Genomic DNA, 72,089 nt, shown 5'->3' on the forward strand with positions numbered 1-72,089 from the left:
AGGACAAACTATGCTTGTTGTTTGATGATCCAAGCTTTTGAATGCAAGTAGGATATGTCTCTATCCTTGTGTTGTATTTGGATTGTGAGCTTAATGAAAGGATTAATGACTTGTTTTAATCTATTGTGCCTTTCACATGTTGTTTAGACAATATATGCTTCATTGCTTAGATATATTGTGCCTTTCATATGATGTTTAGACAATACATGCTTAACTAGTCATCCTTGCTTGTTGAATCAACCAAACACACACATACACACCAATATTGCAACACACCATTTACCCTCATTAATCACTTGTCAATGATATAGAAATGCATTACTTGGTGGTGATCTCTAAACCCCAAGATCTCTCTCTCTCTCTTACTAACTCTTAATTGCATTCTAGAAAGTGCTTGAGGATAATGAAAGCCAACTTGGGAATCATACATTTAAGGATGTAAGAAGTCATTCATTCTTTGATGATAGACAGAAGAAGAAACGAACTCTTGAGAACCTCCATTTCTTTTATAAGGTGGAATGTATTTTCTTTGAAGATTTTTAGCTTGATAAGGGCTTTCATTCCACAATGGAACATATGCTTTTGAATAAGGGTGCGCAAATATGGCATTAACTTGTTCAGAGTGTTCATTAACAACATGTCTATGGGGACAATTGAAAGTAGAATGCAAAACACTTGAATATGTCATGCAAGGCTCACAAAGATGAGTTGTATGATGAAAAGGAGATGCATTGGTAGCCGGTTTTTGATTTAACAAAAATTGATCAAGTTTTTGAGAAATAGTTTTAACCTCGGCTACAATTTCCCTTGAATTTTCAATTTGACACACTGTTACACTTTTCTCCTTTTAGTAAAACCATGATCAAGCCGAGAAATGTAATATTTGTGCAAAGAATTTTCACTTATTTTTTCAAAGAGGTGCCAAATGTCATCTTCATGTTTTCCAAAATATGAACCTCCATATGAGGTATCAACTATGTCCTTTTGCATGTCGGATAGGCTTTCATAGAAGTATTAGACAACTTGCCATTTTGGAATACCATGGTGTGGACACTTTCTTAGTAAGTCATTCAATCTCTCCCAAGCCTCATGCAACAACTCTCATTCCCTATGAGAAAATTCTCTAATTGAAGCACACATTACATTGGTCAAACTTACGGGGTAAAATTTTTTTAAAAACTCATTTTGCATTTGTGCCCAAGATGTTATTGAATTCACCCCTAGAGTATTGAACCAATGTTTTGCTTTATTTTTAAGTGTGAAAGGGAAGAGGAGTAATTTAAGAACTTCCTCCGGGACATCCATGTACCTCACGGTGGAACATAGTTCAAGAAATTCATTAAGATGCCTATATGGTTCCTCTTCATCCAAGCCATAAAAGAGTGGACACATTTGAATGGTCTCGGGCTTGATTTCATATTGATTAGCCTCAAAATTAGGCAACACAATGCAAGTTGGTGCATGGTATGCATGAAGATTATAATGATCATGAAGGACCATTGGAGGAATTGGAGCTTGAACTCCGGGGTCATGTTGATTAAGAGGTAGGTTATGTATGAAACGTGGGTCTAAATAGCCAAGATTACCCTCTAGATTTTCCATGTGAATGCCTAGAATGAATGGTATGACAAGGTCTATACAACACTACAAATGACACATAAATCACCACAAAACAAGCAAGCACTCCTCCTTCGCAACAAATCAACAATCAAAAAACTTCCTCCACATACAATGTTCCCATACTCCCATGCTTTGATAACAATGCAAAGAAAAGTAAATTGCCTCCACACGGGCTCACGATTTATCTAAAAATTCAACAACAAACCTCCACGCGGGCAAACGATTTAACTAAGGGATTGAGTAAGAAAGTCTCACAAAGGTCCTTTAGCACTTCAACTCCAAATTTAAAGCTTAGCTTAGCAAAATAAATTTTATTTTATTTATTTTTAGCACTTTTCCTTGCTTGCTTAGCTCCTTTACTTGATGGCTCATTTGCTTGCCTCCTAGCTCAATGCTCCTTGTCGAAGATGAACAAATATAATAAGTAATCTAAAGAAAAAAAAACAAAGTAAAGACACGATCAAAAGAGTACTAATTCCTAATTGATTCTACAAATACGACGTTGCCTAATCCCCGGCAATGGCACCAAAATTTGACGATGTTAAAGCCGTTCCTTCACGCCAAATTGATGTAGTAAATGTGCGGTTCGAGAAAAGCCTTTTGGGTCAAGTTTAAATTTATAAAAACCACTACCAACACTACTACTAAAGTAGCAAGGGTGAGTAGGGATCGTCCCAAGGGATTGGAGTCGTACTTGATTGTGGAATCACAATTAGGGTTAGTAGGTCGAGTGATTAAACAAAGGGGTGGTTGGTTAATTAAACTAGAGGGCAACTAAATTAAACTAAGAAATTGAGTGTAACAAAGAGTAAGTAAAAGAAAGAGAAATCTTGGGGTTTAGAGGTCACCACCAAGCAATGCTTTTCTACACTTTTAACTAGTGACTAATGAGGGTAATGTGTGTTGCAATAATAGTGTGTGTGTGTGTGCTTGGTTGATTCAATTAGCAAGGGTGACCAATTAAGCATACATTATCTAATCAACATGTGAAAAGCATAATATATCTAGCAATTAAGTATATATTATCTAAATAGCATATCTAGCAAGTTATTAATCCTTTCATTAAGCTCACAAGCCAAATACACCACAAAGTTAGAAACATATGCTACTTGCATTTAAAAGTATGGAACATCAAATAACTAGCATGGATTGTCCTCTCATCTAACAACTATGCTATCCCTACTCTACAATTAAGCGAATGACATAAAATTAAGCTAATTAAGCTAAGGGAGAGGTATAATCCATCAAGAAATGAGCACGGACCATCTAGAAAATCACAAGAGCATTCTTGAAAGCATAATGTTTTGACAATCTCTAAATCTGTAGCATTAATACACAGAGACATGCATCAATAACTTAAGAATTAGAGGCAAACACATGAACATCTATTCTAGTATACATAGACATATGGATAGAATGAAATGATCAATTGGAAGCATTAAACCACATAAATCATTGAATAAACAAGATCTATATATATCAAAATGCCAAAACATTAATTACAACACTAATCCCTCAATAATACACAAGATTAAGATATATAAAGCATGCTTGGGGCTAACTCTAGCCCCAAGAGGATGTCTAGCCACTCATGGTGATGTTGCTCCAACCTTCAAGGGCTAACTCCATGGAAGAGGTTTGCTCCTTGGTTGATGAAGAGTCTCCAATAGTGTCTCTAGCCTCCTCTTCCTTTAAGTTTCCTCTCCAAGAGATGATATGAAAAATAATGTTGGCTCCCTTTGTAAAAAGCAATCCTTATCCTTATATAGGTAGGTCAAAATGACACCCAAAATGAGCTGGGGTCGTGCACACAATCCTCCCTAATGATTGGATAAAGGACAACTTTCAATGAGATGAAATTTTAACTTTTTCGCACTGGAGGAAGTTCGATCGATCGAACCTTGGACTTGGATCGATCGAACTGGCTGAGATCTATTGAACTTAGGTTGGATCGATCCAACTAGTTGAGCTTTTTGGGAAAAGACAAATCCAAGATATTTTGAGAGATATTTTTAGGAAAAGGACAAAAGTGGTTAGTGGGTGGTAGAGTTGTGGATAGGATCAATCATTTGAATAAGGACAAAATTATTCGATCGATCGAAGGGTGGTGTTGGATCGATCGAACTTTTAGACTTTATGCTTTTGGGTCTAGGCTTGGATCTATCTTGAAGTGCTGATATCGATCATTGTTCGAATGATCAAACCTTGAATTTAGATCGATTGAACTTTGCTGCTTCCCACCTTTGGCTTCATTTGCTTCCCTCTTTCTCCACTTTGCTCTTTTCTTTGTTTAATCTCAGAATTGCTTCAATTAAGCTCTTATTTGGCTGAATTAGCTTATTTTCGGGATAAGTGCCTGAAAAAGGAAATAATATGAAATCAATCTAAAATGGTAAAGTAAGATAGATAAAGGTACTAGAATGCCTAAGCTTAAGGGGTTTAAATACGCACTTTTCAATGCTCATCACACCCCCAAACTTAAATATTGCTAGTCCCTAGCAATGAACTAAAAAGTAAGGGAATGAAATAAACAACTATACAAGAATGAATCTAAAAAATAATAAATGGATACCGCTACTTTCGTAGGGAACACGATTGCACTTAGCACATGCAACAAGCCTTTTAAACCCCTAGGTTACCTCTAGTGGACGAGTGAAGTCTCGTGAGGGTTTCCAGAAATGGTACCCGCAAACATTAAGCTCATTCTTTCAAAAGAGACACCAATATTGCAAACAAGCATTGGGAGAAAACTATCTCAAGTATGCAATTTTTCAACCCTTTTCAAGCAATATCCCAAAATCTCAACATCAAGCAAGCAAATATAGTCCTTCACACATCAAGAAAATGATCATGCAAATCAATACAACTCTAGAATCCTTTTGAGTGGACCAGTATCAAATATGTTACTATCTTAGCCAACTAAATAATTAATCACATTCTTACCCTCAAACTAGCACACAAATCTAGTACCGATCATCAAGATAAAAAGTGGATCTTTTATTAAAGCTTATTGTTCTAGGTGCGCTTATTTTTTTCACTCGATTTTTATTTATTTATTTATTTATTTTTTTAGGATCAAAGATGGAAGTATGGTGCAATGTGTTGATCTATTAAGCTTTCTAGTGATTCATGAGGTCGAGCGTGAGGTCATGACTCCCAAACCAGATGGCTTTAGGGCATTTGGCATTCAAATACCCCTACGAACTTACAAGCTCAAATCAACTAGGCTACAAATCAAGACAACAACCATCTAATCATTTCCCACTTCTCACCTTTTTGGGAGAAGTCCTCACTTTTTGTTGCTTTTGCAACTTCTTCTCCTTCTTTTTTTTTTAATTTTTTTTAAATTCAATTATTAACCTAGAGTTTGGGCCCTCCATCTTTCGGTGCGAGAAGTTCAGTGCTTGATGAGGCTAGAATCCCGGCTACTTATTGAAAAAGGGGTTATTATCCACCTTTATCAAGAATGAAAGCTTTCAATGCACTACTAGCCCAATTGGGATATAACCAATTCAATAATCAACAAAGCATGTACCCCACAAATGAATGCTAGTGTGCGCCTGTGCTAGTGTTGAATTGTAGAATGAATTTCAAAACAATCACAAAATCAAGATGATGTGGACCACAAGTGCAAGCATGATATCAATTTTTCGAAAAATTTACTCCTAAATGGCATCCCTAAGGCATACAAGGGGTATTAGACTCTCAAGTCAAGCAATTTTTAAATTTTAAGCAATATAGTTCTCAAAAGATCAAAATCATAGCTAGATATGGACCAATTATAGAAATATCCCTCAAATACGTAAGTCATGCTCAAAATTTGAATTTAAAACTAATACTGTAAAGCACCATTCCTCCCAAACTTAAATGGCACAATGTCCTTAGTGTGCAAAGAGAATAAAAGAAAGAGTATACCAGTGTAACTAAGCAAGAATGATCGGGACTAAAGTATCCGAAGTTGGTGGCATGGCCCCTCCAAACTTGGGATGAACTATGGTCCTGAAAATTGGCACTTGGATAAACTCATCAGATAAAAAAATGGTATAATCAGTGCACAGTGGACATGCAAGTGTAAATGGGATAGACAGATAAAGAAATGAGATAGGTGTAAGGGTGGTCCTGAAATGAGTGCACAGTGGACACTCTCTCACTGAAGTCACTGAGATGCACCTGATGGAATTAAAAGGACAGATGTATCAATAAAAGCATTCAACATCCATCATAGATAAAAACAATAATAAAGTGTAATACATCCAGTGTCAAAGCCGACAGACCCAGCTGCAAAAATAATAATATCACAAGTGTAGGAGACACATAACATAGATAGAGAGCATAAAAAGATAAAGAGATTGGGAGTCTCAGGCAGAGGGAGCTCCGCGAATCTCCCTAGCTAAGTCATCAATGGCAGACAAGATCTCCGTACGGAGGCGAGAAATGTCAGCTCAAATAGCAGCCATCATATTCAAACGAAGGGTACTAATGTCAGCTCTAAGGGCAACCAGCATATCCTCCAAGCTTTAAAGGTGCTCCTCTAGGTGACATATCTGATCATGAGTCTCAGGTGTGGCTGAAGTAGAAGAACTGTCATTCTTAGTCATGGTCTGCAAAAAGGAAATCTTGCAATGGGAGTTAGTGCTAGAATAATGAATTGAAGGCACAATAGAAACATGTTTATCAAATAGGATGGACAAAACATATAGAACATGTATCTATACAAGTGATAGGATGTGAAGTATGCTAAGCAATATAAGTATGAAATGCATCCAATGTTGAATATCACAGGCATTGGGCTTAGATATGATAGCATGAAGTGAATACAAGATGAATGAAGTGTGTGAGTGAGATCTGTAAAATTTGATCGATCAGAAAAAGAAGTGAGATCGATCACAAAAGTTGGATCGATCGAAAATAAGTAAGATTAATCTCACAGATTCGATCGATCCATGAAACAAGTTCGATCGATCGAACTATGTTCTGTGAAAAATAAAAAGTCACAGATCTGTGACTGTGTGGGAGCATGGGACCCACACGAACATGTTCGAGGGCCCATCAACACAACAGTCATCAATCCCAATCACCTAGAATGGCTCACACTCCCAAAAAGCTAAGTAACTCATTATAATGGATATGACATAAAGACGAATATGGACATATAGACATGAAAAGCTTAAAACTTCATCTATGGCCAACAATCATCATGAATATAGGAGTGGATCAAACACTTAAAGCATACTGTTAACAAATTGAGGTGTGAAATCAATAATGAGGTCTCTGATCTTACCTTGAAGCAAAGAGAGGAGAGATAGAGAGATAAAATGTGAAGAGGAAGAAGATCCAAGAAGAGGGAGAGATCGACACCTAGTTCACTATGGAGATCTCGCCAGAGATGGAGGAGATAGACGAGGTTACGGTGGCGTAGGAACTAGGGTTTGGAAATGGGGGAGAATGAGATCTTATCCTCTATTTAAAAACTGTCGCTCATAAGTTCGATCGATCGAACTTTTGATGATCTCTTCACAAAGTATTTTTGGAAAATATATATATATATATATATATATATATATATATATATATATTTTGAATAAACAAGAAAATAAAATAAAATAAAATAAAAATGAAAAGATTTTTGGAATTTTGAAATTTGAAAAGTCAAAACAAATTCAAACAATGAAATGAAGAATTGAGATCGATCAGAACAAGAGTTGGATCAATCAGACAGAGAGCAAAAATATACAGGTTTTTGGCCCAGAAAATTGGCTAAGTGTTGGAACTTGAAGATCGATCGAACTTAAAAGTTGGATCGATCGAAGGACTTCTTGATCGATCTTGGAATGTTTCAATCGATCAGACAGTGAGGTGAAATATGCAGGTTGATGCAGGCTCAAAATTTTTCTAAGTGTTAAGTCATGAGATCGATCGAACTTTGAAGTTGGATCGATCGAAGATCTCTTGATCAATCTAAGAGTTGGTTCGAACGATGGGACAGAGAGGTAATTTGGATGCAGGTTTCTGCAGGTCGAAAAATTTTCTAAGTATTGGATGCAGAAAGGAGTTCGATTGATCGAACTCAGGTTTGAGATCGATCGAACTATACAAAATGCTCAATAATGACATGAAAGCTTATGCAATCCTCACCAAAGTTCCTTTCAATGCATGTGAGAACCAAAAATAAGTATCTAGACTTTGTATGAAATGAAATGGAAGATAGAAATGAGGGAGGAATATGGTTTTGACACCCTACGAATGCCTTTACTAGTCTTTAACGTCTCTAGCAAGACGTTGTGCTCTTTTAGCCCGGATCAAAGATCTTGTTATGCATCCCCTCCTTATTGGGGTGATAAATGGTTCTTTGAACTTTTCCCAACAAATGGTTCTTTAAAGAACTTGTTGGTTTAAGCTCAAAAGGAGCTCTTGGTTCCTTGTCAATGCAATCTTCTATGTGCTCATACACCGAGTCAACTAGATGTGTAGCTTTAAAATGTCTTTGAAAGATTTAACCCTCTATGTAAGGTTTCAATCTTTGACCATTAACTTTGAAAATGTTCCCCTTCTTTAAGTTTTTTTATTTCAATCGCCCTATGAGGTACAACAAAGATGATTTCATAAGGACCCTCCCATTTGGTTCTCAATTTCCCAGGAAAGAGTTTCAATCTAGAGTTGAAAAGCTAAGCTCTTTGACCGGGTTCCAAAGAATTTTTCACAATATGCTTATCATGAAAGGCTTTGGTTCATTCTTTGTAGATTTTGGCATTATAATAAGCATTGTGTCTCAATTCTTCTAACTCACTTAATTAAAGGAGCCTATTCTCTCTGGCTTTATCAAGGTCAAAATTGAGCTTTTTAACTGCCCATAAAGCTTTATGCTCCAGCTCAACCGGAAGATGGCAAGGCTTTCCATATACAAGTCTATAAGGAGACATGCCAATGGGAGTATTGTATGCCGTCCAATAAGCCCACAAAGCATCATTTAGCTTTCTTGACCAATCCTTCCGGGTGGTGTTAACCGTTTTCTCAAGAATATGCTTAATTTCCCGGTTAGACACTTCAACTTGCCCGTTTGTTTGAGGATGGTAGGGAGTGGCTACCTTATGAGTGACGGAGTACTTAAGAAATAAGTGCCTCAAGAATTGATTGCAAAAATGTTTTCATCCATCACTTATTATAGCCCTTGGCATACCAAAACGAGCAAAGATATTGGATTTGATGAATTAAATGACCACGGAGTGGTCATTCATTTTGGTAGCACATGCTTCCACCTACTTGAAAACATAATCAACGGTAGGCAGAATGTATTGAAAACTATAGGACATAGGAAATGGACCCATAAAATCAATGCCCCATATATCAAAGATCTCAACAACAAGTATATTAGTCTAAGGCATCATATCTCTTCTAGACATTGTTCCCATCTTTTGACATCTCTCACATGATTTGCAAAAAATGTAGGTATCTCTATGAATAGTGGGCCAAAAGAGCCCACTTTGAAGAACCTTCTAGGAGGTCTTCTTTGCACTAAAATGCCCACCACATGCAAGAGTGTGACAAAACGCTAGGACACTTGGAATTTCACTCTCTGGAATGCATTTTCTCACAATTTGATCCGGACAATATCGGTATAAGACAGGGTCTTCCCAATAGTAATTCTGGATGTTGGCAAAGAAACAATTCTTTTCGTTCTTCAACCAAGAAGTTGGTAGCTTGCCTACTGCCAAATAATTCATAATGTCGGCAAACCAAGGCATTTTTCCATTAAAAATTTGAAAGAGTTGTTCATTCGGAAAAGAGTTACAGATTGGTAGACTGGGGAAAGGCTCTATCGATAACCTAGAAAGATGATCGGCAACCACGTTTTCAGTGCCTTTCTTGTCCTTGATTTCAAAATTGAATTCTTGAAGAAGCAAAATCCGTCTAATTAGCCTACGTTTTGTTTCCCTTTTTGTCAATAGATGCCTCAAGGCGGCATGATCAGAATAAACGATAACCTTAGACCCTAAGAGATAAGAACGAAATTTATCAAGAGCATATACTACAGCGAGTAATTCTTTCTCGGTAGTGGAGTAATTCAATTGAGCTCTCGAGAAAGTTTTACTTACATAGTATATGGCACAAGGAAGCTTACCCACTCTTTGTTCCCAAACTGCCCCCATGGCATAATCAGAAGCATCACACATGAATTCAAATGGCAATGACCAGTTGGGAGGTTGCATGATAGGAGCAGATGATAATAATTCACACAATTTATGAAAAGCGTCTAGGCATGCTTGGTCAAAGACGAAAGGAGTTTCCTTGGCAAGAAGATTACACAAGGGTCGAGCAATTTTGCTAAAGTCTTTGATAAAATGGCAGTAAAAGCCAACATAACCTAGAAAGGAGCAAACCTCTCTCACCGTTGAAGGTGGAGGCAATTCAGAAATAAGCTCGACCTTTGCTTTATCTACCTCTATTCCTCTCCTTGAGATAACGTGACCCAAAACAATACCTTCTTGAACCATGAAATGGCTCTTTTCCTAACTAAGTACAAGGTTGGTTTCACGACATCTCTTAAGCACTAGATCTAAGTTTTTGAGGCATGTATCAAATGAGGACCCAAAAATAGAAAAATCATCCATGAAGACCTCTACATACTCTTCCACCATATCCGAGAAAATTGACATCATACACCTTAGGAATGTGGCGGGTGCATTGCACAAACCAAAAGGCATCCGTCTATAAGCAAATGTGCCGAATGGACATGTAAAGGTGGTTTTCTCTTGGTCTAGTGGGTCGAGGGTTACTTGATTGTACCCCGAATAGCCATCAAGGAAGCAATAATATTGTTGCCCGACCAATCTCTCTAGAATTTGATCAATGACTGGAAAAGGGAAGTGATCCTTTCTAGTGGCGGCATTCAATTTGCAGTAATCAATGCATACATGCCATGAATTGGCGGTACGCTTAGAGATTTCCTCACCCTCTGCATTCTCAACCACCGTAATCCCCAATTTTTTGGGAACTACTTGAGTTGGACTCACCCATTTGCTATCGAAGATTGGATAAATGATTCTGGCATCCAAAAGTTTGACAACTTCCTTCTTAACTACCTCCTTCATGTTTGGATTAAGTCTCCTTTGGGCATCCCTAAAGGGTTTTACATCATCTTTCATAAGTATGCGATACATACAAATAGAGGGGTCAATTCCCTTAAGATCTGCCACACTCCATCCTATGGCTTCCTTATTTTCTTTAAGCACACTTAAGAGAGTATCTTCTTGGTCTTTTTCAAGACTTGAAGAAATGATAACCGGAAGAGTATCTTTTGGTCCTAAGAATGCATACTTAAGATTGGAAGGTAGGGTTTTAAGCTCAAAAGTTGGTGGAAAGACAAAAGATGAGTCCGGTGGAGTGCTAGAGAGTGGAAGAAGAGGTTCTATTGGAGTTTTCCAAGATGAAAAATCTAAGCTTGCAACAGATTCCATGAGATTGCTTACTTCATTCATTGAATTTTCATCATCAAATCCACAACTTCCATATATTTCAAGAAGGCAAGAGGCTAGAGGATCATCGGATAAAAGAGATGAAAGACTATCTTTATTTGGTTGTTTCATTAGCATCGTTGGAATCGATTCCTCAACAACCTCATCTAACACATCTATAAGGCAACACTCATCTTCATCCATGGGATGTCGACTTGCATGGAAAACATTAAGTTTGATCATCATATTGCCAAAAGAGAGGTCCATAATCCCGGATCTACAATTAATTGTTGCATTTGCGGTGGTAAGGAATGGTCTCCCCAAGATGATTGGGATGTGGTTGGAGGGATTAGCAACCGGTTCGGTATCAAGAACTACGAAATCAACTGGAAAGTAGAATTTATCCACGTTGATAAGAATATCCCCAACCATGCCCCTAGGTGTTTTAACGGATCTATCAGCCATTTGAAGCACCACCGAGGTTGGCTTCAATTCATTTAACCCTAATTGGACATATACGGAGTAAGGAATCAAGTTGACACTTGCACCTAAGTAAAAAAGAGCTCTACGAATTTCATGAGTTCCAATCACACAAGAAATAGTCGGAGCACCGGGATCTTTGAACTTAAGTGGAGTGTTTTGTTGAAGAATGAAGCTCACTTGCTCTGTGAAGAACACTTTTTTAGGGCTTGGTCCCTTGCTCTTACACTTTTGTGTGCAAAGATCTTTCAAGAATTTTACATAAGGTGGAATTTACTTAATGGCATCCAAAAGAGGAAGGTTGATATTGACTTGCTTAAAAATTTCCATCATGTCATGTGTTTTCCCTTCTTACCTCCCATGCGGCAAAGTTTCTTTTAAAGCATAAAGGAATGGAGCTTTTGGCTCACAAGACTTTGTAATTTGAGAGGATGATGGAGAAGATTGAGAATTCTGATTAGGAATATTTTCATTCAAAGGAGTAGGAGTGGAATTGGGAATTGGATAGGTGACAACTTTAGGTTTCACCGATTCCCTATCTTCCTTTGGTAGCTCAACCCTATTGTCCACTTGCTTACCACTTCTCAAGGTGGTGATGGCTTGTGCTTGAGCTTGGGAAGAATACCCCAATCTAGGGTTTGCTTCCACACAAAATTGGGCCTTTGGATTCCTCTCGGGTTGACTAGGTAATTTCCCAATCTCTCTTGCATTCAATGCATTAGCTATGGTCCCAATTTGGGATTCAAGCTTTGATATAGATTGAGAGTGGGAATGTAACAAGTTGGTATCCTTTTCTAAGGTACCCAAAGCTATCAAAACCTTGTCTTCAAATGTGGAATTACTAGAAAGTTCTTGAGGATAATGAAAGCCAACTTGGGAATCATACATTTGAGGATGTGAGAAGTCATTCATTCTTTGATGAAGGAAAGAAGAAGAAACGAACCCTTGAGAACCTCTATTTCTTTTATGAGGTGGAATGTATTTTCTTTGAAGATTTTTAGCTTGATAAGGGCTTTCATTCCACAATGGAACATATGCTTTTGAATAAGGGTGAGCAAATGTGGCATTAACTTGTTCAAAGTGTTCATTAACAACATGTCCATGGGGACAACTGAAAGTAGAATGCAAAACACTTGAACATGTCATGCTTGGCTCACAAAGATGAGTTGTATGATGAAAAGGAAATGCATTGGTAACCGGTTTTTGATTCAACAAAAATTGATCAAGTTTTTGAGAAAGAGTTTTAACCTCGGCTACAATTTCCCTTGAATTTTCAATTTGACACACTGTTACACTTTTCTCCTTTTTTAGTAAAACTATGATCAAGCCGAGAAGTGTAATATTTGTGTAAAGAATTTTCACTTATTTTTTCAAAGAGGTGCCAAATGTCATCTTCATGTTTTCCAAAATATGAACCTCCACATGAGGTATCAACTATGTCCTTTTGCATGTCGGATAGGCTTTCATAGAAGTATTGGACAACTTGCCATTTTGGAATACCATAGTGTGGACACTTTCTTAGCAAGTCATTCAATCTCTCCCAAGCCTCATGCAACAACTCTCCTTCCCTATGAGAAAATTCTCTAATTGAAGCACACATTACATTGGTCAAACTTACGGGGGAAAATTTTTTTAAAAACTCATTTTGCATTTGTGCCCAAGATGTTATTGAATTCACCCCTAGAGTATTAAACCAATGTTTTGCTTTATTTTTAAGTGTGAAAGGGAAGAGGAGTAATTTAAGAACTTCCTCCAGGACATCCATGTACCTCACGGTGGAACATAGTTCAAGAAATTCGTTAAGATGCCCATATGGTTCCTCTTCTGTGACGACCCTAGTTCCAGCAATCCTGTGATAAACCATAAGGGTGATCTGATAACGGATTCGAAATGCGGAAGCGAAAACAAAAAATAAAACTCTAAAAAGTCAAGGTGACCTTCTAAGAGGTCGTGGAACTTAATAAAAACTGATGCGGAAGCAAAAGATCAAAAATATGACAAATAAGCCCCCAGGGGCAAAATAGTCATTTTTAAAAAATGTGGATTCGGGTGCCACCAGGAAAACTGCTGGAAAGAAAACAAAAAATAATCAGGATGGACTCAAGAATCGCATGATTCGGAGTCTGGACGAAGGAGAAACGATCTGACGAAGAAAAACGAGCACTTAAGGCTAAAAGGGTAAACTGGTAATTATCCAAGAAGATCCAGATGCAATTGAGTACACCGTTGGAAAGACAGCGAAAAATTAGTCAAGTTCAAAAAAAAGTTCACTCGATTTGGAGTCTAGACGAGGGAGAAACGAGGGTTTGAAGTTGAGACGTCGCGGCGGCCATACGAAGGCCATAGAGCACACGGCGCCCATGCACGAGCCCACCGGCGCCCGATGGCTTGCACACGCTGACAGTAAGAGAAAAAAAATGAGCTACCAGAACTGAGGCTTGAAACGGAGGTCAAGACGAGTTTTTCTGGAAAAACACGAAGAAGAAACCCCCCTAAAATCGAGTTTACTACGTGACTCGCGGAGAATTAAAAAAAAAAACTCATTGTAAAATGCCCAAAATGCCCTTAGATCAGAACTGGTCAAGAGAGGCAAAAAGTTGCTAAAATGCAAAACTGGAAGCTGAAACTTCATGAGGGATTTCCGGTACCAAGATGACATTTTCTGGAAAAACACGAAGAAGAAACCCCCCTTAAAATCACATTTTCTAATCCACCATGTCAAGAGAAGAAATTAAAACTGATGTGAAAGGTCTAGAATGCCCCTAGATCCGATTATGCAACAAAATTTCAAAATGAGTCCATAGGAGGCTCATTTCACCAAAGAAGAAGGTTTGCTCAGAAATTACCATGCACACAAACGTAACTTACCTATTTGGATGTGCTATAATGGTCCATCGCTTAAAAATACCACCGCTACAAAATCCGACCCCCAACGGGCAAAAAGGCAAAAATGGAACTTGGAATGAAAACTCGGAATCCAAAAATACAAAACAGGGTCAAATGACCATTTGGCCCTTGGCCACACTTCAAACATGATTTATAAGACCCTATGAAAGAATGAAAACGGAATTCCCACACCCGATGCAACCATGGTGAGACAATGACTTGGCGTCTTTTAATATTCTCATAATATTTCATGAAGTTAAAAGTTACATAGGATACAAATTAGATGTCATTGGCCTATGGCCTCATCTCATACATGTCAAATACATTGTAAAGAGTGTACTTATGTACACATTACAAAAATAGAATCAAATTTACACATTTTGACATATAAAGCTATAAATGGTATTTCAAGCCAACAATTACATGAAATGAGAACTTCAAGTCTACAAATCATCCAAGCATGATGTGAATCCCAAATCTTGATCCCGGTACCTGAAAAATGTCCCCACTATGTGGGTGACTAACATAAAGCTACTCGTAGGAGATGAGCATGCATCGACCTAGTATTTTACAATTATATCACCTTAAGGTGAAACATGTCAAAGGGGTTCATGCCACCTAACGTCTATATCAAAATGAGACTCAAGGAGCATCCTAAGCTACTCATGCAATTTAAAGTGAACAACGGCATACAAGTGTACATGCTCAAGTATACTAAATAATGTTAAACACATTATACAACATACAAGCATACATTTCCAAGTATACTAAACCACATTAAGACAAGTCATGCAATGTCTAAGCATATTTACACAAGTATGCATTTTATATGAAAATCTCGTAAATCAAGTATACGAACACAAGTATACTAAGCTAAAAAAGATACGCCTAAAACAAGTATACATGGCACAAACATACTAAATGAAATCTAAACTCACAAAGCAAGCATACAAGTTCAAGTACACTATATGACATCTGAATGCACAAAACTAGTATACAGTTTCAAGTATACTAAGTAAGATTCAAATATCCAAAGCAAGCATTAATTCTTAAGCTACAAGTAATCCATGATTAACAACTTGAAATCAAAGTAGAAAGACTAGGACATGTGGTCATTAGACCAAGCAAGTGTTTCCGAGTAATTACGACCCACAAGGTACTACTTAGTGCACACATGCATAAGTTATTCCGGGCAATTACGACCCACAAGGTACTACCTAGTGCGCACTTATGACTTAGAAGACTCTTGTCTCCGTACTAGAGCCAAATCCTAGCCATCACGTGAAATATGTCCTTACAAGCTTTCCAAAATCAATAAGTCCAAAACTTATACAAAAATTAATAAGTTAGACCAAACTTATACCAAATCCACTAATGCATAAAGCCATCTTCCATGCATAAATAAGGTTGAATCCACACAAATAATGTCCTAGAATTCAAGTTTAGATAGCATATGACATGTCAAGCCTTGAATATGCAATTTATACACCAAAACAAGAATATTTTACAACAATTGAACCATATTACCACACTAAACCACAAGTACTAAATAAGTCCCAATTTAGTAACTAGCTTCCAAGGTAAACAATTGTAATATTCTAACAAGCAATACACCCACACAAGATATATCTAAACAAGCTATGCAAGTCAATAATATTCTATAGCATGCTAAGTCCAATTACCATTTCAAGATGCCTCAAGTACTAATTCTACATCAAATTTGTAATATGCTCACAAGGTGATTAAACGGATTACGTTTCAAGGGATTAATAACCTATTACCTCTAATATCAATTTAAGTAACCAACACACTTAAAATAAAATTAATTTAGCTCATTAATTAATTTTTTTCTAGATTTTCAAACATATCCAAACGTCCTCAATTTAATATATGTTAAAGAACTCACCAAGGCCTACTTTAATATCACTTTACAAGTTGATTCCATGCTTGACACAACTAGGTGAATTAAACTTTCACAAAAGATAAATATTAAATAAAATTTGCAATTCTTATTCAAATAACCCCAATTTAATATATATCAACCACCATACCAAGGCCTAAATTTCTAGCATGCCACAATTTAATTCTAAGTTGCCTAGCATCTTGAGAATTAAATCTTAAACAAAGAAAATAATTAAATTAAATTCTATAACTTGAACAAGGCATGTCACAAGTTGTATACGCTCATATAACAAACATCCCCTACCTCAATTTGAGATGAAAATCCCAAATACCCACGAAATTGAAACGGCTCCGAATCCGACGAAACTCCTAGGTTTTGTCGAGGACAACGCGATCTATATGAATCCCCAAGAAGCCCTATGAAAATCCAAACTTGACCTCAATCCCGAACTCAAAATTTGGTCAGAAATGGTTTCTAATAAGGGGTAATGGTGCGCATAGTCAACACGAACACAAAACGTAAATGCACTTCAACTTTTTAACAAACGAATAAAGTTCAAAAGAGGGGAGAGGTGGTGGTAGCCTCCCTTAGGCTGCCATGGGAGCTCTGGTCATGCAAGGTGAGTGGGGAAGATGAAAAATGAAATATTTCACCCCCCTTTTAAAGAAATCTCAAAAAGTGCCCCGAATGGGCCCTGCTAGGTCCGGAAAAGTGGAATTTGAGCAAACGCGCTCAAATGGCAAAACTCCATGAACGAAAAAGATTCAAAATGAGAAAATATGAATAACGGAAGAAGCAGTGTCAAAAAATGAGTTCCGAGCAGAGAGATATGCCCCGAACAAGTTCGGGGGCAATTGGGGCCAGAAACCCTAAAACTGAAGAAAAACGACCAGAAGGAAATTCCAAGAATTTACTAGTCAACGAAAAGTGAAAATGAATCCTGTATGAGGACCCAGGCTCCAGACAAAGTATTTTACAATAACTTTCATTAATTACAAAATGGCCCCTCTAAAAAGGGTTAATTGCATTAATGTCCCAGAATGAAAATATCTTCTAAAAATATTTTCTTAAAAACCCCTAAAATAAAATATCTTCAAAAGATATTTACGAAAAACACCCCAAGAAAAGAAAATAATTCCAAAGAACTTTGCATCCATGCCCCTATGGACACCGGGAGCAACTAAAATACTTTTTTGCAAAAGTAAAGATACATATTTCGTGTAAATCACTTAGAATGAAGACACGTGAAGTCAAAAACCAACTTCGAACACAAGGTGTGAGGTTACACCAACAAAGTGACAAACGGGGAAAAGACAGAATAGGAAAAATGGCAAAACAGGGAAAAGGACGAAAAGTGAATAGTGTCGAAAAACAAAAAATATGGAAATGACTCGATCCTCAAAGGAAGTTGTCAATCCAAAGGAAAGAGTCTCAAAAACCATTTCCAAGCACTCGAGATGACACTAAGCAACGAGAAACTGAACTCAGACAAGAAATTTCAACGAAAAAAATTCATCCGCGAAATTCTGAGGAAAAAGAAAAGGAAGGAAATGACCGGGTCATTACAACCTACCCTCCTTAAAGAGATTTCATCCTCGAAATCTGGAACATCCCCAGAAGAACCGAAGAAGGACCGTACACAAGGTCACATGAAAGAACAGATCATAAAGTACCTAAGGACAACTCCAAAGGTCTCAAAATCAACAAAGAGACACGAAACCACGAATAGTGAGACACTTCTCCAACGAATTAACATACTAACCCAATATCAACCACCAAAAAGAGATCAAGACAACTACATAACTAAACAAGGAACACAACCAGAAGCAACATGGCAACACGAATACTGACTAAAACCCGCCCACAATGTACCCAAGGTGTGGTAGCATCCATAGTGTCAAGTGCCCGCCGACACTCACATTACTAGCTAGGTAATACAAGGTAGCATCAATGCCAACTAGCACTCGCCTACACACAACCTGTACGGTAGCATGACAGTATAAAGCCCTAATTCATCACTTGCCCCCAACAAGCTCACCCGTGAAACCTATCGATACAAATGACATCAATGTCAAACAATCATTACCAAAAGCACCACAGAAACTAGGCATTCTGTGAGAGTTGCGATATGGTCCAAAATGTCCGGCCGGACTATTCTGGCCAATCTAAAACTCTGACAACAATGTCATAGGCACCGCTACGCTTAAGGCCTTAAATCCTCAATACTGAAAAAACTGACAACCCTAAGTCTCAAAACACTGTTGTCAACCACACCAGTCACGAATCCAAAGTATGACAAGTCTATGCCTTCAAGCCAATGGATCGGACTTTACAAATCAAACAACATCATCATTGCCTTAGTCACAATGACTCCCAACAAGACAATGCACCCAAAATCCTCCACGTCATGCTAAAGCTGACCTACTACAAGGCTACACCTAAGAATCAAGACATCGGATTAAGCTCACACACACAATCCCGACAACTAAGGTTATACAATCCTAAGTACAGTACAGGAATAATAAAAGAAATGAACTAATTAGGCAATTAGTCATGAAACATATATATATCTATACAAGTATACATTCACAAGTATACTAAGAAATATCAAAATGGAAATACAATATATGTATATGCACAAGTATACACTCTACAAGTATACTAAGCAGTACTAAATCCATGGTAGACACGTATACGGCTCAAGTATACTAAACCAAAACGAAATGAAATAAGCAACATACAAGCATACTAGGTACAAGTATACTAAATGTAATAAAAATCCATGCACCAAACAACTAAACACATAGTGTACAAGGGCAATTAAGTATGCTACCTATCACATAGGGGTCAAGCACCAGAGAAATACTACACATCACCTATGACACTAGCATGACAAACAGATATAGTAAATAGAAAACATACCATCTATACCAGCACATAGCCATCAAATAGTCACATCCCCTAACATGTTTCTAAGGCATGCTCAAAACGACAAGGTATATAAACATGTAAGAATGACTATGTAATTAAAAATCCCACAAAATCAAAAGCAAGAAAAGTTGAAATGCCTCTCAGAAGAACAAACTCACAAAAGTGAATCCCAAAACCCGGATAAGTCCAATCCCTCACAGCAAGGAAGTGAATCATCTCCTATAATGAACACTAAGGTTCCCGAAACAAAGTGTCTACAAGTCTTTCCCAAGACTGGCTTAAACACAAGGTGGGATCCTAAAGCCACATAAGATATTACCACCACTTTAAGAACAAAGGGCACTGGAACCTCGCCGTTAAGGCCTACGAAGACAAAACTTCCAATCCCCAAGGAAGGACTCAAGTCAATCCGACTCGTCGTCCTATGACGTTAGAAACAAGACCCGTCACCACATCAAGGTTACCACGAAACCCAAGAGATGATGCCCTAGCATCAATCTTAACCAACCAAGCTGGAACAACCTACAATGCCTAAACAAGACATAAAAGTAAGCAGTTGACATGTAACATAGCAATAGACTGTATACTCACACAAGTAATAAGGTCATATAAGGCATGTCAATGTATGCATCATACTATCATACTAAGAATAACAGGTGCATGCAATACGCTAAAATAGATAAGCGTAAGTCAATATGCTAAAGCAAACAAGCATATACAATATACAGAAGCCGACAAACATATACCGTATGCTAAGGCAGACAAGCACATACAACATGCTGAGATCTACAAGTATATACAATGTACTAAGGTAAACAAGCATATGTATCATGCTATGACAGTTAAGGAAAACTTCTAAATATATGTCCACATAAGCACGTAAACAAGTTATCAAGAAGCACCTAAACACATAAAGCATGGCAACACAAGCATGATACGCACCCAAAACCCGTCGTCCTAAGGTTTTCGAACCTAGGAACTCTGATACCACCTATGACGACCCTGATTTTTAGGCCAGCGTGTCTGTGATTAACTGTATGGATGATTCGATAACGGATCCGAAATACGAAAGTGAAAACAAAAAACAAGACTCTAAGAAGTCAAAGTGACCTTCCATGAGGTCGTGCAACTCAATGAAAACTGATGCAGAAGCAAAAGATCAAAAATATGACAAATAAGCCCCCAGGGGCAAAATAGTTATTTTTGAAAAATGTGGATTCAGGTGCCACCGTACACACCGCTGGAAAGACAACAAAAAAATAATCAAGATGGACTCAAGAATCGCATGATTCAGAGTCCGGATGAAGGAGAAACGGCCTGACGAAGAAAAACGAGCACTTAAGGCTAAAAGGGTAAACTAGTAATTATCCAAGAAGATACAGGTACAACAGAGCACACCGTTGGAAAGACAGCAAAAAATTAGTCAAGTTCAAAAAAAAGTTCACTCGATTTGGAATCCTGACGAGGGAAAAATGAGGGTTTGAAGTTGAGACGTCACGGCGGCCCAACGAAGGCCATAGCGCACACAGCGCCCATGCACGAGCCCACCGGCACCCATGCCAACGCCCAATGGCATGCACATGCTGACAGCACGAGAAAAAAAATGAGCTACTAGAACTGAGGCTTGAAACGGAGGTCAAGACGAGTATTTCTGGAAAAACACGAAGAAGACACCTCCCCTAAAATCGAGTTTTCTACGTGACACGTGAGAGAATTAAAAAAGAACTTACTATAAAATACCGAAAATGCCCCTTGATCAAAACTGGTCAAGAGAGGCAAAAAGCTGCTAAAATGCAAACTGGAAGCTGAAACTTCACAAGGGATTTCCGGTACCAAGACGACATTTTCTGGAAAAACACGAAGAAGAAACCCCCCCTAAAATCACATTTTCTATTCGACCATGTCAAAAGAAGAAATTAAAAATGATGTGAATGGTCTAGAATGCCCCTAGATCAGATTATGCAACAAAATTTCAAAATGAGTCCATAGGAGGCTCATTTCACCAAAGAAGAAGGTTTGCCCAGAAACGACCATGCACACAAACGTAACTTACCTATTTGGATGCGCTACAATGGTCCAAGGCTTAAAAATACCACCGCTACAAAATCCGACCCCTCAACGGGCAAAAAGGCAAAAATGGAACTTGGAATCAAAACTCGGAATCCAAAAATACAAAACGGGGTCAAATGACCATTTGACCCTTGGCCACACTTCAAACATGATTTATAAGATCCTATGAAAGAATGAAAACGGAATTCCCACACTCGATGCAACCATGGTGAGACAATGATTTGGTGTTTTTCAATATTTTCATAATATTTCATGAAGTTAAAAGTTACATAGGATACAATTAGATGTCATTGGCCTATGGCCTCATCTCATACATGTCAAATACATTGTAAAGAGTGTACTTATATACACACTACAAAAATAGAATCAAATTTACACATTTTGACATATAAAGCTATAAATGTCATTTCAAACCAACATTTACAAGAAATGAGAATTTCAAGTCTACAAATCATCAAAGCATGATGTGAATCCCAAATCTTGATCCCGGTACCTGAAAAATGTCCCCACTACGTGGGTGAGTAACATAAAGCAACTCGTAGGCGATAAGCATGCATCGACCTAGCATTTTATAATTATATCACCTTAAGGTGAAACATATCAAAGGGGCTCATGCCACCTAACGTCTATATCAAAATGAGACTCAAGGAGCATCCTAAGCTACTCATGCAATTTAAAGTGAACAACGGCATACAAGTGTACATGCTCAAGTATACTAAACAATGTTAAACACGTTATACAACATACAAGCATACATTTCCAAGTATACTAAACCACATTAAAACAAGTCATGTAATGTCTAAGCATATTTACACAAGTATGCATTTTATATGAAAATCTCATAAATCAAGTATACGAACACAAGTATACTAAGCTAAAAGAGATACGCCTAAAACAAGTATACACGGCACAAACATACTAAATGAAATCTAAACTTAGAGCAAGCATACAAGTTCAAGTACACTATATGAGATCTAAATGCACAAAACTAGTATACAGTTTCAAGTATACTAAGTAAGATTAAAATATCCAAAGCAAGCATTAATTCTCAAGCTACAAGTAATCCATGATTAACAACTAGAAATTGAATGCGAAATCAAAGTAGAAAGACTAGGACATGTGGTTACTAGACCAAGCAAGTGTTTCCGGGTAATTACGACCCACAAGGCACTACCTAGTGCGCATATGCATAAGTTATTCCAGGCAATTACGACCCAGAAGGTAATACCTAGTGCGCACTTATGAGTTAGAAGACTCTTATCTCCGTACTAGAGCCAAACCCTAGCCATCAAGTAAAATATGTCCTTACAAACTTTCCAAAATGAATCAGTCCAAAACTTATACAAAAATCAATAAGTTAGACCAAACTTATACCAAATCCACTAATTCATAAAGCCATCTTCCATGCACAAATAAGGTTGAATCCACACAAACTATGTCCTAGAATTCAAGTTTAGATAGTATATGACATGTCAAGCCTTGAATATGCAATTTATACACCAAAACAAGAATATTTTACAACAATTGAACCACATTACCACACTAAACCACAAGTACTAAATAAGTCCCAATTTAGTAAATAACTTCCAAGGTAAATAATGGTAATATTCTAACAAGCTATACACCCACACAAGATATATCTAAACAAGCTATGCAAGTCAATGATGTTCTATATCATGCTAAATCCAATTACTATTTCAAGATGCCTCAAGTACTAATTCTACATCAAATTTGTAATATACTCACAAAGTGATTAAACGAACTACGTTTCAAGGGATTAATAACCTATTACCTCCGATATCAATTTAAGTAACCAACACACTTAAAATAAAATTAATTAAGCTCATTAATTAATTTTTTTCTAGATTTTCAAACATATCTAAATGTCCTCAATTTAATATATGTTAAAGAACTCACCAAGGCCTACTTTAATATCACATTACAAGTTGATTCCATACTTGGTACAACTAGGTGAATTAAACTTTCACAAAAGATAAATGTTAAATAAAATTTGCAATTCTTATTCAAATAACCCCAATTTAATATATATCAACCACCATACCAAGGCCTAAATTTCTAGCATGCCACAATTTAATTCTAAGTTGCCTAACATCATGAGAATTAAATCTTAAACAAAGAAAATAATTAAATTAAATTCTATAACTTGAACAAGGCATGCTCACAAGTTGTATATGCTCATATAACAATCAATACAACATTAATATAATCCTAAAACATCCCCTACCTCAATTTGAGATGAAAATCCAAAATCCCCACCGAATTGAAACGGCTCCGAATCCGAAGAAACTCCTAGGTCTTGTCGGGGACAACACAGTCTATATGAATCCCTAAGAAGCCCCATGAAAATCCAAACTTGACCTCAATTTTGAACTCAAAATTTGGTCAGAAATGGTTTCTAATAAGGGGTAATGGTGCTCGTAGTCAACACGAACACAAAACGTAAAGGCACTTCAACTTTTTAAGAAAGGAATGAAGTTCAAAAGAAGAGAAAGGGAGCTCTGGTCATGCAAGGTGAGTGGGGAAAACGAAAAATGAAATATTTCACCCCCCTTTTAAAGAAATCTCAAAAAGTGCCCTGAACGGGCCCCGCCAGGTCTGGAAAAGTGGAATTTGAGCAAACGCACTCAAATGGCAAAACTCCGTGAACAAAAAAGATTCAAAATGAGAAAATATGAACAACGAAAGAAATGGCATCAAAAACTGAGTTCCGAGCAGAGAGATATGCCCCGAACAAGTTCAGCGGTAATTGGGGCTAGAAACCCTAAAATTGAAGAAAAAAAACTATAAGGAAATTCCAAGAATTTACGAGTCGACGAAAAGTGAAAATGAATCTCATACGAAGATCCAGGCTCTAGATGAAGTATTTTACAATAACTTTTATTAATTGCAAAATGGCCCCTCCAAAAAGGGTTAATTGCACTAATGCCCCAGAATGAAAATATCTTCCAAAAATATTTTCTTAAAAACCCCTAAAATAAAATATCTTCAAAAGATATTTTACAAAAAATACCCCAAGAAAAGAAAATAATTCCAAAGAACTTTGCATCCATGCCCCTATGGACACCGGGAGTAACCAGAGTACTTTCTTGCAAAAGTAAAGATACGTATTTCGTGGAAACCACTTAGAATGAAGACACGTGAAGTCAAAAACCAACTTCGAACACAAGGAGTGAGGTTACGCCAACAAATTGACAAACGGGGAAAAGACAGAATAAGGAAAATAACAAAACAGGGAAAATGACGAAAAGTGAATAGTGTCGAAAAACAAAAAATATGGAAATGACTCGGTCCTCAAAGGAAGTTGTCAATCCAAAGGAAAGAGTCTCAAAAACCATTTCCGAGCACTCGAGACGACACTAACTGACGAGAAACTGAACTCAGGCAAGAAATTTCAACGAAAAAAATTCATCCGTAAAATTCTGAGGAAAAAGAAAAAGAAGGAAATGACCGGGTCATTACATCTTCATCCAAGCCATAAAAGAGTGGACACATTTGAATGGTCTCGGGCTTGATTTCATATTCATTAGCCTCAAAATTAGGCAACATAATGCAAGTAGGTGCATGGTATGCATGAAGATTATAATGATAACGAAGGACCATTGGAGGAATTAGAGCATGAACTCCGGGGTCATGTTGATTAAGAGGTAGGTTATGCATGAAACGTGGGTCTAAGTAGCCAAGATTACCCTTTAGATTTTCCATGTGAATGCCTAGAATGAATGGTATGACAAGGTTTATACAACACTACAAATGACATACAAATCACCACAAAACAAGCAAGCACTCCTCCTTCACAACAAATCAACAATCAACAAACTTCCTCCACATACAATATTCCCAAACTCCCATGCTTTGATAACAATGCAAAGAAAAGTAAATTGCCTCCACGTGGGCTCACGATTTATCTAAGAATTCAAAAACAAGCCTCCACGCGTGCTGACGATTTAACTAAGGGATTGAGTAAGAAAGTCTCACAAAGGTCCTTTAGCACTTCAACTCCAAATTTAAAGCTTAACTTAGCAAAAAAAAATTTATTTTATTTATTTTTAGCACTTTTCCTTGCTTGCTTAGCTCCTTTACTTGATGGCTCCTTTGCTTGCCTCCTAGCTCAATGCTTCTTGTCAAAGATGAACAAACACAATAAGTAATCTAAAGAAAAAAAAATAAAAATAAAGTAAAGACACGATCAAAAGAGTACTAATTCCTAATTGATTCCATAAATACGACGTTGCCTAATCCCCAGCAATGGCGCCACAATTTGATGATGTTAAAGCCGTTCCCTCAAGCCAAATTGATGTAGTGAATGTGCGGTTCAAGAAAAGCCTTTTGGGTCAAGTTTAAAACCACTACCAACACTACTACTAAAGTAGCAAGGGTGAGTAAGAATCGTCCGAAGGGATTGGAGTCGTACTTGATTGTGGAATCATAATTAGGGTTAGTAGGTCGAGTGATCAAACAAAGGGGTGGTTGGTTAATTAAACTAGAGGGAAACTAAATTAAACTAAGTAATTGAATGTAACAAAGAGCAAGTAAGAGAAAGAGAAATCTTGGGGTTTAGAGGTCACCCCCAAGCAATGCTTTTCTACACTTTTAACTAGTGACTAATGAGGGTAATATGTGTTACAATAATGGTGTGTGTGTGTGCTTGGTTGATTCAATTAGCAAGGGTGACCAATTAAGCATACATTGTCTAATTAACATGTGAAAAACACAATATATCTAGCAATTAAGTATATATTGTCTAAATAGCATGTGAAAAGCACAACATATCTAGCAAGTCATTAATCCTTTCATTAAGCTCACAAGCCAAATACACCACAAAGTTAGAAACATATGCTACTTGCATTCAAAAGTATGGAACATCAAACAACTAGCATGGATTGTCCTCTCATCTAACAACTATGTTATCCCTACTCTACAATTAAGCGAATGACATGAAATTAAACTAATTAAGCTAAGGGAGAGGCATAATCCATCAAGAAATGAGCATGGACCATCTAGAAAATCACAAGAGCATTCTTTAAAGCACAATGTTTTGACAATCTCTAAATCTATAGCATTAATACACATAGACATGCATCAATAACTTAAGAATTAGAGGCAAACACATGAACATCTATTCTAGCATACATAGACATATGGATAGAATGAAATGATCAATTGGAAGCATTAAACCACATAAATCATTGAATAAACAAGATCAACATTAATTACAACACTAATCCCTCAATAATACACAAGATTAAGATATAGAAAGCATGCTTGGGGCTAACCCTCAAGCCACTCATGGTGATGTTGCTCCAACCCTCAAGGGCTAACTCCATGGAAGAGGTTTGCTCCTTGGTTGATGAAGAGTCTCCAATGGTATCTCTAGCCTCCTCTTCCTCTAAGTTTCCTCTCCAAGAGATGATATGAAAAATAATGTTGGCTTCTTTTGTAAAAAGCAATCCTTATCATTATATAGGTAGGTCAAAATGACACCCAAAATGAGCTGGGGTCGTGCACACAATCCTCCCAAATGATTGGATAAAGGACAACTTTCAATGAGATAGAATTTTAACTTTTTCGCACTGGAGGAAGTTCGATCGATCGATCGAACCTTGGACTTGGATCGATCGAACTAGCTGAGATCTATCGAACTTAGGCTGGATCGATCCAACTGGTTGAGCTTTTTGGGAAAAGACAAATCTGAGATATTTTGAGAGATATTTTTGGGAAAAGGACCAAAGTGGTTAGTGGGTGGTACAGCTGTGGATTGGATCAATCATTTGAATAAGGACAAAAGTGCTCGATCGATCGAAGGGTGGTGTTGGATCGATCAAACTTTTGGACTTTATGCTTTTGGGTCTAGGATTGAATCTATCTTGAAGTGCTGAGATCGATCATTGTTCGATCGATCGAACCTTGAACTTGGATCGATCGAACTTTGCTACTTCCCACCTTTGGCTTCATTTACTTCCCTCTTTTTCCACTTTGCTCTTTTCTTTGTTTAATCGCAGAATTGCTTCAATTAAGCTCTTATTTGGTTGAGTTAGCTTATTTTTGGGATAAGTGCCCAAAAATGGAAATAATATGAAATCAATCTAAAACCGTAAAGTAAGATAGATAAAGGTACTAGAATGCCTAAGCTTAAGGGGTTTAAATACGCACTTTTCAGTGCTCATCACCTAGGCCATTCACTCACCAACCACCATAACAACAAGGCCAAGTTCCATATGGAATGCCAAGGCCAATATATGCTCCACAACCTCCCATCAAAAATCAAGGAATTCAAAACCAAGGTGTTCATGTTGCACCTCAAGTAGTTAATCCACCTCTTGCTTTAAGAGACCATTATGTGCCTAATGAGTATAATGCACCTATATATTTCCAATTGCCTTCATTTAGAGTACATCATTATGAAATTAAGCCACAAACCATTCAAATGCTTCCTAACTATCATGGACTTCCAAGTGAAGAACCTTACAAGCATTTGGATGAGTTTCTTGAAGTATGTTCCACCGTAAAATATACGGACATGTCGGAAGAGGTTTTAAGACTCAAACTTTTTCCATTCACCTTAAAAGACAAGGCAAAGTATTGGTTTAACAATCTTAGGCCTTTTTCAATCACTTCTTGGGCAGAAATACAATAAGAATTCTTGAAGAAGTACTATCCAGTTTCTAAGACCAATGCCATGAGAACCTCAATTCGAGAATTTTCACATGGGGATGGAGAAACATTTCATGAGGCATGGGAACGCTTCAATGAATTTCTTAGGAAGTGTCCACATCATGACATACCCAAATGGCAATTAGTTCAATATTTCTTTGAGAGCTTATCGGACAACTATAAGGGTATGGTTGATGCTTCCATGGGTGGCTCATATATTGATAGGCATGAGGATGACGTGTGGCGTCTTTATGAGAGCATGAGTGAAAATTCTTTGCATAGAACACTATCATCCAAGAATGGTAGGAATTCACAAGGTAGAAAGAATGTTGGCTTACATCAAGTTGACAATTCAAATGAAATAACCGCCGAAATGAAGCCTTTGCCTCAAAGGTTTAATCAATTTTTAATTAACCAAAACTCGGCGAACCAAGTATCTTCCTTCCCTAACCATTCTCATCGTGCATCAAATGAAACATGTATGACTTGTTCTAGTGTTCTTCATTCTACTTCTCATTGTCCTCACGAACAAGTGCAAAATGAACCTAATGAACAAATCAATGCAACTTTTGTGAACCAAGGGAACAATCCTTATGGTACTCATTATAATCCAAGTTGGAGGAATCATCCGAATTTCTCTTAGAAAAACCATGGAGAGGGCGCAAACCCTTCCTAAGGCGGTTTTCAAGGGAAGTACATTCCACCTCCGCTTCAAAACCAAGGATCCCAAGGTTATAGACCTTATCAATCACAAGGGAATCAATTTTCTAATTCTCATTTTCCTAACCAATCTTATTCCCAAGGTAATACTAGAAGTCCCCCCTTTGAAGAAAAAGTTTTGAATGCTTTGGGCACTTTAGAGGCTAACACACAATTGCTTCATTCTCACTCTCAATCTATTGCGAAGCTAGAAACCCAAGTAGGGTAAATAGCAAGCACTCTCAATGCAAGAGAAAAGGGAAAGATGATTATAAATGCCCCACCTAAGCAACAATGTGTTGTGGAAACCCATTCCTCATTGGAAGGCCACACCATTGAACATGTTAATGCGGTGACTACCTTGCGGAGTGATAGGATTGTGGACAATCAAGTTGGAATGTCCAATGAAGAGAGTGAACCGATGTAACCTCAAGTTGTCACCCGTCCCGTTTCACATCCCATTCCTCCTTCATTGCATATACATGACCTTGTAAATGAGAAAGTCTTGAAAGATGTGTTTGAAAAAGAAGTTTTGAAAAATGATGTTGAAAATGATTTGAAAACTTCTTGTGTTGAAGAGAGTTCAAAAGAAAATTTTGAAAAAGTGTTTGAACTAAAAGTTCCATTTTCGGATGCCTTAAAAGGATCCATTTCAAAAGACAAGCAAAAGGCAAAAACCAATGAAATTATGGAAATGTTTAGGCAAGTGAAAGTTAATCTTCCACTATTGGATGCAATCAAGCAAATTCCGGCTTATGCCAAATTCTTAAAAGACTTGTGCACCCAAAAGCGGAAGAACAAGAGCCAAGCACCAAGAAAAGTGGTTTTGACCGAGCAACTAAGCTCAATTTTACAACATAATAGTCGTCCAAAGTTTAAGGACCCCGGTTTACCCACTACATCATGCATTATTGGTGATCATATCATTAATCGGGCGCTTCTTAACTTAGGAGCAAGTGTTAACCTTCTTCCATACTCGGTTTATGTCAAATTGGGCCTAGGTGAATTGAACTCAACGTCGGTACTTTTGCAACTTGCCGACCGATCCATTAAGAAGCCTAGGGGTATAATTGAGGATGTTTTGATTAAGATTGACAAATTCTTCTTCCCGGTTGATTTCATTGTCATCGACACGGAACAAGTTCCCAATCTTAAAAGCTAAATTCCCATTATCCTTGGCCGTCCTTTCTTGGCAACCGTTAATGCCAACATCAATTGTAGGACGGGGATAATGAAGATCTCATTTGGCCACATGAAGGTAAAGTTGAATATCTTTAATCCCACACCCAATTCATTTGACAAATATGAAGGAGAGGTTAATGTTGTAGATGAATGTCATGATCTACAATGTCAAGGAAATAAGCTTTTGTGTAAGACCAAAACTTCCAAAGGATCATCTTCAACCTTGCATTCTCAAAATCTTGCTTCAAATTCTTGCTTTGAAAATGCATGGAAGCCCAAAGGTTGTGATTGTATAGACAAGGGACCAAAAGTTTCTTTTTAGCTTAATCCAACAAGTTCTTCAAAGAACCATTTGTTGGGTGGAGTTCAAAGCATCTATCACCCTAACAAGGAAGGGATGCATTATAAGATCTTTGATTCAGGCTAGAAGAGCCCAATATCTTGCTAGAGACGTTAAAGGCTAGCAAAAGCATTCGTAGGGTGTCAAAACCCTATTCCTCCCCCATTTCTACCTTTTATTTCATTTCTTGCGAAGTCTAGATACTTGTTTTTGGTTTTCACATGCATTGAAAGGAACTTTGGTGACGATTGCATGAGCTTTCATGTCATTATTGAGCATTCTGCATAGTTCGATCGATCTCAAACCTGAGTTCGATCGATCGAACTCCATTTTGCATCCAACACTTAAAATATTTTTCGACCTGCAGAAACCTGCATCCAAATCACCTCTCTGTCCCATCGTTCGAAGCAACTCTTAGATCGATCAAGAGACCTTCAATCGATCCAACTTTAAAGTTCGATCGATCTCATGATTCAACACTTAGAAAATTTTTGAGCCTGCATCAACTTACATATTTCACCTCTTTGTTTGATCAATCGAAACATTCCAAGATCGATCTGAAAGTTCTTCGATCGATCCAACTTCCAAGTTCGATTGATCTTCAAGTTCCAACACTTAGCCAATTTTCTGAGCCAAAAACCTACATATTTTTTCTCTCTGTCTGATCGATCGAACTCAGTTCTTCATTTCATTATTTTGACTTTGTTTTAACTTTTCAAATTTTCAAAAATCCAAAAATATTTTCATTTTTATTTCATTTTATGTTATTTTTCAAAAAATTTCCAAAAATTCAAAAATATTTTAATTAATTTTTAATTATTAGTGTTTATTCAATTAAATTTAATTAAAATTAAAAAAAAAAACCAAAAATACTTTATTTTATTTTACTTTAGTTTCCAATTTTTCATTCTAATTTTTAATTTTAATTTAGTAATTTTCAAAAAATTTCAAAAATCCAAAAATACTTTGAAGAGAGTTCATCAAAGTTCGATCTATCTCAGTTAAAGTTCGATCGATCGAACTCTGTCGGGAATATTTTTAAAAATAGAATCGAGGGTTCTCAAGATCGATCATTTAGATCAATCTCACCCTTTCTCAAACCCTAACTCTTCTTGTCGCCGCCACTGTGCACCCATCTTCATCATCATTTCCGGTGAACCTCCAGCAAAATCAGTGAGCTTCGACCGTCTCTTCATCTTTCCAGATGTCGGATTTCATCTTCCTCTCTTCATCTCATCTCTTCCCATCCATTTGAGGTAAGATCCGAGGCACCATGATTGATTTTCAGCTTAGATTTCATATATCCATGCTTATTACATGATCAAATCCACCATTGTTGAGCTTTGAAGCACTGTATTTCCATATATATATATGTGTGTGTTGCTTCGTGTATATATTTTGCATATTTTTGGATTTTGATCTCATATTAGGAGTTTGGGCCTCGTTCAATGATGGGTATTGTTGATTTGATGTGTTGCTGGGCCCACGAACACGTTCGTGTGGGCCCCATGCTTCCAAAGTCACAGATCTGTGACCTTTGAGTTTTCAACGTCGCACAGTTTGATTGATCGAACTTGTATCTCAGATCGATCTTGAGAGATCGATCGAACTCATGTCTCCGATCGATCGAAGTTGTGAGATCGATCTCACTTATTTTTGATCGATCCAACTTTTGTGATCGATCTCACTTCTTTGTATGATCGATCTCACTTCTTTTTATGATCGATCGAACTTCACAGATCTCATACAAACTTCACAGATCTCACACACACACTTCATTCATCATATCTTATGATTCATGTTATCTCATATATGCCCAATGCATGTGATATTCCACATTGGATGCATTTCATACTTACATTGTTTAGCATGTTTCATATCCTGCCACTTGCATAGATTCATGTCATATTTGTTTTGTCTAGTTTACTTGACATACATGTTTCTATATCGTACTTAAAATTTCTTATTCTGGCACTAACTCCCATTGAAGTTTCTCTTTTTCTTTTTGCAGGACATGGTGAAGAGGAAGACCGTTGCCAACAGGCAACACGGGCCCACCCGATATATTAGGCCACGGACAGAGGAGCCAGCAGAACCCTCTTATGCAAGGGAGGAGCCAGCACAGGCTACCCCACCGCAGTCACCATCTCATGAGCCTGAGGATGACCACATACCATCCACCTCTGTGGCTCATCCTGAATTCACACCATCACCATCTCCACCGCAGACTGGAGCTGAGCATTCACCTATACCAGCTCAGCCTGCTCAGCCAGCTCATCTGGAGTGTGATAGGCCTACGCCTCAATATGCGCATATGATGATCGACCATGAGTCAGAGTTCAACACGGCCTTCTTCTCTAGATCGGTGCTGACCAGATCCGCCTGCCATGATATCATTCAAAGGGGTCTGGCCGCTATTCTTGCCCGCGTCACAGAGCCGATCTACTCGCGACTGGTACAGTTGTTCTACCAGAACCTCCGGCCATCCCCGCGTACCACAGCCTAGATGGTCACTTCTGTCGATGGCCATCCGATCACCATCACAGTGGACTCTTTAGCCTGCTCCTGCTGCTGTCCACACAGATGTCCTCCAAAGCTTCAGGACATATATCCGAGGCTATTCAAGCCTTCCTATGCTGACATGGCAGTTTTTCTCATAGGTCACCATGCCAGTGGCAAGACCTTCGCCACCCGGACATTCCTTCCCAACGACCTATGGTTCACCGATTCCGTTCTCTATCGGAATATATACATGGCAGGGCACAAGATTCAGAGGAGGGGCGATTATCTAACAGCCCTCTACTCCTTCTACACCGGGCACTGGGTGTCCATTCCCACGCTCATCTGAAGCGTGATGATGAAGCTGTATCACAAGTACATCAGTAAGGAGACGCCCGGATGGGCTAAGTCTTTTCCTTTCAGCTACCTCATCACCCAGATTCTCATAGATCAGCGTTACCCCTTCCATCCTCGAGAGCACCCCGAGAGAGGTTCTTCCTCAAGAAGGACAAGAACAAGAGTTACCACTCCATTATTACCAGACTGTAGGACCACGCGGTAGTGGCTGCAGCGGAGTTAGAGCTAGAGGAGGCACAGGCACAGGTCCAAGCAGAGGCACAGTCACCAGCAGAGGCAGCAGCAGTGCATCCCACAGCAGATGATGCACCAGTCTATCCAGCTACAGAGCATTTAAATATAGACGTAGAGCATCCTACAGACGACGCAAAGCAGGGCTCTCCAGCCAGGTCGCCTATTCATGAGCAAAAGCAGACTCAGGAGCTTTCTTCTAATTCATCTATGCCTAAGGCTCCAGATCTGACCCCCGGCTTTGGAGTACGCCTAAAGACTCTTGAGGATGCTGTTGTTGCCATCCGCGCTGATCTCACAGCCCACAGAGCTGATTTTACTGCCTTCCGCATGGAAGTCGCGACCATGTTCCGAGATCTATCCAGAGACATCCACGGAGCCCGACCTGCCCATCCTACCTCATCCTCCTGAGCTCCCAGTCCCTTCTATCTCATGATCCCTTTCTCCTATTGATACTTTACTTTTCTCACTGTACATTATTATTTTTACAGTCGGTCTGTCGGCTTTGATATTTTTGTTATACCTACACTTTATCTATTATATATATCTGTTTTTATTGTTGCTGTCATATGATTATATTCTCATATCTATATGTTTGACTCCATCAGGTACATCACCATGACTTCAGTGAGAGAGTGCTACCTAATTTTCAGGACCACCCTTATACCTCTCTCATCTATTTATCTGTTTATCCCATTTACACTTGCATGTCCAATGTGCACTAATTATCCCATTTTGTTATGTGATGAGTTTATCCAAGTGCTAATTTTCAGGACAATAGTTCATCCCAAGTTTGGAGGGGCCATGCCACCCACTTCGGATACTTCAGTCCCGATCATTCTTACTTAGTTACACTGGTATACTCTTTCCCTTATTCTCTTGCACATTGAGGACATTGTGCCATTTAAGTTTGGGAGGAATGGTGCTTTGCAGTGTTAGTTTTAAATTCAAATTTTGAGCATGACTTGTGTATTTGAGGGATATTTCTATGATTGGTCCATATCTAGCTATGATTTTGATCTTTTGAGGACTATATTGCTTAAAATTTAAAAATTGCTTGACTTGAGAGTCCAATACTCTTTGTATGCCTTGTGGATGCCATTTAGGAGTAAATTTTTCGAAAGATTGATATCTTACTTGCACTTGTGGTCCACATCATCATGATTTTGTGATTACTTTGAGATTCATTCTAGGATTTTACACTAGCACAGGCGCACACTAGCATTCATTTGTAGGGTACATACTTTGTTGATTATTGAATTAGTTATATCCCAATTGAGCTAGTAATGCATTGAAAGCTTTTATTCTTGATAAAGGTGAATAATAACCCCTTTTCACTAAGTAGCCGGGATTCTAGCCTCATCAAGCACTGAACTTCTCGCACCGAAAGGTGGAGGGCCCAAACTCTAGGTTAATAATTGAACTTGCTTACAAAAAAAAAAAAAAAAGTGAGGACTTCTCCCAAAAGGTGAGAAGTGGGAAATGATTAGATGGTTGTTGTCTTGATTTGTAGCCTAGTTGATTTGAGCTTGTAAGTCCGTAGGGATATTTGAATGCCTAATGCCCTAAAGCCGTCTAGTTTGGGAGTCATTGACCTAACGCTCGACCTCATGAATCGCTAGAAAGCTTAATAGATTAACACATTGCACCATGCTTCCATCTTTGATCCTATAAAAAAAAAATTAAAAAAAATAAAAATAATAATAATAATAATAATCTAGTGAAAAGAATAAGCGCACCTAGAACAATAAGCTTTAATAAAAGCTCCATTTTTTGTTTTGATGATCGGTACTAAATTTGTGTGCTAGTTTGAGTGTAAGGATGTGATTAATTCTTTAGTTGGCTAAGATAGCGACACATTTGATGTCTGTCCACTCAAAATGATTCTACAGTTGTTTTGATTTGCATGATCATTTTCTTGATGTGTGGAAAACCATATTTACTTGCTTGATGTTGAAATTTTGGGAGATTGCTTGGAAATGTTTGAAAAATTGCATACTTGAGGTAGTTTTCTCCCAATACATGTTTGCAATATTGGTGCCTCTTTTAAAAGAATGAGCTTAATGTTTGTGGGTACCATTCCTGGAAACCCTCACGAGACTTCACTTGTCCACTAGGGGTAACCTAGGGGTTTAAAAGGCTTGTTGCATATGCTAAGTGCAATCGTGTTCCCTACGAAAGTGGCGTTATCCATTTATCGTTTTCTAGATTCATACTTGTATAGTTATTCATTTCATTCATTTACTTTCTAGTTCATTGCTAGGGACTAGCAATATTTAAGTTTGGGGGTGTGATGAGCGCTGAAAAGTGCATATTTAAACCCCTTAAGCTTAGGCATTCTAGTATCTTCATCTATCTTACTTTACCGTTTTAGATTGATTTCGTATTATTTCCATTTTCAGGCACTTATCCAGAAAATAAGCTAACTCAGCCAAATAAGACCTTAATTGAAGCAATTCTGGGATTAAACAAAGAAAGGAGCAAAGTGGAGAAAGAAGGAAACAAATGAAGCCAAAGGTGGGAAGCAGCAAAGTTCGATCGATCTAAGTTCAAGGTTCGATCGATCGAACAATGATCGACCTCAACACTTTAAGATAGATCCAAGCCTTGGCCCAAAGGCATAAAGTCTAAAAGTTCGATCGATCCAACGCCACACTTCGATCGATCGAACACTTTTGTCCTTATTCAAATGATTGATCCTATCCACAGCTGTACCACCCACTAACCACTTTTGTCCTTTTCCCATAAATATCTCCGCAAAATATCTCGAATTTGTCTTTTCCCAAAAAGCTTAACCAGTTGGATCAATACAGCCTAAGTTCGATAGGTCTAAGCCAGTTCAATCGATCCAAGTCTAAGGTTCGATCGATCGAACTTCCTCCAGTGCGAAAAAGTTAAATTTCCAACTTGTGCAATCCGTCCTCTATCCAATCATTAGGGAATATTGTGTGCACGACCCCAGCTCATTTTGGGTGTCACTTTGACCTATCTATATAAGGATAAGGATTGCTTTTTACAAAGAGAGCCATATATCATTTTTATATCATCTCTTGGAAAGGAAGCATAAAGGAGGAGGCTAAAGACACCATTGGAGTTCTTCATCAACAAGGAGCAGATTTCCACTATGGAGTTAGCCCTTGAGGGTTGGAGCAACATCACCATGAGTGCCTAGACATCCTCTTGGGGCTAGAGTGAGCCCCAAGCATGCTTTCTATATCTTAATCTTGTGTATTATTGAGGGATTAGTGTTGTAATTGATGTTTTGACACTTTGATATATATAGATCTTGTTTATTCAATGATTTATGTGGTTTAATGCTTCTAATTGATCATTTCATTCTATCCATGTCTATGTATGCTAGAATAGATGTTCATGTGCTTGTCTCTAGATTTTGTATTATTGATGTATGTCTAAGTGTATTGATGCTATAGATTTGGAGATTGTTAAAACATAGTGCTTAAAGGAATGCTCTTGTGATTCTCTTGATGGTTCATACTTATTCCTTGATGGATTGTGCCTCTCCCCTAGTTTATTTTCATGCTGGTAGTGTAGTTGTAGTGTAGTGTTAAATGAGAGGACAAACTATGCTTATTGTTTGATGATCCAAGCTTTTGAATGCAAGTAGCATATGTCTCTATCCTTGTGTTGTATTTGGATTGTGAGCTTAATGGAAGGATTAATGACTTGTTTTGATCTATTGTGCCTTTCACATGTTGTTTAGACAATATATGCTTCATTGCTTAGATATATTGTGCCTTTCACATGATGTTTAGATAATACATGCTTAACTAGTCATCCTTGCTTGTTGAATCAGCTAAACACACACACACCAATATTGTAACACACCATTTGCCCTCATTAATCACTTGCCAATGATATAGAAATGCATTGTTTGGTGGTGATCTCTAAACCCCAAGATCTCTCTCTCTCTTACTTACTCTTAATTGCATTCTTTTGTTATCACTTAGTTTGATTTAGTTGCTCTCTAATCAACCAACCAACCAATTGTTTGATCACTCGACCTACTAGCCCTAATAACAATTCCACGACATTGTTCGATCGTCATAATCCCTTGGGACGATCCCTACTCGTCCTAGCTATATTTATAGTGAAAGGTAGTAGTGGCTTCTGTAAATGTAGAACTCTTGGCCCTTGCCTTAAAATCCACACATTCTTCAAGCTTGATTATGGTGGGGTGGCACGCCACGCACCAAGTTTTTTCAATGTTTAAATAGAAAATGACTCCATTTGATTGTGTAGATGCACCATTTCGCAACGACTCCATGATACAATGAGATGTACTACGGAATCAAATTTGATGGTAAATAAATGGTGCACTTCCACACCCCACTGGCCAAGTGTTCTTTGGGACTTTCAACCCAATAGACTCGATGTCCACTTTTTCAATGTTCAGATAGCGTCTATCCTTTAATCTTGTTATGTATGTCGTACACACACAACTTATAACTAAATGAACTTTATGAACCAATGATGACCACCATGCTCCTAAAGCCAAGGTGGCACACACACACTATAATTTACTCACAAGTAAATATATCAAAATGTCACAATACAAAAATAATCTAGACTACTCAATATCTACACAATCATGTCATTTAAAACTATAATGGCAAATACATGAACAAGTTTACAAAGTGAATCAAATCAAGCGACTACTATGTAATCAACCTATGAAATCCATTCATGCTAGTATATTATATGTTTCAAATCCATGATAACAATAACAACATAATATCAAATACACAATTAAATCATTGACAATTATTATCTAGAATTTCTATAATTACACTAATGAAATCTATAGATTTCAAAACATCACCTAACAAAACAAAATTAACACAAGTTAAATATCATGTAAAAGCCTTAAACAATATAAATCCCTAAGTTAATTTCATGGAAGATGCATGTGGGTGCAACCCTAGAATTCAAAAATACATGTATACAATGTATATTAACCTCAAGAACACATTAAAACACTAAGAGTATAAACATACGACATCCCCTACCTTATTAAAGGATTGAACCTCTAGAATCCAAGGCAAATGAAATCAAATGAAGAAACCAAGTAAACGTGTTTTAGTAATGGAAGTGAAGAAGATTTTGTCTTCAAAGTGGAAGACCAAATTCTCAAGGGAAGGGATTCAAAAATCAGAAATGGAGGCTAGGGAAAGGGTTCGAAAATCATATCAAACCTTCTTATCTTCCATATCTAGAACACCATTGCTCAGTTTTTCCATTTGATGTTGTTTGCATTGGGTTCTAGAGGGGCAAATATCTGTTGAGGCAGTTTGGGAAAACCAGAAACCTGAGTTTTCATTAATGAAATTCGGACCCCTTCCCTTTGGAATTTGATCTTCCACTTTGAAGATCAAATCTTCCTATCTTCTTGATCTAGAACACCTTTTCATAGTTTTTCAATTTGAGTTCATTTTCCTTAGATTATGAAGGAACATTCCTCTTGTGAGGTAGGGGTTGTCCTATGTTTATACTCTTGTTGTTGTTTCTTGCTTCCTTTGTTGTTAATATACATTGTATGCACATAATATGATGTTCTAAGGTTGTATTAGATGAATATTAATTATATCTAACCTAGGGTGTCATTTTTATACAAGCCTTATATGTGATTATCCTCTTGTATTGTTGTTGTTTTACCTTATAGATAATGAAATTCTAGTATTTCTTGTAGTTGTTACTAAGTTGTTTTAGAATTATTATTGTCATTATTTGTGTTGAAATATTCGACTATGTCATTGTTAAGTTAGGGGTTTAACGAATACCATGTTAGCATAATTAAAATCTCTATGTTGATTATCTTGAAATTGTGTTGTTGTAATCACCTTGTAAACTTGTTTATGTAATTGCCATTATGATTTTAATGACTTGATTATGTATCTTTTGACTAAATTATATTGTTTTAGTGTTGTAACATTTTGATATATTTACTTTGAGTAAATCATAGTTTGTGTGGCGCCACCTTGGCCTTAGGAGCATGGTGGTCATAGTTTGATTCATAAAATTCATTGAGCATAAGTTTTGTGTGTACGGTATACACAACAAGTTTGAAGGATGGACTCCATCCAAGCATTGAAAATAGTGGACATCGAGTCCGGTGGGTGGAAGGTCCAAAAATACATCCAAGTGCGTATAAGGATCCTCTGTTGCAAACCCATGGAATGGAGGAAGTATTTGGATCGTAGCAGGCTTGATCTCAAAGTGGGTTGCATAAGAGTTTGGGAATACAAAGCACGAAAGGGATGTATTTGAAGTGGGAATAAAGTGATCCATCAATTGTTGTGGAGGAACAAGTGCTACTGGCACTTGTTCTCCATTTCTTGTTACATTAATATTATCAGCCATGTTATCTATAGAGGAACTTCCTATCAAATTCGAATCCTTTTTAAGTTTTCTAAGTTAATTAAGAGTTTTCTCTATTTCAGGGTCATACAATATTATTGGTTTTGATTGAGAACGATGACCTAACATGCACTATATCAAATTGCACCAACAGTAACAAAAAAATAAAAATTCCAAGTTAAAGAAAACAATAAAAACTCACAAAAGGTCCTGAAACCGAAACTTCTATCCCTTAAGCGTTTTCGTCCTCACTGTTAATTTCCTGCACTTGAAAAGAAAAAGAAATACGGTGAGATATCAGAAAGTCCGAAAACTTATAAACCAAAAATAAATTAATTAAAAACAAAACAAATAAACAAAAATCTCTCCCACAACGGCACCAAAAATTAATGTGTACTTAATATATACCACTCGCAATAGTACGAATCTTTGTAGGATAGGACTATATAGAGGGTGTTGATCTCACAGGGAGATGAAAGTATTTTTTTTGTTTCTAACTAATCCAATTTTTGATTCGAAGATAACTGATTTGATTGATTGGTTGTCATGAACATAAAAGAAAAGTAAACAAAAATTAAGATAAGAGATCAGAGAAAGTAATTCTTAGGATTTGACTTCACCACGAACCTTATACTATAATCAACCATTCAACCTTAGAATTTCAATAATTTATATATTAAATGAATTAAACTTAATAACATTCGTTTAATTCGGTTTTAAAGAAAGATGTTTTATGAATTTCAATTAACTATAACATATCTGCGGTTAGTATGGACTATCCACCTACCTACTTCTAACTACTTTAACTAATTTTGCTGTATAATCCATCTTTCCTAAGCATAGACTATGAAAATATTCATTCATAAACAACTTTGGAACACCATTGCATGATCTCCATTCTTATGTCCGGTAGGCCTCCACTAGATATCGTCCAATAAGAATGAGTTAAGAATACTTAATGAATACTTAAATCTAAGACAAAGTATTAAATATTCAAAAACTATTTAAACATAAAAATCCAATTGATGTGACTCAATTGCTCAGAATCATGCAATCAAAATATATAATTCATTAAAATTCCCAAAGTTAGAATAATCAAACCATAGTACTTAGAGGAAAGTTTATCTATTTTAGGACAATGACATCCCCTTAAGTTTGATACAACTACCAAAGACACCCCAATGGTAATAAATTGACATTTTTACCTTTTGACTTTAATATTGACCAATTTAAATATTGAAATAACCTTTTTAACCTCATACCCATAACTTATTCCCTTCTCTCCTCTCTGTTCTCTCTTCCTCCGCCCTAACACCAACACACACACATATACCGATTCTCAGTGATGTGCAAATGAAGGTGTACTTTCAACAAATTTCCAGTATACCAACCATCAATAGATAGTAGTGTCTCGCAGATCACAGGGCACACAAAATTGGTGCCATATGCAAGCAAGCTAGTTAAACCTAATTTATACACACACATATATATATGCAGATACATATATATACACACACCTACACACACATATATATACATATATATATACACACATAAGGTGGTGGGAAGTAGCAGCGACGACGGAGTTCATCATCACCACCCACGCTCCCGACACGCTCCACTACGAGTAAGTTTAGCTCGGGCCGAAAGCGCTCACGTGCTGAACGCGCCCACATGGTCCTTCTTCAACCTCCCATAAGCCTCACCGTTCTACCTTGCGAGCTTCAGCGACCTAAAATAGAGAGCAGAACTTCATCTCCATTCAAGACCCAGAAGTTTCAACGTCAAACCCAAACAGCGGCGAACAACAAACAACCTAAAAGGCTTCATCAATCGGTCAAGATAGCTAACTTGAGTACAAGTTAGTGAGCATGAAAAAGATACAGTGATCTTAAGTGTCTCAATTGGTGCAAACACAAGGCCGAAACTCCATTGATTCTAACGAACTCCGAGCAGTTAAGCTCCATTGATTTCGGCCAAGCTCATTTATACCATATACATCCAGCGAGCTTCCTGTTTCAGACTGCAAATAGTTCTTGTGTGCTACAAATCAGTTCTGGTGACAAACAATTCTGGCACTACAGTATGTAAACGGCAGTGAGAGCTTTACCTTCGCAGTTCCGGCGAGCTTCCCCATTTCAGACTTGTGTGCTACGGTTCAGTTCAATCCGTTATAGTCTGCGAGCTTTATCTCTGGTGTACTCTGTCCGTGTAAACAAGCTTTATCTCAGCACCTTTAACCAAAAAAAAAAAAAAAAAAGCTTCATCTCGCTAAGAGGAGGAAGAGAGAAAACGGAGAGATAGTAGTAGTTTGGGGGTGGGGATGGTGGTGGTTGTGGGGGCTGAGGGTATGTGTGTTGTTGGTTGTGGATCTTAATGCTGAGGGTAATTTGGTCATTTAAGTATTTTGATATTTTGTAATTAAAATTAATTAAATAGTCAAGGGTAAAATGGACTTTTCACATGTTTTAAGGCTCTGTTTGGATGGAAAATTTCACAAGGGGGTGTGGTTGTCCAAAAATGGGAAAACTTTCATCTGCATGTCCTTACCCTAAACCTTAGGGGGTGTCTCTGTACTTTATTCTAGAATATTTTTGGGTTTTTCCTTTTAACAGTGCTCGATCCTTTATTCATAGTACTCAAGCCCAAGGCCTAGAGCTCAGGGCTCAAACTTTGTGAAGGTACTCGATCCCTTTAGTCTTGGCACGAGGTCTTGGGAACATGGCTTTTCTGAAATCAACTCTTCAAATTCCGACGCCTCAAGAGCTCGAGCTTTTGGGTAAAGGCTCGAACACCCTGAGGTAAGGCTTGAGCACCCTTAGGTAGAGCTCGAGCTCTTGAGGTCAAGGCTCGAGCTTTGCTGCCTTAGTTGAATTTTTTATTTTTCTACTAAGCTCGAGCCTCAGTTCTAAGGCTCGAGCTTTGGGATTTGAATTACTCCAAACTTCATCATTTTGACTCTCGGCTTGCTTTGAATGATCGGCAAGGACTATGTGCAACTTCAAAGGTCTCATATTCAATGAGTGCATACCTTTTGACACATCTATTAGTTATTTCATCATAAAGTCTCAGTTTTAACTGTGTTTTTAGGAAAGTACCTATAAACACAAAATAAACATAAATTAGTCTAAAACTAGATAAAATTATCACTTAAGGTCTTAACGTACGTATATTTAGGGGCTCGAATATGCAATATTCAGTTCTCATCATAAAATGTGGTTTGAATTGCTCTGACGGTAGCTAAAGGCTATTATAGACTTTGTGAACTTTCCAAACCATGCTCTCAGAGATTGTTTCAACCTATACAACAATTTCTTTAACCTGCACACCTTCTGACTATGCTTTTCGGGTATCATGCATCCTGGTGGGAGATTCATGTAAACTTCTTCAGATAATTTGCCATACATAAAGGCATTCTTCACATCTAATTGTTGCAATGGCCAATCCAAGTTCCTGCTAAAGACAACAAGACCTGAACTGTGTTGATTTTGGCTACAGGTGCGAATGTCTCTATGTAATCGATTCCATAGGTTTGGGTGTAACTTTTTGCCACTAATCTCGCTTTAAAGCATTCAACTGTGTTATCAGTTTTATATTACACAATGTAAATCCATCGACATCCAACTGGTTTCTTTCTGGTGGAGGATCAACGAGTTCCCAAGTTTCATTTTTTTTTAAAGATTTCATTTCCTCGTTCATAGCTACTTTCCACCTAGAGTCAGTTATAGCTTCTTGCACACTATTAGGAATACATACAGTAGATAATTGATTTACAAATGCCAAATTTGATTATGACAAATGATGGTTTGACACATAATGACTCATGGGATACTTAACTTTACTGCAAAGTTCTAGTTTATATGTGGGTTTAAGAACGCCTCTAGTGTGACGTCGTGTTAATTATTTTCTGAGTGGCTCAAGCACTAAATTAGGAACATCCTCAACAAGCGATTGGTTTGATATATCAGTTGGGAAGGACTTAAACTCGGACGAGGTGGAGTTGGAGCCATACTTTCTGTCACCACTTTGATCCAAACTTATACCACTCGAATCCAATTTGCTCAATTCCTGATTGGCTGGTCCAACTTGTGAGTCATCACCACTAGAATCCAAGCTTATGCCCATATCATCGTCTCTGGATTTAGGGGATTCGCCTTCCTCAGAAGTGTGATAATCATAATCTAGAAAATCATAATCTAGAGTTTTAATTTCGTTTTAGTACTCCCCTTGAAGTTCAGGCTCAGAGGAAAAATACATCAAGTCTTCATGGAAGACAACATCCATTGTGATAAACATTCGTCGAGTTGGAGGGTGATAACAACGGTACCCCTTTTGATGAGTAGCATATTTGAGAAAAACACATCGCAATGCTCGAGGAGTTAGCTTATTGCGTTGAGGCTTATGGAGGTGTACAAATACGGCACAACCAAAGACATGAGGAGGTAAATTTGGGACGGATGGGGTAACAATTGCGTCAGTGAGAGCTTGTAATGGTGTCTGGAAGTCAATAGAGCTGGAAGCTACTCGATTAATTAGATATGCTGCAAAGGTAAGTGATTCTCCCCAATACGATAATGGCATATAAGCTTCTATCAATGAAGCATGAACAACCTCCAATAAGTGTCGATTTTTGCACTCTGTAACCCCATTCTGCTGGGGTGTATTGGAACAAGTGGTTTGATGAATAGTTCTATGTGTTTTCACATACTACTGAAGGTAAAAACTCTAATATTCTCCACCATTGTCACTACGGAGAACTTGAATATATGCATTATATTGAGTTTCAACCATTTTATGAAACTTTTGAAATAATAAGTTCACTTCACCTTTGGACTTCATCAAGCACAACCAGGTCATCCTGGTGCAGTCATCAACAAAAATAACAAACTAACGTGATCCACTTAAAGTAGTGACTTTGGACGGACCCCAAACATCAAAATGTATAACCATAAAAGGAGGTGGACTTTTATTTAAACATAATGGAAACGAAACACGATGGCTCTTTACTAGTTCACAAATATCACAGCGGAAACTAAAAACATCAAATTTTGCAAACAAATTAGGAAATAATTTTTTCAGATAACCAAAGGAAGCATACCCCAGACGTCGATACCACAGCCAAGTTTCAGATTTCTTTTTTTTTTTTCTCCTCAGAACCATCTGATGAGTGCTCAAATGTGATGCATTTTAGCACCTAAGGTAGGGTATTTTAGTCCATTTATCTATCTTATTTTCCTGTTTTAGTTCTAATTTGTGTTTTTGCCTATTTCAGGTCAATAAGATTCAAACAGGCTAAAAAGAGCCTATTAGCTCCTTTTGGGAGTTAAGGAGAAGATCCGGAAAACGTTAGAAAATTACACTGCAGAAGCTTCGATCGATCGAAGGAAGCCTCAATCAATCGAAGACACCTTAGATCGATCGAAATCAGGGCAGTGCCAGCTCAGTGGATAAGGAAATCAGCTGTCAAAATATCTTTGCCACATTATCTTCGATTGATCAAAGCAATCTTCGATCCATCGAAGGAAGCTTCGATTGATCGAAGCCCCTACTGGCAGTATGCTGTTTTAATTCTCGAGCGCATCCGAACTCCATCAACTTTTGTAGTTGTGAGATTGAACCAATCAAAGGCCTATTTTCTGACTTGTTGCCTATTCAAAGAAGCTTGTATTTAAATTAAATTGAATCATTTTTGTTAGACTTTTTGTAAGACAAGTTCTAGATAGTTTCATTTTTCTCTCTCTAGAATTAGGGTTTTGAAGCAAAGCAAAAAGAAAAAAGATGGTGCATAGATTGAAGATAGCCTTTGAGGGTTGGATGACAATAACCATGAGTGGCTAAATCCTCCTCTTGGGGCTAGAGATAGCCCTAGGCTTACTTCTTAAACTTAGTAACTTGTAATTTTTGGGGATTTATGTTGTAAATAATGTTTTGACCATGATTATATATAGATCTTGAGTTTTCACATGATTTGTATGGATTAATTCTTCCAATTGATCTTTTATTTCTATCCATATATCTATGTATGTTAGAATGAATGATCATGTGCTTACACTAGATTCTATGAGTTTAATGCATGTTTATATGTATTGGAATTGTGAATCTAGTGATCTTTTAAGGTATTTGCTTAATTGATTACTCTTGTGGTTTATTAAATAGATTATGCTTATTTCTTGATGGATTGTGCCACCTCCTTAGTTTAATTTTCTTGTCATTAGCATAGTTGTAGTGTAGTTGCTTTAAATTCTTAAATAGGCGGACAATCCATTCTTGTTATTTGATGATCTATGCTTATAAGTCCAAGTAGTATTTTTCTCTAGATTTTAGTGTGTACTAATTGTGGGTTTATTGAATGGTTAAAGGCTTGATTTGATAGGTTGTGCTACTTACTATATTGATTAGACAATTTATGCTTGTTTGGCCATCCATGCTTAGTATTTCAATTAATCACACACACACATTTGATTTATAACTCAAAATCCCCCCCTAAATCTACAAATGCTATATGTTTAGTGAAGTAAAGCTTAGCGGTGAACTCTATGTCTTAAGACTTCTCTCTCTCATTTTCTATACCTTAATCTCTAGTTTGTTTTTAAATTGCATTACTTTTAATTGGATCATTAGCTTAATTCAACCAACAAACCTATCTTTGATCATTCGACCTACTAATCCAATTTTAATTCCGTAGTACCTTGCAAATCCCTTAGGATGATCGCTACTCACTCTTGCTACGTTAGTAGTAGTAGTGGTAGTGGTTTTTATAAATTCAAATTTGACCACATTTTACAACTTTGACAAGCATAACAACCGAGGCTTGAGAGTGACCACCATCTACTGTCAACGCTTGCCGTAGCTTGTCGGAACTTTTTGACATCAAGTCCAAGTAATACAGCTTCCCTTACCTATTGTTATAACCAATCGTTTGCTTTGTTTGGATGTCCTTAAACACACAAAAATCAGGCCAAAAAATTACAACACAAGATAAAGTTGTCGTTATTTGGGAAAATGACAAAAGCATATAATCTAAAAATGAAACAACTAAAATGGAATCTAAATTCAGATTATCAGTGAGGGTCAAAGATCCTTCCCCAATAACTGGGGTCGAAGTACTATTGGCAGTAGAAAAAAAAATTTGTGAGGATGGATTAAAAGGTGAGACCTGTCTAGAATCAAATGTCATATGATCTGTACCGCCAGAATCAATTATCTATGCACTATTAGAAACAGGTATAGAAATAGTTAAAACCTTACCACCATTATCTCTAGTTACTACCAACCCCAAGTCATTTTCAGCAACATCATCCTTTGTCTTTGTTTCAACAACTACTGCAGTGAAGGTTTTTCTTCGAATTTTTTTTCCAACGGCTATGATCCCACCATTCCGGATATCCCATAAGTTCAAAACAACGGCTTTTGGTATGACCAGTCTGATTGTAATGGGTGCATTTGTAGGTAGACTTGTCTGCATTGTTGGTGGCCTTAGGTTGATTGGCCTAGTACGATCCTGCCAGTTTTGATTAGACCAGTTTCGAGCCATCATGGCTGAAGCTTCAGAATTTTTGGACTCCCCTTTCAGAGTTGCACAATGTACCACTTCTCGTCGAACCAAAGAGCAGCGTCCTTCCAAGTCTAGAACTGGATCTTTACGAAGAATCTCTCCACGAATTTGTTCAAAATTACCATCCAATCCGGCAAGAAAGAAGTGAACCCTTAGTCACTTAATAGACTTCTGATATGTTTCAATGTCATCAAGATCTTTCATGACCACTTTATCTCAATGGTTCAATTCTCGGAACACCTCAATTAGCTCTCCATAATATTCAGATAGAGATTTTCCATTTTGTTTGGTGGTAAAAGCCTTTTGGTTCAAGGCAAAAACTTGCAACTCTTCATTCCCATCATAAAAGACTTTTGATAGAGCACTCCAGATTTTGTGGGTAGTGAATAAGTGTAAATAACGTTTCATAATTTCTGGAGTCATGGACATTAACAGCCACCTCTTCACTTTCTGATTTTCGGCATACCACTTTTCATATCCATCTTCTAATTCAACAGGTGGCTTTGTCTTGCCACGAATATAGGAGATTTTCTCCCTTTCAGCAATATGCATCTCCATCAGCTGGGACCAAAAGTCATAATTTAATTCAATAAGAATAATCCCTGCACTAAAAACATCTTCAGATTGAACAACAATATGAACTGATTTCGTCCTAGATGATTCAATATTTTTTTCACTCATATATATATATATATATATATATATATATATATATATATATATATATATATATTTTCAACTTCTGATTCAATACAATAGGACAGTATATTAGGCACCAAGGAAAAAAAAAAAATAATGATAGCTTCAAATAAAAAATCACCAAGACAACAGCACAACAACACGAACAGCACCACGGCTCGGATTTTTGGGTTTCAAGGTTTCAAAGATTTTTTTCAAAGGATTCAAGAGGTTTGGTTGTTTGTTGTGGAACAATGGCTTGGATTTCTGGGTTTCAAGGTTTCAAAGAGATTCAAAACTTGTTCGGTAGGTTCTGCTACCATCTCCAATTCAGAGGAAATATATGGGAATTAAAAATTGTATTTCGATATTATTCACTAATGGGGATAGATAGAATTTATACAATAAAACCTAGCCAAATTAGGTAATTAATTATACAAGAATCGGGAAATTAATTACCTACAAATTAGTCAATCCTACAACTATATAATTTGTACAATCCCGGATTACAAGAAAAAAAAAAAAAAAAAAAAAAAAATCTCAACATAATCAACCGAAAAATATATATATATATATATATATATATATAGTGGGCTTTAACTTTGAAACATGGTTCGCAATAACGCAGTGTAAACTTGTAACAGATTCGAACGAATATCGGCGTAAACCGATCGAACCCGTCGGCTCATAAGGGTGTATAACGGTATCGAATCATTGAAAAAGGGTTACGAATCAAACGATACGTCGTGTATCGACGAATGCGGTGAACTATGCTTTGAAGTGCTTGAAGGCTGGATTTCAGCCCATTTTCCTCGTCTATTCATTGTGATCCAGAAAGTCTTACAAGATACTCATTCCCTGAACTAAACTTCAAGAAAATACCGTTTGTTAGGAATTGTGCAGTTGGTAGGAGTAAAGCTCAGATGATCTTATTTCTGTTGGAAATTGTTCTTTTTAGACATGCATTACGAGGGTATGCCTTTTTTTTATTATTATTTATACAAACTCTCATTTCCACTGCCATTAATCTCCTTACGAATGTAGGAATTGTGAACCTTGGGACTGTTGTACTTTAATTTGTAACTGAAAAAAAAAAAAAGTGATTTAATCAAATAAATTTCACAAGACAAAAAAAAAAAAACACAAACTAACTTAACCTTCACGCCTTCACGGTTTCAAGCCCATACCAAATCTCCGTTTCTCAAATCACCATATTAAAATTGTAAAGCTATCAAATTGACACAAACATTGTAAAATTAAAGTCATTTTATTTAAAAGCCTTCAAATTCCTCTACAATCAAACAACTTTTCACCATTGGATTAGATAAGAGCCACCGAAGCTATCCAAGAAACCAAATTTCCGTTTTTCAAATCACCGGAAAAGTCGTTGTTTGGAAAAATGTTGATCATGCTTGAGACAGACCCGTTGTGAAAATGTGTTGCAGTCCTATTCGGACCAAACTGAACCACTCACATGGGTCTGGCCTCCACCACAACTATTGTTCTAATTTTATTTTTCCAATAGTTTGGGCTATACATATTACAAAGATCCAGTCCAATATTGAAAATCATATTGCATTCCAAATCAATTCATCTAAATTGTGGGTTAAGTATATAAAACACCTGTAAGGTTTCTTTTGATTCTATAAATTGTTAAAAATTTTAAAATATTACAAATAAGGGATTATTTGTATTAAAAAAAAGTACTGTTATAAAGTCATGTGCGCGACACATGACTAATTAATAGTACTAAATACACAAAACGTCTTTTTGAAATCTTGAAAATACCCTAACCCATTTTCTATATAAATCTCTTGTCTCTCCAATGCGGCCATCTCTTTAAAGCCATTATGGTCATTTAACAATCACTGAGTTTTTTTTTTAAAAATTTTATTCAATTCAAGAAAGGCAGCTTAGTATTTTCATTGCTTTATTAATGCGGCCGAATGACGTGTTATATGTCATATATGGAGACTATAGGGACATTAACTACTGGTGAAAGAAAAATTATTTGGTTCACCTTTTCATTTTATATTGTCACAAAATAATTATAACAATTCAAAATTTAATATACTATTTTTTAAAAAAAAAATTTAATTTATCCTTCTTATCTTAAATTTGTAAAAGCTTGTGAATCCACTATATAAGGGTATATTTAAAAACTTATTCCTGCCCCTATAATAAAAATATATATATAGACACTTTAGCAGTGTAAGCCTGTAAGGGAGGTTGGTATAATTTGACAAAGAAATGGGGAGGCCTCAAGGGAGATTAGTGTAATTTTCCCAACATTTAAACTTTAGTATTTTTATGAATCTCCTATTTTTAAAAAAAAAAAAAAAAAAAAAAAAAAAAAAGCATCTCTTTAACTGTGTTTTTTTATGTACAACTTAATCAGGATGTTATTTCTATGAAACATATACCATTTCCCTCTAGAAAATGCAGCTCAAGACTTTTAATTTTTTAATTCTAACCCTAAGGGATTGACTCTAGTGGTGAAGTCCTCGGAATTAGTGTCTCAGGAAGTATTAAATAAGTATTAAATCTCAAATTTGAATTCTCTCGAGTGCAATCAATTTCTTAAGAGCCACGACCGCATATATAGTTTGAATTTTATCCGATTCGTGTGCAGGGATCGTTTTGCACGGACACCCCGCAAGAGAGCTATTATTATTCTTCAATCAACAAACAACCTACCTAAGTTAACAGCTTCAAAAATTAGTGAAATTAGCTGTAGTTTAATCTAATGAAGCATGTGAAATCTATTATGCTATGTTTGGTGTGCAGGAATGGAATGGAATGTAAGTGGGAATGGAATGAAAATGGGAATGGAATGGAATGGTCATTCTCATTCTATTGTTTGGTTGTAAATATGAAATGTGTAGAAATTGAATAATAATAACCATTCTAATATTTGGTTGGACTAATTTAAAATTTAGAATGGAATAAATTTCTAAATGAATTATCCAAAATATCCCTTTTAGTAACAATTAAATTAAATTAAATTAACGATAGTGGTGGTGGTGGAAGGCGGTGGCGGTGGCGATAGTGGTGGCGGTGGCGGTGGTGAAAGGTGGAAAGCGATGGCGGCGGCGTTGGCGGTGGCGGTGGTGAAAGGTGATGGTGGTGGTGGTGATAGAAGGTGGTAGAATGCGATGGCGGTGGTGGAAAGCGATGGCGGCGGCGTTGGTGGTTATGGAAGGCGGCGGCAGTGGTGGTGAAAGGTGGCGGTGGCAATGGTGGTGTAGAGCTGTGGCGGTGACGGTGGTGGAAGATGGTGGTGGTAGTGAAAAGCGGTAACAGTGGTGGTGGTGGAAGGTGGTGGCAGTGGTGAAAGGCGATGGCAGCGGTGGTGGTGGCAGTGGTGAAAGGCGATAGCGATGGCGGTGGCGGTGGTGAAAGGCGGCGGTGGTGGTTGTGGCAAACGGTGGCGGTAGCGGTGGCGGTGGTGGTGGTGGAAAGTGGTGGGCGATGGTGAAAGTCTGTGGTGGTGGAAGGCAGTGGTAGTGGTGGTGGTGGTGAAAGGCGGAGATGATTGTGGTGGACGGTAATGGTAGTTTTTGGACTTGGAATATGAGGGTGTTTTGAGAAGTCAATTTTTTAAAATAAATTACTTGGGAATGAAATGGTCATTCCATAGGTTTAGTTGTGGAATGGATTTTCATTCCAATGGAATGACCATTCCCATTTTAAGTTGCATACCAAACAAAGGAATAGTTGGAATGGGCATTCCATTTCATTCCATTCCTGCACATCAAATGGGCATTCCATTTCATTCCATTCCTGCACATCAAACGTAGCATTAAAGGCTTAAAACTAGCAAGTAATAATCTATGTGACAAAGGAGAAATGCAGAATCTCCTCTTTTTCTCATAATTTAATTTTGACAGTCAAAATTAAGTTAGTGGAACAGTGTCACACTTTCTTAATTTTTTTATTTTTGAATAGTAAAGCAAACTCCCACTCAAATAAGTAAAACTCACACACATATTTTCACTGATATTTGAACCCTAACATTTTCTTTATATGGACCAAATTTGTACCACCTGAACTATTATCCATTTTTATAAGGGTTATTTCACTTTGTAGTGTTGTTCGGTGATCTTGTCCATGATCTTTGCCGTCCCCCTCGTTATAATAGTTCTACAGTTGTCATTACGTTCTCTCAACTTCCCTGTTGCTTGCGTAAACTCGCTCAGCTTCTTGTTGATGTCTTCTATAGCTAGCATCACATCCTTCTCTTCTCTAGCAAAATCAGCATTATCCAACAGTTTCCCAATCCTACTCTTCACTTCGGCCACAAGTAATTCAATGTTATCCAACTCCCAGATTACAAGCTGAGTCTCATTCCTTATTGACTGAGTTATCTCTTGCCGTCCTTTCAGCTTATTCTCGTACTTATTCCAAAGGGAATTAATCCAATGACCCATTGGCACCAACGACGTCGTAGCTGCAGTCCCCAATGCCGCCACAAGCTGCGCAGAAATCGCTGCCCCAACCGGCGGCACAATAAAAGCTGCCGAAACAGTAGATACCACAGCAGAAGCAAAAGTCACCACAAAAATCACATCCCATAGATTCCTCCGAGATTTGCATTTTCTTCCACTTCTTACCAAGCCTACTCTTCTTATCATTCAATTTTTCTAATGTTGATACTTGCTTTGCATAAAGAGATTGAAACAACGACAAGAACTCTTTGGCAAACGGGTCATCTGCAGTCTTGAAATTCTTCAATTCCTGCAGCGTCCTCGAATAGAGTTTCCTCTTCCCAACGAACCCTTCCGTTTGTTCTTCCTCAGATGGCTGCCAAGCGAGTTGAATCTTCGATTGGCTGTCTAGTGCACCCTCGAGCCACTTCTCAAGAGCAGTACAGAAATCCAGAGTCTGGAGACTGTTATCGAAGTAGTCCTTCGCAATATCGTGCAGATCTTCATCCTCCAATATGTCCTCCTTGCATTCCTCAAGGAATTTCACTACTAGTTCATTCCTTTTGGAGAGGTGGCCTGTGAGTTCTCCCAGTGAGTTCAGAGAGAGTGGCCCAACCCCGACGTCCTCTACCAGGCTGTTGATGACTCGGCTGGTGCTTTGTTCAGGGTCGAATCGAACCACTGAAGAGATGGGTCGCTTCGACATGCGGCCTCGTAGGAGCTCAGATACGACGCGAACTGTAAATATAGTTCCTGTTCTTTTTTGTGGCTAAACAGAAAAGCCATTGTGGAGAAATTAGAAAACGTTAAATCGAAATTTGAAAGCTTAGGTTAGGTATGCGTTAGATATGAAGATAGATATTGGGTATGGCTCCTAAATTGTATTTGTTGCGACGTGCAACTCAACACTCATAGGAACTGAATCATTGTGGCGATTCAGAATTTGACGATCCTCGAAGCTTTAAATAAGCAAATAAGTGACAAAGGAATTTTCATGGACTGTTACAATTTCCACGTGGAAGAGTATATAAACAAATACAAAACTTGTCAGTTCAGATGCATTATAAAATTATCAAAATACCCCTACTTCTTAATTTATATAAAAGTTATAAAATATAAAAAAAAAAATTACAATACCATAATACCTTTCAAGGACCATCTTGCAACTAACCAGATTTTTTTTTTTTTTGCAATTTTTTCTAATAATAATAAACAATATCAATAATAATATTAATATAAATAATAACTATTTTTTTTTTTTCCTAAATAAAGGATTTTATAAATAAAAACAATATAGTATATGGAAATAAAGTGAAGGCATACCCCCACAGTACAAAACTTCCCTATCAAGGAAATAAGAAAATAATGCTAAGAAAAGAAAAAAGATTACAAGATGTCCTGAAGGCATATCCCAATAACATCAAGAACCTCCCAAATAACACACTTAACAATTTCCATTGCATCTCTACAATTTTCCATTGTGCATTCTCTCATTTCTTTCCCTCCAAATAAAGTAGAGCACAGCAGTAAACAATATTCAAGCCACTTTGTTCTTCTTCCCTTGAAATCTTTGCTTAAACACTGTCACCATATCTTGTACTTCATGCATCCTTTGTAGATTCCATCCCAAAATGTCAGAAATATTAATCCATATATTTCAGGTAAAATCACAGCTGCAAAATAAATGATCCGTAGTCTCCACATTTCTACAACATATATAGCATCTAGAGACAATAGAAAAACCTTTCTGATACAAAAAAGAATGAGTCATAATAGCTTCATGTAAAACCAAAACAGAATGTGTAGACCACCTCGGCCTCCTCCCACTCCAGCATAAATCATACCAAAAAACTTTAGGTCTGGATCTTCTACAAGCCTCCCAAGCTGCTTTGAAGCAAAAATTGGACTGCCATGTTAATTGGTCTTCTCCCCCAAAAATCCTTTGATTATGGAATACTTGTCGTAGTTCTTGTGAGGTATTATTCAGTTGCTCTTCATCCCATTGACCATTAACAATAAAATCACTCAAAACACTCTGCTTATTCCTACTAAGAGACCCTAGCAATCTGCGATTAAACAAGTCCCCAAGACATTTTCCCTTACACCATGGATCCAGAAATACTTTAAACTTATGTCCATTTCCAATTCTATATCGACAATTCTATTTTATAATGTCTTTAATAGCCACCATACTCTTCCAGATTGAAGAAGAAGACACCTTAGGAGTAACATTCCAAAAAGAAGACTGTCTCAAATAATATCTCTTATACCAAGCCACCCAAAGTCTTTCTTTTGACAGCAAGAAATCCCATGTAAGACTGCATTTAGCAGCCTTATCAATATCTCGCAATCTACGCAGCCCCAACCCACTTTCCTGTTTTGGAACAACAAGTTTATTCCAACTCAAACCATGTATCTTCTTCCTATCTTCAATATGCCCCCAGATATAGTTTCTCATTCTCCTTTCTATCACATTAATAATCACAACAGGAAGAGAGTAGACTGATGTCCAATACTGCACCAATGGAAGAATTACAGCTCGGCACAATTCCACTCTACCAGCCATTGAGAGATGAAGACCATTCCATCTAGTTGTAAGAGAAATAACCTTCTCAACCAATTTATTACAGTCCCTACTTTGAACCATCTTATCAGAAATAGGAAGCCCAAGGTAAGTAAATGGAAGTTTACCAACCTTACAACCAAGAGTTCTTATGATACCAGCCCTCCTCCTTACTGAATTTGTAAAAAAGACCTCAGATTTCTCCTTGCTAACTGCAACACCTGATGAACTTTCAAATTAAGCACTAAAGCTATATTGGCTCTCACTATGATGAGCGCTGAAAAGTGCGCTTTTAAACCCCTTAAGCTTGAGTGTTTTAGGACCTTTATCTATTTTATTTTCCCGTTTTAGTACTTATTTGTGTTTTTGTCTATTTCAGGTCAATAATGTTAAAATGGGCTAAAAATGGTTTCTTAAGGCCTTTTTAGAGTCAAACTAAGTCTTAGTGATGATCCGGAGCAAAAAGAGGTTGATTTGGAGCAAAAAGAGGCTGATGCTGAAAATCTGCCAAGTTGGATCGATCCAACTTTTTCTGAGATCGATCAAAGTTAGATCGATCGAAAATCAAAGTTGGATCGATCGAACTTTTCTCTGATCGATCGAACTTTTTCTCTGATTGATCGAACTTTTGCTGGCAGCGAGTTGTCTTATTCCCGTGCGTGCCCAAAAATCTACCTACCACATAGTACGGGATTAGATATTTTTGGAGCTATATTCCTGACTTAGTGACTAAGAAAATGACCTTCTATATAAAGGGAAGTGACCCATTTTGTAAAGAGTTTTTTATCATTTTATTTTTTACATTGTAATTTATATTTCTCTCTCTAGTAAAGTTAGAGATTAGGGTTAAAAGAAAAGGGGGAAATGGAGGCACATCTCAAGATCCATCTTTAGACCACTCTTTCTCTCCATCTTTAGAGCTTCAAAGAAGAAGAAGAAGAAGAGGAAGAAGAAGATGGAGCCATATTTGGAGCTTGATTCCATGACCACATCCACCTCCTCGATGATTGGCTAGATCTATACTTAGGATTTGGATGAGCCTTAAGTCTTGTGTAATTTAAACCCTTGTATTTCTATTTTTGGGGATTTATATATATATTGTTGTGATTAATGCTCTAGCCTTGTGATTGTTGATTTAATTCTTCCTTATGATTCTCTATTTTAATTACATGCTGTCTTATGTGTGATTATTTGGGGAATTGATCTCTACACTAGATTCCCTATGTTGGTTACATGTCTATGTGTGATTAATTAAGGATTTAGTGATGGCCAAGCATGGATTTTTATTGAATGGGTTTGTCAATTAATTTGATAGTTTATACTTATGCTTGATGGGTTGGTCTACAATTTAATTCATGCTTGTAGGTAGGTAGACAATATATGCTTGCTTAGATATTCCATGGCTTATTATTGAAAATTCCATGATTCTCTAGATTGATGTGTGCTACAATTATTGCTACTTAGATGGGTCATGCTTAAAATTGATGGGTTGTGCTACACTTAATTTAGGTAGACAATTCATACATAAATTAGATGTTCCATGCTTAATATTGCAATTGGTAGTCGCATTTTGTTTACAACAATGTATTCCCCATTAATGGAAAGCAAGTGGTTAATTACACGAACTTAGTGGTGATTCCAACACCCTAAATCCTCTCTGCATATCTCTTAAATCCCTATCTATAATTAGTTTTATTTCACTGTCATTTTAATTAATTGTTTTCTAGTAACCAATCTCTATCTTTTGCAATCTTGTGATACGCTAGAGTTGAAGTTAAATTTCAACACGTATAATCCCTTGGGACGATCCCTACTCACTTTTGCTACTTTAGTAGTAGTGTTGGTAGTGGTTTTTATAAATTTAAACTTCACCCAAAAGGCTTTTCTTGAACCGCACATTCACTACATTATTTTGGCGTATATCAAGCGGCCTCGTCAAATTTTGGCGCCATTACCGGGGATTAACGATTTTGTTGGAATTAAACTAGACAATAGTGTTTATTTGATTACTTCTATTTTTATTTTATTTTTCATTATATATTATTTTCTCTTGTTCTCATTATTATTTGTCAATTAGGTACTTGACTACAAGGAAGGCAAAATTTGGAACTTGAAGCAATAATTGGAGCTTAAAGCTAATATTAAAATTTGAAGTTGCTTAAGGACCGTTGTGAGTAATTCTTGGAACTCTTGTATTTTAATTGTTTCACTTCTTTGAATGCTTGTAATAGCCCTTGTTGAGGCTCATTATATTGCTTTATCTTTGTCTAAGCATAGGCCCTTGTTGAGGCCATTATTTATTGCATTTGGGTTTTAATAGTGAATGGAGAAATTGTTTGATCCAAGTTTGGGGGGAAATTATATCCCTTTACCTTATGCTCCTCCATCATATTTTAATCCTTATGAGATTGAGTCTAATTCATTTCAACATGCATCATATTATTATGGACTTGATCACTCATTTAATCCTTCTTATGACTATTTCCCTCCCCCACCATTTTATGAAGAACCAACTCCACCACCTTTTAGGTATTTACCCGAATTTGAAGAAAAAGTGTTAGCTTTACTTGATGTGCATATTTCACAAACTCCACTTATTAATTCTCATTCTCAAACTTTAGCTAAGTTAGAAGCTAAAGTTGAGCAAATTGCAAGTACTTTTTCTCGTCAAGAGGAGGAGGAAGAGGCAAATGAAAAAATGGCAAGAACTTCAATGTATATAGATGAGGATGATGTGAGTGAAGAGGAAGAAGTGGCAAGTGAGCTAATACCTAGCACTCTATCTTGTATAGAGGAGGAAGTGGCAAGTGAGTTAGTAGTTAATCCAATAGAGCATAACATGATTAATGAGGACTTTCCTTGTTTTGATTATGATTTTATCTCGGACATTGCTACTCTAGAGAGTAAGGAGATGTTAACCACACTTGAGGTAGGAGAAAAGGAGGAGGAACTTGTTGAAGAGGGCCTTCCTTTTATTATCTCTAATGACCCTCTTGAGGAGTGCCTTTTTTAAATGTATAAAAATTGTGGTTTTAACCTTGAAAGCTTTAAAAATGAAATAAACTCTCTAATAGACTCCTTAGCTAACTTGGAAGGTGAGGAGATGGTAATTTTTGAGGAAGAGAATAGGGATGAAGAGAAGGTGTTTCTTGACATTCCAAATGAGTCTTTGAAAGACATTCCCTTGCCAAGTACAAGGCCGCTCATCATTGATTTTATTTTCAAGACCATGGATGAAAGGAACAATATTATCTCTTTCATTTCTTTTCAAGTCATTCTTTTGGAGGATGATTTCATTGTTGTAAGTGGGACATTAAATGAGAAAAGTGAAAAGAGGATCAATAAGGATGTTTCATATCCAGTTTTTTATTCTTTTGATTAGTGAGTTGGCCCAACGTCTTGCTAGAGATGTTAAACACTAGTATTCGTAAAATTTCACAACTCTATTCCTCTCCCATTTCTTTTTATTATTTATTTTTATTTTTCGTTTTTGTGTACATTCTTCCATCTATTTTTCAATTTCTATTTTTGTTACCATCATTGGGGCTTAGTATAGGGTTTTCTACACTTTCATGTTGAAAATTGAGCATTTTGCATAAGTTCGATCGATCTCAAATGAGAGTTCGATCGATCGAACTTCATTTCTGCAGCAAACCTGCATCCAAATCACTCTCTGTCTCATCGATCCAAGAAAATCTTCAGATCTCAGTTCTCAGTTAGATCGATCAGAAGACCTTCGATCGATCCAAACATCAAGTTCGATCGATCTGTAGTTTCAACACTTCGAAAAATTTTGAGCCTGCATCAACCTGCATATTTCAGCTCTCTATCAGATCGATTGAAAACATTTCTAGATCGATCTAAAGTTATTCGATCGATCCAACTTCATTATTGGATCGATCGAGATTCCATACTTAGTTTCAAAGCACTGCAAATTTCATACTCTCTATCCCATCGTGCGAGCATAGATCGATCACAGCTTTGCCCCTTTGAATTTTTGACTTTTTCCTCATTCTATTTTTATTTTATTTTATTGTACATTTTCTTTTATTTTATTTAGTTACTTTTCTCTTGTTAAAAAAAAAAAAATTATTTCTTTGCATTCTTTATTTCCTTTCATTTTTTACTTCTTGCATTTTTATTTACTTGCCTTTTTTATTTTTTGTTTGTACACATATTTGATATGTCTAAAAAAATATATATATATATCATTCAAAGTGGCATTCCGTCTTGCTAAAGACGTTAAACTTAGCAATTATTGTGCATACTTCTTGTATTTTATTTCATTGTACATACTTTCAAAAAAAAAAAAAAAAAAATTACATCTCTTATTTCCTTGCATTTTCATTTCTTGCATGTTTATTTGTTTGTTTGTTTTTTTTTTTTTTTTTTTTTTTTTTTTTTTTTGTGTATACATACTTGTTATGTCATAAAAAAAATAATAATTAAAAAAAAATGAAAAACAACAAGAAAATTTTGTATATACTTGCATTGTACATATTGTTTTTCATTTCTTACATTGTACATATTTTATTCATGCATTTTATTCTTTATTTTTCTTGCTTTTTGTATATACTTGCTTTCATTAAATGAAAAATATAAAAAGATTCACCATTGTGCCATTATGTGTAGTCATGCATACTTTATGCTTTAGGTATGGCTTGATCTCATATCTCTCTTTCATATTGTGCTATATTGCCTTAGAATGCTTGATTTACTTATCTTATCCCATTTGATATTTGATGTGAGTTTGCTAGTGTGATTATACAAATAGGTTGTTGATTCCAAGTTTGGGGGAGACGTCTTTCGAAGTGGGCTTCATGCTTTTGCCACCACGGTATACTCTTTTCATCTTTTCCATTGTTCTCATTGCACATTGAGGACAATGTGCAGTTTAAGTTTGGGGGTAAGGTGTCTTGTTGCATTCTACTTAAAGTTGAACTTTAAATACATGATTGAGATTTGAGATCCATGTTAGCGATGATTTTGATTTTTTGAAAACTATATTGCTTAAAATTTAAAAATTGCTTGACTTAAGAGTCCAATACTCCTTATATGCCTTGTGGATGCCATTTAAGAGTAAATTTTTCAAAAGATTGATATCATGCTTGCACTTGTGATCCACATCATCTTGATTTTGTGATTGTTTTGAGATTCACTTTTGGATTCTACACTAGCACAGGCGCACACTAGCATTCATCTGTGGGGTATATGCTTTGTTGATTATTGAATTGATTATATCCCAATTGAACTAGTAGTGCATTGAAAGCTTTCATTTTTGATAAAGGTGGATAACAACCCCTTTTTCACTAAGTAGCTGGGATTCTAGCCTCTTCAAGTACTGAATTTCTCGCGCCGAAAGGTGGAGGGCCCAAACTCTAGGTTAATAATTGAACTTGTTTACCAAAAAAAAAAAAAAAAAAAAAAAAAAAAAAAAAAAAAGGAAGAAGAAGAAGAAGAAGAAGCAATAAAAAGTGAGAACTTCTCCCAAATAGTGAGAAGTAGGAAATGATTAGATGGAGATTGTCTTGATTTGTAGCCTAGTTGATTTGAGCTTGTAAGTCCATAGGGGTGTTTGAACGCCTAATGCCCTAAAGCTGTCTGGTTTGGGAGTCATTGACCTAACGCTCGACCTCATGAATCGCTAGAAAGCTTAATAAATTAACACATTGCACCATAGTGAAAAGAATAAGCGCACCTAGATGAATGAAGCTTTAATAAAAGGTCCACTTTTTGTCTTGATGATCGGTACTAGATTTGTGTGCGAGTTTGAGGGTAAGGATGTGATTAATTCTTTAGTTGGCTTAGATAGCAACATATTTGATGCCGGTCCACTCAAAAGGATTCTAGAGTTGTTTTGATTTACATGATCATTTTCTTGATGTGTGGAGGACCATATTTGCTTGCTTGATGTTGAGATTTTAGGAGATTGCTTAGAAATGTTTGAAAAATTGCATACTTGAGGTAGTTTTCTTCCAATGCTTGTTTGCAATATTGGTGTCTCTTTTGTGAAAATGAGCTTAATGTTTGTAGGTATCATTTCTGGAACCCTCACGAGACTTCACTCGTCCACTAGGGGTAACCTAAGGGTTTAAAAGGCTTGTTGCATGTGCTAAATGCAATCGTGTTCCCTACGAAAGTGGTGTTATCCATTTATTACCTTCTAATTCATAGTTAGTTAGTTGTTCATTTCATTCTTTTACTTCATAGTTTATTGCTAGGGACTAGCAATATTTAAGTTTGGGGGTATGATGAGAGCTGAAAAGTGCGCTTTTAAACCTCTTAAGCTTGAGTATTCTAGGACCTTTATCTATCTTATTTTTTCGTTTTAGTACTTATTTGTGTTTTTGTCTATTTTAGGTCAATAATGTTAAAATGGGCTAAAAATGGTTTCTTAAGGCCTTTTTGGAGTCAAACTAAGTCTTAGTGATGATCCGGAGCAAAACGAGGCTGATTTGGAGCAAAAAGAGGCTGATGCTGAAAATCTGCCAAGTTGGATCGATCCAACTTTTTCTGAGATCGATCGCTTTTTCTGAGATCGATCAAAGTTGGATCGATCGAAAATCAAAGTTGGATCGATCGAACTTTTCTCTGATCGATCGAACTTTTGCTAGCAGCGAGCTGTCTTATTCCCGTGCGCGCCCAAAAGTCCACCTACCACATAGTACGGGATTAGATATTTTTGAAGTTATATTCCTGACTTAGTGACTAAGAAAAGGACTTTCTATATAAAGGGAAGTGACCCATTTTGTAAAGAGCTTTTTATCATTTTATTTTTTACATTGTAATTTATATTTCTTTCTCTAGTAAAGTTAGAGATTAGGGTTAGAAGAAAAGGGGGAAGTAGAGGCACATCTCAAGATCTATCTCTAGAATACACTCTCTCTCCATCTCTAGAGCTTCAAAGAAGAAGAAGAAGAGGAGGAAGAAGAAGATGGAGCCATATTTGGAGCTTGATTCCATGACCACGTCCACTTCCTCCATGATTGGCTAGATTTATACTTAGGACTTGGATGAGCCCTAAGTCTTGTGTAATCTAAACCCTTGTATTTCTATTTTTGGGGATTTATATATATATTGTTGTGATTAGTGCTCTAACCTTGTGATTGTTGATTTAATTCTTCCTTATGATTCTCTATTTTAATTACATGTTATTTAATGTATGATTATTTGGGGAATTGATCTCTACACTAGATTCTCTATGTTGGTTGCATGTCCATGTGTGATTAATTAAGGATTTAGTGATTAATTAAGGATTTGGTTGCATGTCTATGCTTGCTTAGATATTCCATAGCTTATTATTGCAAATTCCACGATTCTCTAGATTGATGTGTGCTACAATTATTGCTACTTAGATGAGTCATGATTAAAATTGATAGGTTGTGCTACACTTAGTTTAGGTAGACAATTCATACATAAATTAGATGGTCCATGTTTAATATTGCAATTGGTAATTGCATTTTGTTCACAACAATGTATTCCCAATTAATGGAAAGCAAGTTGTTAATTACACGAGCTTAGTGGTGATTCCAACACCCTAAGTCCTCTCTTCATATCTCTTAAATCCCTATCTCTAATTAGTTTTATTTCACTGTCATTTTAATTAATTGTTTTCTAGTTTAATCAACCAATCTCTATCTTTTGCAATCTTGTGATACGCTAGAGTTGAAGTTAAATTCCAACACGTACAATCCCTTGGGACGATCCCTACTCACTCTTGCTACTTTAGTAGTAGTGTTGGTAGTTATTTTTATAAATTTAAGCTTCACCCAAAAGGTTTTTCTTGAACCGCACATTCACTACATTATTTTGGCGTATATCAAGCGCCCTCGTCACACTACAATCAACAAAAAACTGATGAGAAATAGGTAGTCCAGATTTAATAGTAGCGTCAGTAAGAACAACCTTACCACATTGAACAGCAGATTCCATTAACCCTAGTAATACTAATAATACTAATAATAATAATAATAATAATAGTAATAGTATTAATAATAACAAAAATAAATTACTTAGTTGCAAGATATGTGAATCACTTTTAGAACCTCTGTGAATTAACAATAAGAAAAATAATAATAATAGTAATAATAATAAAATTTTAAAATAATAACAAAAATAAATTGCTCAATTAGTTGCTTGATAGATCATATACCTATAAAAAAAAAATTTGGAAACTCATAAATTATTAAAAATATATAATAATAATAATAATAATAATTGTTAGAATATATTATAGGATTAGGATTCTCACCTTGTATAAGATTACGATTCTCACCCTCATGTATAAACCACTCTTGTATACATCTTATTACACATCAATACATTGCAGAGTTAGCCTCTATCTTTTATATTTAACATTGTATCAGAGCCTCTCGATTACTGGTAACAATCTTATTCCGCACTCCAAAACGCGCCACCATGCGCCTTAAGTGGTAATCCCACTCTTCCATGCGCTTTCACGCGCACCAGCGATAATCCTGCACCTTAACGTGTCGGATCAATTCTGTCACCGCGCCACCACGCGCCATTAGTGGTCATCATGCGCTCACATGCGCTTTCAACCTATTCATGCTCTGAACTACCTCTAAGATCTTCACAGATCCACCCTACGTCACCTGACATGTTAGCATAGGTGCAACGTCAGACACATTCTGTAACGGTGTTCGTAGTTGTGCCACGTCACCTACCACATCAGTTGCCACGCAGCAGAGGTGCCATCAGTCACCTACCACTTCAGTTGCCATGTCATCAACCAAGTTAGCATCAGTGCCACATCCACTACATCAGGGTGAAAGGATTATCTTCAAATTCAGGATGATTTCATATAACCCACCTTAACTTTAAGGGGCTGTTAGAATATATTACAGGATTAGAATTCTCACCTTCTATAAAATTAGGATAACCTTGTATAGGATTATCACCCTCCTGTATAAACCGCTCTTGTATACATTTTGTTACACATCAATACATTACACAATTATACTCTCCCTTTTATATTTATAACTGGGAGTTATTACACATCAATACAACAACAACAGGGAGTTATTATTATTATTGAACTATAGTTTTCATTTATGTAAAACTGGGCTTTCCTTTGATTTTCAATTCAATTAGAGTTACCTTTGAAAAAGGGAAAAAAATAAATTAAAAAGTACTATTACTGTTTCTTTTGGTAAGTAATTAAAAATTACTGTTTATTGTAGAGATTGGTTTGCTTTCAATTTAGGGTTAGTTTCTATTCAAGTAAAATTAGTCTTTCCTTATATTTTCAATTCAGTCAAATATACCTTCCAAAAAAAAAAAAAAAACCAAAGATTACTGTTTATCCTAGATTGGTTTACTTTCAATTTAAAGTGTTCCCTAATGAACCAGGTAAAATTCAGTGATACAAAGTTTCCTTCCAACTCAAATACTTTTGTTCCAGATCACCCTACCTCTTTATCCTAATCACATGGAAATAGTGAACTCCCTATATTATGTAACTACTTATTTATAAAGTAAATGTTAAAGAGGGCAATTGTGACATTAAAAATATAAGAACAAAGTATTCAATGGTGTAAGGACTCTTTTGTAAATTTATTTTAAATAAATAAGAGAATGGACTGCGGTGGAGCCTCAACATGAGCTCCCAATAAAAATCATATATTAAGGTTTCATGGAGTGACAAAATGGAAATTTCTTGGAAAGTTAAAATTTCCACATGGAATAGTACAACAACACGCTTTCATGCAGGTTGTTTTCTTTGACCAAGGATTAACGTAGTAATCATATTTATTATTTTCGTTACATATGAAAATAGATATCGGGGGTATGAAGGAAAATTTTTATTCAGAATTGGTCTATCCTTAAAACAATAAATAAACAAAGTTTAAATAGAGATCATATGTCAAGGTTTCATGGATTGATAGAATGGAAACTTGATGGAAAGTTAAAATTTCCACATGGAATAGTATAACAAGTTAACAACACGATTTCATGGAGGTTGTTTTCTTTGACAGGAAAAACAAGGATTAACATAGAAATCACATTTATTGTTTTCGTTTTATATGAGGATACATATTGCGGTATAATGGAAAATTTTGATTCAGAATTGGTCGATCCTTAAAACAATAAATAAGCAAAGTTAAAATAGAAATCATATGTCAAGGTTTCATGGATTGATAGAATGGAAATTTCATGGAAAGTTAAAATTTTCACATGGAATAGTATAACAAGATGCTTTCATGGAGGTTATTTTCATTGACCGGAAAAACGAGGATTAACACAGAAGTCATATTTATTGTTTTCTTTAGATATTAGATAGATATTGGCTATGATGGAAAATTTGGATACAGAATTGGTCGAACCTCAAAAATTTTGATTCAGAATCGGTGGATTCTCAGAACAATAAATAAACAAAGTTAAAATTGAAAGGTTGCGCTTCTTATATTTGCGTTCAAATTACAAAAGAATCCATGAATCATAGAAATAGTAAACTCCATGTATTATCTTACTACTTATTTATATAGTAAATGTTAAAGAAGAGAATTTTGACAAGAATAAAGTATTTAACGGTGTAGGGGCTCTTTTGTACATTTATTTTTAAAAAAATATGATAATTGAGTGAGTATCAATATACTATTCAGCGCTTATTGTTTATACTAGGATAAACAATAATCTTTGGTTGATATGTGGTAGTTTCTATATCATTCTGCTCATATCTCTTTCCACCAAAGAATGGAATAAGGGATTATCTCTCTTCTCTATATTTTCTCTCTCGTTCTGCTCAAGAACGCACTCCAGCGATAAGGGCTCATCTCTGTCTATACTTTTTCTCTCGCTCGGCTTTGGAACGCATTCCAAAGCCTATAATTTTAAGGTACAATATCTTTGGAACTTGTCACCAATTTTGCACTTGTAAAACGTGGATTGCATTAATGTAAAACTTTTACCACAATATAGTAAAACGTTTTCTTCATGTTGTCAAATTTCAAAATATTTCAAAATGTGGATGATATTCATTTTTTAATTTTTTTTTATTTTATATATTTTGATTTATCCCTTTTGTAGACTTGAAAATATTACACCAGTGCAGTCATATATCGGTTTAATAAATTTTATTTTTCAGTATTGTAAAATGTAAAAAGTTTACTACACTAGTGTAAGTGCACTAATCTAAAACTTTGCTGCACTAATGTAAATTATCGATGATAATTTTTTTAATATGTCAATTTGATGAAAAAATATAATTATAACATGATCTAATTATTGTTGCACTGGTTATATACAACACTGTTAGAATGTTAGTTACCTAATATTTAACTCTAGAGGGGGGATGAATAGAGTCAAAGGTCAATTTTCGCAATTTATATATTTACAATTTCTAATCAATAACTTAAAAAATTATGCAATATTTAAAATATGAAAGTAAATAATTAATAGCACAATTACAAAAGAGATAAGGGAAGAGAAATTGCAAACAATGACTCAATGATTTTAGCGAGGCTTGGAAGCCCCAACAAAAATTGAAAATCAAATAAAGTTCTTCAAAATTGTAAATGAAAAAAACAAACAAACAAACAAAAACATAAAAACAAACAAAAAAAGTTCTTTGAAAATTGCTCAGTGTCATTGAAGAAATTGACCTAACAATTCACCAAATTTCACTTAGTTTGAAGATTTGCTCACAAAAAAAATAAATAAATAAAAATAAAAATAAAAATAAAAATAAAAATAAATGAGATATTAAAAGATGACCTATTAATTAGGTGGTGGCTGGTTGGTTGGTGGGTAGGTTAATAGTGGTGTAATTTCAGTATTTGCCCCCACTATTAACAAACAAGAGTTCTTGTAAAAAAAAAAAAAAAAAAAAAATAGATGAGATATTAGAAGTAAAGAAGCCAAAAGAGGTTGTTGAAGGTTCTTATCATCTTAAATAATGTCCGAAAGAAGGAGAGAGGAAGCTCCAAAGGCATTTTTTATTTAAGTAATTTATTAAAATTTTCATGAATACATTATATAAAAAAGAAGTTATTTTTGTACAATAAAAAAATTTAAACTGAATATAATAAATTATATTATAAATAGTAAAGTGTTAATAATAAGTTAATCATTTTAGAAAATGATACTTACAAATCTATTTATTATTTTCATATTTATGATTAGTTGATACTAATAATAAAATTAAGGTAAATGGTATAATTAATATTTAGATAGGAGAAAATATATTAAAAATAATTTAATAAGAAATGAAATTTTTTCTGATATTTGATAAAATAATCTTTTATAATGTGTTTGTCCTTAATTGTAATAAATTAGAGGGGGGGGGGGGGGGCGGGGACGAAATTATTTGCAAAAGATCAATAATTAAAGGGGATGTTTTGCACTTTACCCTAATTTTATAATGTTAACTGGAGTTGAAGTAATTTATTCTTATCAATAAGCTTTCTTTAACTTTAACATGTATTATTCATTTCTTTTTCCTTTTTCTATATCCTTTTGATGGATACCGGGGATAGATTTAATTTGTTAAACATGAGATGATCTTAGGTATCATGTATCCACATTAATTTTGATGGCATTGGGCCTTATTAATAGGAGTGAGTGATTCTTAATTTTAGTGTGTTTTGTGGACCAATTTGTAATCACGATTGGCCAAATCAACTATGCATAACTTAATGGTCTATTGGGCATTACTCATGGCCTGGTTGGTTTGAGTGCTCAGCTCCCAAACAAGTGTGCATGTGTTCGAATCTCCACTCTTCCCAAAAAGTCTAATTGAATATTTTTCCCACCATGTATATGAAATACTAAACAAAGTATCAAGGCTGTAATCAAATATTTTGTCACCTTTCAAAGTAAAAATGAAAGGACGAAATTAAGTTTAAATATCTAGCCCAATGGTATAATATCCCCTTCCTTAAAGAGGGGACAAGGATAAAGATATATAAAAATAATAATAATATTAAAAAATACTAAACAAAAGAAGGTCACCACTTGAATCAGAAACTAATTTTAACAAGTTTTTGTCATAATTCTCATTCCTTGGATTAGTTTATTAAAAATATGCTGTGAATTCTTGTCACACCCCAAAAATTCTAACACAAGAATCCTTGTCTTATACTAAAATCTGGTACGTGACTCACCTCATTCATCCACAACAATCCATGATTAAATCAATAAGAATACATTCTATTTAAAAATCCATCAATCCAAAGAAAATTTATTACATCCCCAACTAATAAAAATTCCACCAACAATAAATCTTATTACAAAGTTTTAGCTAAGAAACAATAATAAAATCAATATGTGAAAATCTGAAAAAAAATCTCCATCTCACATTGAGCCTCCTTTTGCAAGCTAAATCCATGTGCACCTGAAAGTAATAAAGGGGTGAGCTCACAAGCTCAGCATCTCTTGCTAAACACTATCATCGTTCAGCAAGTCAATCCTTACTTATAATCCGTATATATATATATATATAAGTGCCCACGAAATATCTACTAATCATCGTCATTCTAGAATTTAAATTACTAAAAATTTCACTTACCTCACATGAGCCCCTGGCTCCCCTCAACCAGTTGGCGTTCTAATGCCATTATCTCACATGAGCCCCTAGCTCCACTCCAATAAATGGTGTGAATTGCATAGTCCCTAACTACCAAATACACACATGTGGCTGGGTTGTACGTTTACTCACCCAGATGATCCCTGATCACGTTCACACAATAAGGGCTCATTAGACCAATGGCCATAACACAAAATAATGCACTCGCATAAGGCTGGTCCCTGACCATGCCTAACTGATCCGATAATCTCGACCAATCATTAAGAGGTTAGTCCCGAACTACCGCTCTTTCTAGTTCACATAGCATTGTTTTAATAAATATCTTTACCATTTAGTAATCATAACTCATAATTTTCCAAGTACACCAAATACCTTAATTAATTACTTAAATAATCAATAAATAAAAAAGATACCATAACATACTCGTGGTCTTAGATTTTGCAACCTGCTAATTAACTTACATTCTAAAAATCACCCTCATTATCGGCCAATCTGAGTTGACTTTAACTGCACTCACCATTATCTATACCATGGCTTAACTTCTAATACTAATTCAATTTCTTTACTGAAACCCACGGATCCTTAACTGACACCTATATAACCATGGATTATATATACCATAGATTAAATATATCCAATAGTTACTAAATCTCTAATCAATCCAGAGTCAATGATTAAAAAAAAATTAACTAAAGCTAACCTCAACAGTACCAAATCTGTAGGCTTCATAGGTAGATTGCCCATATCAAATATATTACCTACTGCCCCATTTGCTAAAATAACCCACTTGCTATAATATCGTGTAATCCCAACTACACCCACTTTTACATACACGCATAGAATATTGATAAGTGCTTAAATGTTGCACATTTCAGCACCTAAGCTAAGGTATTTTAGTCTTTACATCTATCTTAATTTTATGTTTTAGTCATAATTTATGTTTATGTGTATTTCAGGGTAATAAAGTTAAAATGAGCTAAGAACGGTCCAATTAAGCCTTTTTGGAGTTAAGCAAAGATTTTCAGACAATGGCACAAAGCGGTCAATTTCGGGCGTTTGATGATGTTCCCAAAGATGGAGAAGCAAACCAAATAGCCCGAGGCAAAAATGGAGCTGAATAAGGCTTAAAGGAATTTGTCAACTCTGGGGGGATCGATCCCCAAGGTGGGGGGATCGATCCCCCAGGACTTAGCAACATTACAGTTTTTATTTAATTTTTGGGCTCATTTTGGGAACTGTTGGGCTTTAATGAGATTGTTACTTAAGGCCCAGTGAGCCATTAGATTAGGGTTAGTTTTAGTTTTTATTTAGGTAAAGATTATTAGAGAAAAAAATTAAGTTTTATTTTATTATTTTTTTTCTGTATCGTAGTATCGTATTTTCTCTCTGGAAAAACACGCGAAAAAAGAAAAAAAGCAAGAACAGGCTAGGGTTTGGAAGAAAAGTTCAGAGAATATGAAGCAGATGATGGGGATTGTCCTGTCTTCGACTCCATCGACCATGAGTGGCTAATTCTTCTACTTAGGGTTGGATAAACCCTAAGCATGTAACCTATTCTCTCTCTCTTTTCATACTTTTTGGGGATTAATTTATGTAATTAGTGTATAGTCTTGAATATCATGAATTAAATTCTTCCAATTGATTATCTGTATTAATCTCATATTGTCTGATGTGTGGTTGATTGATAAACAAATTTTACACATGAATTCTTTGTTAATTGATTCTTGTGATGGCTATGCATGGTATTGCTTAGTTGTAATTGTGTTTCAAATTGATGAAAAATGCTTCCATTTGATGGATAGTACTACATGTTTAGGTTAATTTGTTGTCTAATTAGTTTTAAATTCATGTTTAATTAGTTTAATTTAAGTTTAATTAATTTAATTACAATTCAATTATTAGGTAAGTAGACCATCCATACTTATGTTTGAATTCCATACTTTTTGTCACAATTGCATTATCTTCTAGATTAATGTGTGTTAAATTTGAAACTTGGATTGATAAATCATGCTTTGAATGGGTGAATTGCACTACACTTAGTTTAATTGTCATTAGGTAGTTGATTCATGCTTGAAATTGATGGTTTACACTTTTCATTGCACTTGTTAGCCACATATAGATTACATAGTATTATTTCCCCAATTAGTTGAAAGTGAGTGAGTTAGGGAATGTGCTTAGTGGTGAATCCTACACCCTAAGTCTCTTTCCAATCTCTTAAACTCTATTTCTTTATTGCAATCATTTAGTTTAAAATTAGTTTTAATCACAAACAAAACCCTTTTGGCAATCACATAAGCTCTAAAGTAGAATTCAATTCTGGAAAACCTATAATTGTTTAGATCTCTTGGGACGATCCCTGCTCACTTCATACTCCATAGTATAAGTGTTTAGTGGTTTTATAAATTTTAAAATATGGTGCCCACTTGACATTATTTCTAAACCTAAAGTGTTGTGCATTATTTTGTACACACGCTCGGTCGCACCATAGTTTTGGCGCCGTTGCCGGGGATCTAACGGTTTTGAAGAATTGAATTAAACATTAGTTCTTTGTTGATTGTCTACTTTTAAGTCATTTTAATTTTTAATTTTTTTTATTATTTGATTTGTCAATTAGGTACTTGAAGCAAAGTGGAGCAAACGCTGGACTTAGAAGCAATTAAAAAAATTTTGAAGTTGCTTAAGGACCATCTGTAAGTTCTCTTTAATTTTAGTACTTTAATTGTATACCAATTTGCATGCTTTGGACAGCCCAAGTGGAGGCTTAAATTGAATTGTTTTATTTTTAAGTCCAAGCATACCTTCTTGTAGAAGGCATCGGCCCGTGTGGAGGCATTTATTTGTTTTAAGTGCATTGATATTATTGAGGAGTTTGGGAACATCGTATGTGGAGGTTGAAATTTTGAAATGTTGGTGTGTTGACTTGTTCTAGTGCATGCATGGTCGTAGATCACTTAATCGTCCTCTTGCTCCTGTAAATCAAAATCTCAAAATTTTTCTTCGGCGTTTAAGAAGTAGTACTAGGGATAGTCATCTTAATCTTTTAAATTTTGATCTTCCATCACCTTTAATGGAAGATCCAATTGAAGATCCCATTGTAGATCTTGGTCATGTGGATCATAATGGTGTGCACCACCCACCACAAGTTCATATTATGGATCCTCAAGGTGTGCATCCACCCTTGGGAATGCCACAACCAGTTAATCATGCGGTGCAACAACCTAATCTAGGGATGCCAAAGCCAAATGTTGTTCCCCCAATTGGTGAGCAACAACAACAATATGTTCAAATGGCATACCCTCAACAAGGTCAAATGGCATATCATCAACAAGGTCAAATGCCATATCCTCCTCTCAATCCTCTCAATCCTCCAATGGTCCTTAGGGATCGTTACACTCCAAATCAATATAATGCACCTACTTGCATTCAATTGCCAAATTTTCGTGCTCATCATTATGAGATTAAGGCTTCCACCATTAACATGTGCCCCCTTTTCTATGGGTTGAGCAATGAAGAGCCTTAAAAACATTTAGATGAGTTCTTGGAAGTTTGTTCCACCGTGAAAATCACGGATGTTCCGGAAGAAGTCCTAAAAATGAAGCTTTTCCCTTTCACTCTTCGGGATA

At 36.2% G+C, this 72,089-nt stretch overlaps 2 pseudogenes; both read right to left on the reverse strand.

Annotated features, from left to right (window-relative positions):
- Positions 1-28,044: 28,044 nt before the first annotated feature.
- Positions 28,045-28,143, reverse strand: LOC132315210 (small nucleolar RNA R71; annotated as a pseudogene).
- A 23,779-nt stretch (positions 28,144-51,922) lies between these two features.
- LOC132314850 (UPF0496 protein 1-like) lies at positions 51,923-53,148 on the reverse strand (annotated as a pseudogene).
- Between the last annotated feature and the right edge of the window lie 18,941 nt (positions 53,149-72,089).

Source organism: Cornus florida, unplaced genomic scaffold, assembly GCF_030987335.1.
Source record: "Cornus florida cultivar Cherokee Brave unplaced genomic scaffold, ASM3098733v1 CherokeeBrave_3.0.0_Hap2_Chr06, whole genome shotgun sequence".
NCBI lineage: Eukaryota > Viridiplantae > Streptophyta > Magnoliopsida > Cornales > Cornaceae > Cornus > Cornus florida.